Consider the following 71,841-nt stretch of genomic DNA (forward strand, 5'->3'; position numbering starts at 1 on the left):
CTCTCAGCAGGAGAAAGATGAGGTTTTCTACTCCTGTGAAGCAGCGGTTCTCAACCTTCCTCATGCCGTGAGCCTTGAATACAGTTCCTCATGTGGTGGTGACACCCCCAACCATAAAATTATTTTCCTTGCTATTTCATAACTGTAATTTTACTACTGTTATGAATCTGGCGAACCCTGTGAAAGGGTTGTTCGATTCCCCGAGGGGTCGTGACCCACAGGTTGAGAACCACTGCTGTAAAGGGTTGCAGACTCAGAAACTCATAGGGACAGTTCTGTTCTGTCTGTTCAGTTGGCGTAGACTCAATGGCAGTGCGTTTCGGGGTGTTTCGGGACTTCCTTGAGGTCTGGCAGAGTAAAGGGCAATTCAATCGTAGGCTGCTCTGGTATCCTGCCCCGTGGGATTAACATCTCCCTTTTGCTCTTTGACCCAGGGGTCATGTCGGGGGATAGATGGAAAGCACTGCCATCAGGTTCATTTAGACTCATATTCACCCCTTTAAAAGGAGACAGCCTGCTCCATGGGGTTCCAAGGGCAGGAATTGTTACAGGAGCAGAGAGCTTCACCTTTCTCCCCGGATGGTGTGTTTGAACCACTGACTGACCGTGTGGTCAGCAGCCCAAGTCCGCGGGAATAAGAGCTTATTACATTTAGGGAGGAGGTTTGGTCTGCACCTTGATTCAGAGGAGGCACCCAGGTTCTTCAAGTTCCCTCAGGTCTTGCGCTTGCCCTGCCTTTTTTGGGTGGCTGGGAGCTGAAAAGTCCCAGGCTTCTCCTCGTCACGTCCCTGCCCCGCCCTGCCTGGAACTGAGAGAACTCAAGCAGGGCGGTCGTACCTTGTGCCATGGGGAACTGCTGGTGCTGGGAAAACCGGGGTTCCGGGATAACCTCTACAACATTCTGGGGAGTGAGGGGTGGAGGGGAATTTCCAAGGCTTCCCTGAGAGGATGTTAGGGCAGGGTCCCGGGTAAGAGGATTGGGTGCCATGGGAAACGGAGAAAAACAAAAGAGGACTAATCCAGGTTAGGACAGTTGGAGAGCCACCCAAGGGGCAGTGATAGAGGAGGCCGCGAGGAACCGTGGGCAGAGGTGATGGAAGAATCCTGGGGTGGACATTGGTGGACAACCCAGGAAAGTTTTGCACCTCACTCCTCTCAGAGGGTTTAGCATAAGCGTCGCTTCCCCAGTCAGGTGCGCCCTGATCGGTGGGCTGGGTCGTGCTCCCACGGACAGTGCTGTCATGACCTCACTCCGCTCTGGAGTTTGCATCTGCAGGCTTCAGCGACCAGGTTTCCATTTACAAGTTCTATGGAGGAGCTAATCCAAGCATTAAGCTCTGTCTACCTACGTTGTCTCCATCTACCTAACGTGGCTAAAAGCAGCGCTTTCTCACAGGGTTGCAAAGGTTGGCCTACCTGGGTGGTGCAAATGGTTGGTGCACTTGATGGTTAACCAAAAGGTGGGAGGTTCAAGCCCAACCAGAGGTATCTAGGAAGAAAGGGCTGGTGATCTGCTTCCAAAACATCAGCCACTGCAAGTCCTGTAGAGCACCGTTTTACCCTGAAATGTGTGGGATTGCCAGGAGTCTGAATCAACTCAAGGGCAACCAGTAGACAGTAAAGTGCTCAGCAGAGAGCCATGATGGTGCTGACCATGTGGACCATGATGGCTAAATCTCCTCTCCTCTTGGCTGGGAGGTCTATGAGGGCTGGGACTCTCCATCACACTCACCACTGTATCCCTAGAACCTAGCACGGTGCCTGGCACGATATAGGGGAATGTTTGTTGAATGAATGTGCAAGTGACTACCAGGTAGGTTTGAGTTAAGGCCTTTATAAGGGTGATATTTCACTGTGTGGATCTTCTGAAAATGTTTATCTAGTTGATACCGAGCTGAAAATGTAACCGCGCCAAGGTTACTCCCGGATGGAAAGATGATGGGTAACCTTTTCTCTTTGCTTCTCTTTTGTGGCATTTTCCATCCTTCTTTCTGTATCGAGGCCACGATGACTGTTAGAATAGTTTTATAAGAATATATGGTCAAACAATGTCAAGCGAACACAATACCATGTGTTGTCAGGAAGTGAGGAGCTGTCCCTGGAAGAGAAGGAGGGGCAGATAGCACAGGGAAAAAGTCACGTTTCTCCCCTTCTCCCCACCAGCCTCCCCAGCCCTCTAAGACCCCTGGAGTGTTTGTGGACTGATTCTTTCCAAAGGAATTCTCCAAATACAAAGACATGAGGATGATGCTCCTGTCTTCCTTTATTTTAAGTGGGATCTGAAAGGAGCAAGCTCTCAAGCTTCTAACAGGATCTCCCTGTCTTCGGAGGGAAAGAAAGTTCTCAGCCTGGATTCTTGTGAGGCCAAGAGATGGTTATGGATACATGTGCTGAAGGATGAAGCTCCTTCCTCCTAGTGTGCAGTCTGATTTGCCACCTTGTATCACAAGTCTCTAGAGGCTCGGGGTCCCCAGGTTGGGGGAATCACTAGTAGTTGCCCCATGGGATAGGAGCAAAGAAGAATCGTGAGGAAAGAGATTAGACTAAGAGCCAAGATGTTGAGGTTCTAGTTCTACCACTCCTGATTGCATGCTCCTTCCAATTATTGGGTTTCAGCTTTTCTCGCTGGGAAGGGGGCTAAGAATACTTGCCCTCCTTACATGGACTTTTGAGCATAAAGCAGTACCATATGTAACAATGCTTCGGAAGGCATGAAGGAAGAACAGGCGCTGCTTGTGAATGGTAGGAGAGTTGGCGGGGGAGAGGAAAGCCCAGAATGTATTCTGACGGTTGTGCTTATGTCGCTTGCATTTTCAGATTCAAAAACTGAAAGTTTCGACCTTCACCGAGTTTCAACCTTGGGCTAGGCGTTATTATACAGATGAAACTGTGCGACCCTTATTTGCTTTATGCTTAAGACGAGAAAATGGAGTCTAGTGGAATTTAGCCTTGCACATAAGACAATAGCTAGGAAGTGGAGTCACAGCTTAAAACCCAGGTCTTCTCTCAGTCTCATTAAGATGACTGACTCACCCCAGTTTACCCAAGACTTTCCTGGTTTTAGACCTGAAAGTCCTGTGTCCTAGGAAATCCACTGGGACTTGGCCAACCAGGATGGTTGGCCACTCCAAGTCGAATGCTTGTTCCACACCCCAGCATCCTTTGCTTTGCCACTCCTGGTGGGGGCTGTAGTTCTGGGTGAGCCAGAAACTATTCATTTAGTGTCTTTCCAAGGAAGAAGGAATTAGAGCCCTGGGAAGACCCTTCAACAGGCCAGTCTAGTGTGTAGAAACTCAACTGGAAGGGCAGGTAGGCAGTTCCCCTCAGACCAATTTCCCTGTTTCTGTGGATTCCACCACTGGGGCAAGAATAATCGAGCATGTTATAACCTGAAGGCAACACTTCCTTTCTAGGTGAATGCCCCTCCCTATGTAATAATCTTCCCTTACACGTGTATTCAGTTACAATTTTCGGGGTAAGAAGGCACAGGTATGACCACTTATTTACACAGCTTTAAGGAACTGAAGCAAAGAGTTAATTTCCTTGTCCAAAGTTCTATAGCCAGCAAGTGTCGCAGTCACATCCCAAACCACATCCTTTGAGGTTCATGATTTCATGGCTTCTGGGTGGGTTTACAAACAGACATCAGAGGGAAAGTGTATATGTGTGTATATACACATTTTTAGGGCAAAGAGAGGTATGGTTGACACCACTTTCTCAAAGGAACAAACCATGCATCTTGGACTATAATCCCTGCATGGTTAAACAATTTTGTGTTTTGACCTCGATGATGCTACAAGAAAGGCTGTAGCTACTGTGATTATCCCGGCACTTAAAAATGTGCTTAATTATTAGTGTGCTTCAAGGTCATTAGTTCAGCTAGTCCAGTGGATTTTTCTTCTCTCTCTACTTGAGAATCCTTCATTATCAATACAATGTCAAGTCAACGCCCCCCCGCCCCAACACATTTCATCTAATCCATAACATTGGTGTGCACAAGGGAAGGAAGGAAGCCCTTATAAGCAAACTCTTCAACAGTCTGGGTTGCCTGCCTCCCAGCTCTTCCAGGGCCTGCCGGCTGTCGGAGTAGCCCTCGCTGAAGCACAGAAGGGTAATGTTTCTATGGCACGAATCCAGGGGCTCCTTCTCACCAAGCTCTTTCTAGTGAACTTGGCAAAACCTTCTGTAAGTAGCTGTAGGGCAACACCCAAGAATCCTGAGGTTGGAAGGTCCTGTTCCCTGTCATTCATTCAGTCCTGCTCTCAACAAACATGTAGTGTGTATTATGTGCTAACGAACCCTGGTGGCTGCGTGGGTTTCACATTGGGCCACTAACCACAAGGTCAGCAGTTTAAACGCGTTAGCTTCTCTGGGAGAAAGACGAGGCTTTCTTCTCCTGTAAAGAATTAACATCATGAAAACCCACAAGGGCAATCCAGCCCTGCTCTATAGGGTCGCTATGAGTTTTCGAGACAACTCTGTCTAACCCAGGCTTACACTTGATCTCGCCATCATCTAAGTAGGATGAGGTGAGGAAGGGCATTGGGCGAGAAGTCAGGGGATGGAGGTTGGAGGATTTAGAAATGAGAAAAGACGGCAGAGAGCGTTCCATTCAAGGCAAAGTGAACCAGCCCTCAGTCATATAGCAAGGAAGTGGTACAACCTAACACAGGCTTGCACTTAACCAATGAAGACACGGATGCTATAGAAAGCATGGTGAAGAATAACTATGGTGTCAGGCTATCGGGAAGAATAGCACCTGGGGTCTTACAGGCTCGTCTTAAAACAGGCTTCATCAATAGTGAGGCAGCAACTGAGTAAGGTGCCAACTAAGTCCCCACAGAAGGACACCAGTCTGTGTACTCCAAGGACTATACGTAATAAAACCCCAACACGAAGAAGGGAACCATATCAGAGTTTACATTCTGGACACTCAGTTTGAAGAAGACTATGGGTGACAGTGGAAGCCTAAATTCCACTGGCAGAGACTCCCTGAAGATTAAGCCTGTGATCATCGTCCAGAGAGCAAAATAGCCTTGCCACCAGATGGAGACCCCGGTAAAGTTGATTATGGCGGCCGCAGTTAGGTTAAGGTGTAGCACCTCCCATCTGCGCTCCCTGGGGTCGCATTTAAAAGTTGTTCCATTTGAAACATGTTTTCTTTTCACTTTTTGATTTTCCTATTTGATTTGATTGTATCTTGGTTTTGCATGTTTGTTTTTTCTGGATATGAAATCCAGGATAGGCAAATCTATAGAGTCTGAAACTGGATTAATAATGACATAGAAACGTGGCTGGGGGCTGGGGGTGTGGGGGCTAACAACAGTGCAGACAAGAAAAAAGAAAATGTTCCAGATTGATTGTGGTATGTGTATTATATGCCAATAAAAAGCAAAACAAAGCAATAATTCCCGAGAAGATCTGCTGGGCCCATTCAATTCAGGGCAGAAATTAACTCCAAAGTTAGCTCTAAGACCGGTGGGGGTGAGGGTGAGCAGGTAGGGAGAGATGTCAGAGGTGTAATCCTGCTAGGGTTTCTTGAAGGACACAGGAAAATCTCAGGGGCTTGTTGTGAAGCAGGTTTAAGAACACTGAACACCGCACTGGTGTGAACGATCCCAGGGAAGTTGCACAGATGAGTATCTTCCATCCCGACAAAGCCCTTTCTCTTTCCTGGACGGTAGCAAGGGCTGTCCTGCGAATTTCAGTGGGAAACTTGGCTCCGCCCCCTCTACAGCCCAGATTGTGCCAGCCCAGCTGTCTTCCAATTCACAAAACTCAAAGGACATTTAAAACAAATATACTTTGAATCCTTAGACTCTAAGACAGCGGTTCTCAACCTGTGGGTCACGACCCCTTTGGGGGGTCGAATGACTTTTTCACAGGGGTCGCGTAAGACCATCGGAAAACACATGAATATTTCACAATATATAATTACATATTGTTTTGTGATGAATCACTATGCTTTAATTATGTTTAATGATGTTCAATTTGTAACAATGAAAATACATCCTGCATATCAGATATTTACGTGATGATTCATAACAGTAGCAAAATGACAGTGATGAAGTAGCAACGAAAATAATGTTATGGTTGGGGGGGTCACCACCACACGAGGAACTGTGTTAAAGGGTCACGGCGTGAGGAAGGTTGAGAACCACTGACTTAGTTGGAGCCTGTGTCGAGAAGCATTAGCATCGCATTTTGATATATTTGTTTAATAGTCGTGTCTATGATTTTGTAGCAGTATTTTTGGTTTACCCTTGTACTCCCTGGTAGAGGAGACACTGTCTCCGCCCCCTGAGAGCTTCCAGTTCATGGGAGAGATTTCAGAACAGTTCAAGCAGCCTCAAATGAAGATGCTCCCAGCACCGAGTGGCACAAGTGATCCAGAGGAAGGGGAGACAGCAGGGGCAGAGAAGAGAGGGATTCTCAGAAGACTGCACATTGCTTGCAATTGGAGCGCAATGCTGGACATCACGGCCAACTGACTCTTATTCAGACGGGCTCATTGACTAAATCACAACCTGACACGGGAGCAAAGTTCAGGGTTCAGCATCCTTTAGGAGAGGAAGTCTGAGTTCAGCCTCTGGCTTTTCCAGCTGACTGAACGTCAACAGCTAAGCTGATACCATGAGCTAATCACTGTTGCTGATTGGGTTTCCTCCAGGAAACAGTGTGGATGCAAGCTGTTGTCCTCATGGCCGGCCTGCTCTGACACCTCAGGTATTTCCAATTCAGTCAGTGCTTACTCTGCCACCCTCTTACTATAAGCATGCAGTTACCCAACAGCCTCCAGCCCTGTTCCCTCCCTCTCCCAGGAGGCTGCTGAAGGCGAAGTCCTCCCCAGGAACTCCCTGTGGGAGCAACTGCTTCCCACTGAGGCAGGTCTTCCTCCTCCCACCCCCCAGATGCCTCCTTTTTACCAAGAAGGGAAAAACCACATCTGATTTCCACAGAATCACAGTTTATCTTGACATGCCTAGATTTGTTGGTGAGAAGGGTGGTCATAATCTATACCCTTTTCTGCTCCAGTGAGGCAAGAGTATTTTTATTCCTGAAGGAGGGATGAAGTTAGAAGAGGTATCAATCAGTCTTGTGAGCAGAAAGCACATTGCATTGAGAGCTCAAAGTTCAGGTCCGGTTCTTTGCTCCACTGCTTTCTAGCTATGGGATTGATGTTGGCCAAGACACAGCTGAAGACTGAGTGAGATGCTTGTTCAGGCTTCATACAGTGTAATGGTTTAAAAGGTTGATCTTGGAACCAGTCTGTCCTATTGTGTCCTGCTCTGCTCCTTTCTTCCTTGAGTGCTCTTGGGCAAAGTACTTAGCCCCGCCTCGGTTTTCTCGTCTACAACAATACTGGTAAATCTACAGAGACAGGAACTGGATTAATGGCCTCTCAAGGGTAAGGGAGGGGAAGTTGGGGAGCTAATAACAATGAGAACTAGAAAGAAGAAAATGTTCTGGAATTGATTGTGGAGATGATTGCATAACTCTTCTTGATAGGATCGTACGATTGAATTACATGATGTGTGGATTATGTGCCAATAAAACTGGTAAAAACGGAAATAAAACAATAGACATCCAGATACTATCTACCTCGTACACTAGGTGTGAAGGCTCATAGGGATCATATGCACGAGTGCCGGATAGGGAGCCTGGGCTGGTAGACAGGCTCAGAGTGTGTGCCTGGTCCTGCTAGTTTAGCAATTTGAGCTTGTACGTTTTGAGTTTCTGCCCAGGAGAAATGTGAGGCGTTGGTATGAAAGGCACATAAAACATGAGGGCCTGTCACCATTCTCCTGGCTCCCCCGGAGCGAGTGGAAACACACGGGCTGCAGGAAGGCAAAACTTGGTCTCCCAATGGGCCCTACCCGCCTGGGCTGGGTGGAGAGATTGCTGTTCTGTTCTGTTTATGTTGGCAGGCGGGACAGAGGGAGGGAGCATGGCATTTGCCTGGACTGTGATAGCTTGGTCTTCCAGTGCACCGAGCCAGGGGAGACTTCTAAAACAAGATGTTAGGAAGGAGCAATTTACGCCTGCCCTTTAGATATTTGGAGGGACACTTCAGAAGAGCCACCAACAGTTGCATGCTGTGGCCGACCAGGAGTTGAGCTAGGGAGAGCTTGGCATCGCGGACTGGTTTTTCTTTCTTCTTTTTGGTCATCCTGTGTCTTATACGACTATTTCCGTTTTAAAATGATGAACTTGGAAAGCACTGAGTAAACAACCAACTCCAGAAAGTTTGGAAGTAGATGAGGGTGATGGTTTGCATAGCATGCATAACAATGTCACGGAGCTGTTCCTGTGAAAGGCGTTTGTTATATAGGTGTGCAGGCATGGGTGCGTCTCTAACTACCACAGTAAAAGAAATACGATTTAGATTGGAAAATGCAAATATATGCATCACATTGTCCTCTGGGCTGTGGTCAGCGTGCATTTGCTGTGCAGCTAAGGAAGTTTTAAGCCTTTGGCCATTCACTTTCATGGCCCTGTTCTCCCGAGAGGTGTTCAGATGTCAGTTACTCCATAATAGAAACCCAACCCAACCCACCGCTGCCATCCATTCAGATTTAGAGCGACCCTATAGGATAGAGTAGAGCTGCTCCTTTGGGTTTCTGAGACGGTAAGTCTTTATGGGAGCAGACAGCCTCACATTGGTTCCAGGGATTGGCTAGTTGATTTGAACCACTGACCCTGTAGTTGGGAGCCCAGCCTTTATAGCACTGCACCACCAAGACGATGGCACATGTTTACATCACTTTTTCCTTTCTTCTTTCCCCCCCTCCCCCACATGCCACATATTCACGTAAAACCCACAAAAGTGTATCATTTTAACCGCGATCAGTTAGGAGCTCACACTTCTTCCGGGGACATCAGAGCCCCAGTATTAGGGGTATTTGGCTGAAGAGCAGTTGGCTTGGGGATACTCTGGACTTCAGTTGAGACCATAGAGCGGCACGGCTTGCAGTCACATCTGTGCTGGCCACCCTCGTATCAAAGTGTCCTTTGCACCCACTGTGCCTACTCTCACCACCAGACATGGGTGGAGGGTGGAGTGGGAGAGCAGCAAGCAAGGACACGAATGAAGCCAGAAGCAAATCTACTGAAAATTCTTCCTTAGATATGTAAAATTGTAAGTCAGAGATTTTTCTTTATTAAAATATGGTCGATGTGTGAAAATAACATCCTCAATAAAGCAGTATACATAGTGAAAAATGCATCTTCCCCCCCCTGTTTCTGCTGGGAGCTGCATGAAGATGGATCAGAGTTCCTGTGTCTATAAGGAGCCCCAGTGGCGTTCAGAGTTAAATGTTGGGCTGTGAATGGCAAGGTTGGTGGTTCGAACCCATCAGCCACTCTTAGGAAGAAAGATGACATCATCTGCTTCTGTAAAGATTGACAGAAACCCTGGTTTCCTTCTGGAAACCCTATTGGGTTGTTCTCCTCTGTCCTACAGAGTTGCTGCTATGAGTTGGAATCAACTTGCTGACGTGAGTTTGGCTTTTGTTTGCTTGTGCATATAGGGGCACAGATCTGTAGCTTAATGTGTGCATTCCAATCCTCAGTTTAAAAAAAGTTGTGGGGGGTCAAGTATACCAGAGGAAAGAGTGTTGTTAGCTCTTTGTGATCCTTATGTGAAATAACAGTAGCCGGTCATGGTCACCTAGGCAGTGATCAAAGACGTGCCAGGCAGGGAACTAGTAAAAGTCTTAGCCTAGTCTTCTGAATGTTGTGGTATTTGCCAGCTTTAAAAAACACGTCATTTATTGTGTTTCCTTTCTCATCCTAAAAAACGTTACACTTCTCTTTAATTTTAGACCTCTCATTACAATTCTTTTACAAGCGCCTCCGCCCTTAATTGTAGGAGTCCAAGCAGGATCTGGCCTAGCTGGGGAACGTCTGCATACATGGCCCACTGCAAAGCTGCTGGACGTCCCAAATTAAAATATAGGTAACTCAGTTGGGCTGCGATCCACAAGGTCAGCAGTTTGAAACCACTAGCTGTTCCACAGGAAAAAGGCAGGGCTTTCTACTCAGGTAAAGAGTGACAGTCTTGGAAACTCACAAGGGCAGTTCTACCCTGTCCTTTGGGTCACGATGAGTTGGCATCAACTCGGTGGCAGCCAGTTTAAGTTACCTTTGACACACTAAAATAAAGGCCCTGGAGACAAAGAAACAAACGACAAGGTGGAAAACAGTTTGTGCTAGGCTGCTAACATAAAGGTTGGCAGTTGAAGCCCCATCAGTGGTTGTGGGGCACAAAGGTGTGAGAATCTGCTTTGGTTAAGATTACAGCTAAGAAATCCCAATGGAGCGCTTCTACTCCAGTACATGGGGTGGTCATGAGTTGAAACCCATCAGATGCCAACTGAACAAAACAACAACAAACTCTAGCTGGTATTGAGTTCAGGTTCAAAGTTAACCAAGTGGCCTGCATTCCATGGGGTGGGGGTGGGGGGCATGAAATGAGTTGCAGTCAGTCGGAGGGGCGGAGGGACAGCTAGTCCTACCGGAGCCCAGTGTTGAAAGTTAGGTAGGCATGTGCAAGGTAGAGAATCCAGACGAGAGCTTTCTAGGTGACAAGAGGCAAGGAAGATGGGGTTGGGAAGATGAGGCTGGCAAGGTCTCCCTTCTAAAAAGCCTAGAATGTCCTGACAGGGGGTTGCCCTTTATTCTGGAGCCATGTTGAGAGTTCATAGGTTAGACTAGGCTGACCGTTTTGATGGTCTAGCTGCTGTGGGAGAGCCCCTGGGGGTGGACACGGTTAATGGCTTGGCTGCTGACTAAACACTGGAGGTTTGTGTTTACCCCGCGTGGTGCCTCAGAAGAAAGAGGTGGTGATGTGCTTCTTTAAAACTCAGCCTTCGGAAACTCTAGGGAACAGAGTTCTACTATGAAGCACTGGGGTTGCCGGGAGGCAGAGTTGGCTGATGGCAACTGGTTTTCTTGGCTGACGTGGGGAGAAAGGAGAGCGTGTGGCTGGACCCGTGATCCAGATGACAGGTGAGGAGGCACTGCCTGGGCTCCTCCCATCCCTTCCCCTGCCCCCAGCTCCACTAGGTGGTTTCATCACACCTGATTCATAGAGCATGTTGACATAGGGCCAAACAGCAGCTAAGGCTGCAGACAAGAGCCCTGTGGGCAAACAACAGAAGGAAAGTCCAGGTTGATGCAGTGTAGGTGCCTCAGGTGGATTTCTCCTTCCCTGCCCACTAGCAGGGGAGTGGCCAGTTTGGATTTCCTTAGGTGTTAGCTTCCTGGGTAAAGACAAGTCAAGACAGCTTGACTTGTGAGTGTTACATCATTTCCCCTTACTACACAAGCCCTGGTTTCCATCCCACTCTGCTTGGCTCTCAGGTGAGACAGTAGGATGAGGTGAGGAAGGGCATTGGGCTTGAAGTCAGGAGATGGAGGTTGGAGGATGGTTGTACCACTTCCTTGCTGTGTGACCGAAGGCTGGCTCACTTCGCCTTGAACTCAATGCTCTCTGCCATCTTTTCTCATTCTCATTTCTAAATCCCCAGCAGAGGGGAAATCGTTCATGTTGAGAAGCCCTCAGAATAGGAACATGTGTTGCTTTATATACTATGCTGTCGTGATGATCCATACATGTTGGACACTTAGACATTTCTGGGCTTTTTTTAAGTCCCAGTTTCAGTGCTGGGGGTGCTGGTGGCAAATGGATTAGGCATTGGGGTGCTCACTGCAAGGTCAGCAGTTTTAACCCACCACCCAGTCTTGGGGAGAAAGCTGAGACTGCCTGCTTCCGTGAAGATTTACAGCGTTGGAAAGGCAAAGGGGACATTCCTTCGCTGTCCTATCCGGCCATTATGCGTTGGAACCAACTCTGTGTCAGTGGGCTTGCTTGAGGGTTTAATTACTTCCCAAGTGAAGCATCCGCCCATTGCGGTCAATAATGTTTCCTTTGCAAACCCTTTCTCTCTGGCATTCTTTCCAGTGCCTCACATTTCTCGCAGCAGTCCCTAGGGGGCGCAAATGGTGTGTCCTGGACTATTCCCATGGTGGTTGCCTGTCCCACCCTCCCCAGAGCGCTGCGGAAGAAAGACGTGGCACTCGCTTCTGTCAAGGGAGCAGCAAAAATCCCCAACAGGGGCAGTTCTGTCTGTAACCCATGAGGTTGCCTTGAGTTGGACATGGCAATGAGTTTAGGCTTCAGGGTTTTTAAAGTCCACACCATCATCGGTTCCTCCTCAAATTGAACAGAGATCAAACACTTTAGAGCTAATCTACGTTTTCCATCCCCCTCAGTTGGGTCACACATTGCTCAGCTACCTGGAGTCCGAACCCCATCGTGCGCAGTGGGAGAGGTGCCCCTGGAATTGTGCAGTGCCATGGCTCACGTTGGGACTGGAGTGGGCAAGCGCCTTAGTTTATTGAGAGGTAATTCCCCTGGCCACACTATGAACCATTCTGATTTTCCTTATGTCATTGTTGTTGCTGAGAACATACACAGTAAAACATATACCAGTTCAACTGTCTCCATGTGTATAATTCATTGACATCGCCTCTGCCCTTCAAGTCAGGCAACATTTCTCCTTTTCTGAGTTGTCCCTCCCACACGAACACGAATGGGTTGTTCCCCGAGGTTCCTAGCCAATCATTTGAGTTGCTTTGTCCATTTGATCGCATGTGGATCTTTAAATAGTATATTGCTAGGGTTTTGTGTGTTTTTAAAATCTCACTGCCACAGAGTTGATGCTATCTCATATTGGCCCTATAGGACAGGGTAGAACTGTCCAAGACTGTAGTTCTTCGTGGGTATCAAAGTTTTGTCTTTCTCCCAGGGAGCGGCTGGTGTTTATGAACTGCTCACCTTGGGGATCACAGCTCAGTGCATAGTCACGACTCCACCAGAACTCCTTTTTAAAAACAAGTTTAGCTATACTATTGTTTGGAGCCCTAAGGATGGTGGGCCCAGCTTCGGGCTCCTAACCCCAGGCTGGCAGTTCAAACCCGCCAGCCCCTCCCCGGGTGAAAGAGGAAGCTGTCCACTTGGGACAGACTTACCGACTCTGAAAAACCCAGAGGTGCTCTATGAGTTAGAGTGTCTGGCGGCAGTGGGTTTGCTTTTAGGGGTGTTGTTTCATTTTAAGAATTGAGGGGGCTACATTAAAATTTTTTGAGGGGCTACTTTTTATTTAAGTTTGAAATATTATCTCAGGACCATGAGTTCAGCCAACCTCCATGGCTCTAGAAAGTCTGGAGTTCATGAGAATTTGAGATTTTGTTCCACATCCCCCCCACCCCCTTTGATTGGGATTCTTCTGTAGAGTCTTTGATGAGAATGTATGAATGACCCGTGACATTGGAGTGGACCGTGAGTGATGACAGGGCTGCGTCCTACATCTGTCACCCGGACAGCCTTCCTCATTTGGCCTCTCTCATCCTCCCTCATATTCTTTTGACTTCCCCATGTGACAATGGGGCATTGAGCTGTCCCTTCCCAAGAGTGAGTCAACTGGCTAGGGAGCACACTTCGCAGATCTTGGTTCGACTGCAGCACTGCCTTGGTCGACTCCATAGTGTGGTTGCCATCTGGGAGGGACGGCATTCCGCTGCAGTCTACCGGGCGACGTTTATAGGACCTGCTAGACCTTTGCCGTGCCGAGGACTTCCACATCATCCTCCAGCCTTCATACCACCCCGACAGAGTGAATAGTCAGTAGGCAGTATTAGTACCAATTTACCGATGAAAGAACAGAGACCCAGAGATTACGGGCAGAACCAGGCAACTCTGGTGGACCTGCCTCCAGAACTGTCGCTCTGCCACTGTGACACCCAGCCTGGGGAGGGGGACGGCAAGTGCATCACATACTTTCCTTTGGCGGCAGACTGCTGGATACGACATTCTGGCCCTGCAGGGAATGCGGGTCAATCATATAGTCTGAGCACCAGGAAATGGAGGTGGGTGAGGGTCGCCATGAACAGTGTTCATTTCCCTCCCATGTGGCTCCCTCCCAGCGAGCTCAAGGACATGCTGAGCAAACAGTACCCCGGGGAGTCAGGGGTGGGGTGGGATGTCCGGTCACCTTCACGGTTGACAACAGCTCTTTCTCCCCCCTCCCCAAAGGGGACAGAGAGGCCACATTCACTCTGGTAAAGGCCTGCCCACAGCATCATACATGCATTGTCATATTCATGCAGGGAGTGCTTCCTATGGAGCGGGTGCATCAGCTCACTCAAGTCCTCTCCAGCTATTTTATCTTCTCTACCAGTTTGAGCAATGTTGCAAGATGTTGTGAGAAATGAGAGTGCAGGGTTCAAGTGCAGAGCTGGATTGTGAACCACCACCGGCCTCCCCTTGTGTTTGTTATTTCATCATGTCCACGCTACCAGGCAGTCAGACTTCCAGCTGCTCACTTGGAACCTAGCCCATCCAAAGGAGAAGGATGGGCTTTCTCTTCCTGTCGAGAGTGACAGTCTCCGAAACCCACAGGGACAATCCTACCTTATCCTGCAGGGTCACTGTGAGTCAGCATCGACCGCATGGCAGTGAGAGCGTGAGCGAGGGACCCCATAACAAAGGCCCCGAAGCTCCCTGCTCTTTTTCTTTTTCTGCCAGTGCCCTGCCCTCTTCTCGGTCTTCCTTGTCTAGCTACGGGTCTAGCTTCAGCTCTCCTCTTTTTGCGCCAGCGCGGTGCTCAGAGAGCCGGTGGGGGCCTTGTCATGGGCCCCCTCACAAAGTTGCTTGGTTTGTTAAAAACAGGCCGTTTCTTTTGAGTGCTCACGTTTGTGGAGGACACACTTGATGCTCTGTCTTTCCATCCCCTAGAGCCCAGATTCTCTGGCAAACGCATGCGATAGAACTTGGGTACCGAAGTCATTGGGATAGAGCCCCGTCTGGCCCAGGAGGAAGGATTCCAGGTTCTATTTCTGGCTGCTCTTTGGCTTTCTTGGCTCCCTGTTCTTGGGCACTCGCTCTATATCTCAGAGAATGCAGGGAACCATCAAGTGGACATGTGGACAAGCAGAGAGATGAGGTGCAAAGAGATCCTTACCTTCCAGAGGAAATAAACAAAATGGTCCAGTGAAACAGAGCACAACGGTACGTGTAAAGCGAATGCCTGGCCCACGGTGGGCACTCGGGCCCGTGGGAGCCTTTGGGAGATGCCTGTGTTGGAGCCAGAGGCTCCTGCAGAGTCTCACGTGTTGGCTGCTGGGTGGGATAGGCAGGCGGGAAAGTGCTTTTCGGCATTTGCCTGGAGGCCAGTTGCTGGCATGCCTCAGCTCTTGGGAAAGTGGCCTAACGTGGATTTTTTCTGTATGGTCACAGCATTGCAAGAAATACTCATTTGCATGGGGATGGGGAGTTTATTTTTACCCAGAAGCTGCATGTCAGGGCTTAGAGGAGTCATTTCTTAATAAAGATTAATCAGCATCATCTTAAAAAGAAAGAAAAGAAAACAATTAAAGACAAGAATGCTAAGAAAACCAAGGGGAAAAACGATCTTCCGAAGGCAGACCCACCCAGCAACACTTGACAACATTTCCTCTTAGCCACCTGCATAAAAGTGACCAGCCCTCTCCCCGTGGCACAGAACCTGGAGAGCAGAGCCACAGGAACCACCTGGCTGGTCCCAGCGAGAGCTAAGCTCGGGTCCCAGGCTATTCACCACTTTCCTGACTCCAGCCTTCCCAACTGCAGGTGGGTGGCCAGCTGGCTCTGTGTATGTCCGTGGGGTACCATGCGCTACAGGATGGGGAGGGGTACTCCACAGAAGGGTGAACTTTGTAGGACCTTATTTTCAAGAGGAAAAGACAGGGTGTGGGGAGGAAGGGAGAAGAAAGGCAGCAAGGAGGAGGGGAAGAGTTAGCAAGAGATGACTTAGCCTTCCTGAGATGGGTTCATAGTACTTCTCCGTCTCAGGAATCATGCTGGGCACTCGCTTTATCACATGCTGCATTTTAGAGACCTTGTAACCCTCTGCAATATCGTATCTCATTTTCAATGTCAGGGACACCACTGGTTCGGTGCAGGTGGCCCCCACCTCCAAAAAAGAGAGACGCAGTTTTCTGTTTGTCCGGTGTCGACGGCTGGGGTCTCTAGCAAGGAGGTCGGAGGGAAGCACCCCTGAAGGGAAGGCAGGCTCACAGGTGGGGGCGGAGGGCCAAGGGGCATGGACCGAGGGGCAGCCTCCATCATTTACTGGTCTTGGGCATGTTGTTTGATGTTTCAAAGGGTTTGTTCGTAAACTGGGGATCCAAAGAGGGCTTCGCTGGGATCTCTCCATGCAACCCCTGAGAGGCTTGCAGTCTGGGAGCAGGACGGCGAGGAGTGTGCAGGCCAGGACACTTGTTCTGCACAAGAAAGCAAGGGTGGGTGGGAGCAGGCGGTGTCCCACGACGTCTGAGCCAAAGGGTGTTTTTCTTCCTAGTGGTCTGGATTTCTCCATGGACCCTGTCCACCTCTGAAGGGGACAGAGTGCTGGAAGGCTTTCTACAGCTTCTCTGCCAGTGGGGTCTATGTCTTTGCTTTGCCAGAAGGAGAAAGGTTACCAAAGAGACATTCAGTTCTTTGGCAAAATGCTGCCTGTTATGTAAGAAGATGTCAATGGACATCTTAATGAAGAGTTAAGGAGAAGCAAGAAAACAATAAAAGGATCCCCTGGCTTGTACAGTAGAATTAATGTGCAGAACTACTATCCAAGTCCCACCCAGAGTCACTGCAGAAATGAGGTCGAGTGACCGACTTCTGAATGTCCCGGGACTGAAAGTCCCATGGACCACAGATCTATCCTGACCCACAGGCCCCTGGTGGCAGCGAGACTCAATCAACAGCAAGTGGTTGATGGGATTCCCTGTTCCCTGGTCCTCCGGGGGAGGTGCCGGGGAACCCCAAGGACCATGTAAGGAGTGGTGGTAGGTCTTGGGCCATTGGGGTTCACAGTCTCGCCCCTATGCTCTTTATAGTTATGCTCTGGTTGGTGTCTCCCCCTTACTATGCCGAGCACCCCAACCCCACCCCTGCCAATGCCCCACCGCACACTTTGCAGCAAATGATGGGTAGAGCCCGGTGGATGGAGGGTTCCGGACAGTGGCCGTCGATTGACACATGTTGGCATGGGATTTACCTTGGGAGGCACATCTCCGTGGGTGAAGCTTGGGCTGACATTGGAAACGGCCAGTAAGAGAACGCCATGAATGCTGTTTGATGTGTGAGGACCTTTTCCTTCATGCCTTCTTGGACATGAGTTAAAAGAGCTACAGAAAAAGAGGCAGGAAGGATGTGTAAGCTAGAAGCAGTAGCAAGCAGCTCAGAGGCTGCTCTACCCAGGGACTTATGGCAAACATGCCTCTTGTGTCCCCCTAGCTCGTTGGGCGATAGATGGGAAGCTCCCAGCTTGTCCTCTGCCGAGGTCACCTTCCCGTCTCCTCACTGGGGCTAGTAGTTACTGGGAAATGCCTCTGTCCACCCTTTCCCAACTTCTCCAGAAGGCACACTCACCATAGTTGGTTTCAAAGAAATGATTTAAAGCAGATACACATTGGGGGTGTATGATAAAAGGGTGACATCTATTTCAGGGGCAAACATGAAAATTTTTAAAAACCCACATGTGGGTTTTTTTTGCTTTTGTTTTACGGTTTTTCAGATCTGTTGCCTAATTCCTCGGGCGTATTACCAACACAATTCTTCTCATTTATTGAAAACAATGCTTTTCATACCCCTTCGCCATCTAGTTGACAATGTGAGCTATGTTGAGTCATTGAGGGTGATACTCAGCGAGCATGCTCTGTCGAACTGAGGACAGCACTGTCTCCTGCTTTCTTGGGGTGGAGGTGGGGACATGGGGGCGGAAGAGGAAGGCTCAAATTCGCCACATGATGCACAAAAGCCAGAGGAGGAGACACATGGCCCCGGAAGGCCACCAAGCGGAGGTGTTGAGCCTGTCCTCCACTGGGAAGTCCAAGGGGGAAGCCGAGCAGAGCCTTCTCGTTTGCTGCTCTCCTCTCAGCTGGCCACCCAGCTGACTCCCGTCTTCCCTGCAGAACATGAAGATTCAGGGCGTTGTCCTGTGCTTCCTGGGTATGATTCTCTTCCTGTGCTCAGTGCATGCCCGGAGTCTCCATAGATGCCCAACCGCCATGGACACAAACCCCGTAAAACAGAGCTTCCGAGCCATAAAAGATGCTGTGGTGAGTATGCTGTCGGGTGGGGGTGGGGATCCCAGTGTGGGTGAGGGGATGCAATTCTCCTTCCAGCTGAACTGGAGAAGAAAACTTCTCAGGAGTACTCATCACCTGTGTCTGTTCTTGTTTCCCTCTGTAGCAAGCAAATGACACCTTCAAAAATGTCACGATCCTGTCCAAGCTGCAGAGCATTAAGGTATAGTCTGCTCTTTGTTGAATTTTTAAAAATCTTTACAATGAAGTGGGCCTGCACTGAGCGTCCCCGTGCGATTCCATTCTCCTTTCTAATTTCCGGTGGACTCCAGGGGACCCAGGCAAGGGCATCCTTAGTCATGGGTGCCTCCGGGACTGTAAGACTCTAGATGGGACTAACGAAGGGCCATTTACCAAGGGAGTGTCTGGGAGAGATGGGGGCTCAAAGGGACAGGATTTCGGAGGCCTGGAGGAGGTTGTGAAGGTGTCACGGGGTGGGGAGAGGTAGGAGAAGGAGTGATGAAAATGGAGTCAGCACAGCCTGGAAAGGAGTGAGTTTAGCTGAGGATTTGGGGAGGTGTGGGTTGATGGGGGAACCAGAGGAATGGGGTTGGCCAGGATCAGAGGATGGGGATAAGATTCATTAAGGTAGGAAGGTGTGTCAGGGGACAGTGGCCGGGGACAGCCTCGCGTGCGAGGAACATGGAAGTGACCGGTGGGGGATGAGATGGAAACACACACTGGGGTCATGTTATGGGGCTCTTTGAAGACAAGTTGAGACTCTGTCCTGCAACAGAGCCATTGGTGAGTCACTGGAGGCCTTGGAGCCAAGGCATAACATGACTGCAAACTGTCTTCAGAAAATAGTTTAGTAATGTTCTTGGACCACGTTAGAGGCCATAAAGCCAGTTGAGCAGATCCGTCCAAGGATCTAGACAAGAAGTGTTGAAAGAACATGCTGAAAACAGTTGGCTGACGAGGCGATAATTCACTGAACATGAGAGATCACTGAGAGGTGAACTCCTGCAGGGCTTGTGAACATTCTGGAGGATTCCAGGTGTTTTTCAGGTGCTTAGGTGACTGAGGGAAAGGTAGATCTTCAATGAGTTGCTTCTCTGCACACATGAGCAAGACACCTTCACAATTCCTCTAGGGCACTTGGTGGCAAACAGATGTAGCCACTCACAAAGTCATAGTCGAGCCAACAGAAAAGGGGAAGGTAGAAGGAACCTGAAAGATCATTTGTTCCCAAACCATCATTTTCAAGTGAAGAAACTGAGCCCCCAGGAGGCAGATAACTAGTGATAGTAAGGAAGGAGGTGAGGGTGGGGGATCGGTTGTCTTTATTGTGGCTCCTTCTTGTCTTTGTTGCTTTGCTTATTCTTTCTCTCCTTCCTCCCTCCTTTCCCCTGCCTGCCTTCCTCTTTCTTCCCTGCCCTCCTTCCTTTCCAGTGGCATAATGTTTGAAGAAACCAGGGGTGTAGCTTTGCATTCCTTGGGTTCTGGGAGTCAGAGAGGGCTTTGGTGCTGCCGGTAGAGTTTGCCGTCTAGGAGAAGCTGTCTGTGGGGTCAGCCAGTCTTCCGTCGTCCTTGAATGATGATGAAGATGGATGCACTGTGGCTGTAGATTCCTCCTAGTCGGATGGTCTCAGGGGCTAGAAATTCTCCAGGCGGGACACCAGCTGCTGAAAGGCAGCTCAGTGTGGCCGGCTCATGTGGAGACCTTGCTAAAGGAGTCCTCGCTCTGACAGAGGTGCACACTGTGGTGGGAACCTACCCAGCAGAGGGACGTGATTTCCACAGCCATCAGTCTGCCTTCTTGGACATCTCGGCCTCAGCTAGATGATGCCTGCCGGTTCTAAAAGACACATGGGAGGAGAGCAAGCAGGGTGGCCCACAGCAGCGCGGTTGGGATCGTGAGTTGGCTGAACAACCGAGGGGAAACATGTTTAGCCTACTGCCTGCCATGTAACAATTAGTGAATAAATATCCCTTGATGGATGGAAGGCGGTACAGAGAGGCAGGTTTCAGTGTCATGTACGAGCATTCTTTTTAAGAAAGCTGCTCAGCCATTGGTCCTCTCAGAGAGGAGGTGCCTGATCCCTGGAAGGGTTTAAGCAGAGGTTCCTAATGACATCAGGGATGCTGCAGAGACAATTCCAGACCACGATCCTCTTCTCGGCTCCATCCTCGGTTAACATAGCTCCTCTCAATCACTGCCATGGAGTCGATGCTGACTCGTGGTGACCCTCTAGGACAGAGTAGAACTGCCCCTCAGAGACTGTAACTCTTCACGGGGTTAGAAAGCCTCATCTTTCCCCCCAAAATACAGTTCCTCATCATATGAAAAGAAGATTTCAGCCAGAGCAGCTCTTATGTGGAAAATGGGAATGAACACCCCCAGGCCATAATGATTGTTGGAAAAAGACCTTATGGTTCTGTTGCTCCTTGCTGGCTCCACTCCAACAGGCTGTTTTGATCTTTAGAATAATGAATGAAGGGGACTCTGGGGACTTCTCTAATTTGTGTCTGTAGCCCTTAGACATGTGCTGCGTGACCAGGAAGCTCCTGGAGTTCTACATGGAGAGAGTGTTCAAGCATCGTGAGGAGCTGAGCCTCCACATCTCAAGAGGAGTCAGCAGCATCTCCAACTCTTTCCTCCCCCTGCAGAGGACTGTGCAGCCCTGTGTGAGTCACCCCTGAAAGATTCCAAGCATCTGTTCCCGGTCTGCGCCAAGAGCACCCAGGCCTGGCTGGCCCCAGTCAGCATTTTGAAATGGCTCCCGGAGTCAGAGGAAATTCCCTGACCTGTCATCTACTGAGAGAACTCTCAAAAAACAACTGCCAGTGGTCGTTCCCCAGGGCTTCCTGTCTGGCGACTCTTGACCAGATCTGGGCTTCCTCATGGGTCATCCTCCAGGGGTGGCTGGCTTCGGCCAGAGTGTCCTTTAAGCGGTGGCAGGTGAGGTGGGAGAGAGCCACACTGAGGACCCCAGGCTTGGCTGTTTCCTTTGGGGCTCTGTTCCCCTCTGGATAAGCCACAACTACTTGCTGCTGAATTAACCCCAACTCATGCCGTCCCTGTGGGCCTCCATGTAGAATTGGGCTCGACAGAGCTTCCAAGGGCTGAGGTGTAGAAGTTGACACACCACCAGGCCTTCTTCAGAACGCTCCCCGAGTTGACCACCATCAGCCAAATGTATTAATCACATGTGCTGGCCAGGCCATGAAGAATCACAGATGAGTTCAGTGTGCTCCAAGCAGCAACAGCTTCGCTCAGAAGAAGACCTGGGTTCTAGGCCCACCCCTGTCAATGGCGTGCTGTGGGACTTTGTGGCACGCTGTTCCCGTCTCTAGGCCTCAGATTCCAGAGCGATGGGAAGGGATAATAATGCCAATCACACAGATCCTTCTAGCGGGTGACTTAGTCAATGAATACAAGAAATATTTGCCAAGGGTCTTGCATGCTGACCCTGGGTTCACCCAGCAGTGACCTGGAAAAATAACCGCCACATCCAGTCAGGGTGGTTCTAGAAACAGACTGACTTTCTCGTGGCTGTTCCCACAGGGGTTGACGTAGGGCTCTCACCGTGGGAAGGAGGAAAAATGTTATGTCTTGGGCAGAAAGGGGGCAGAAGGGGTGGGTCAAGGTGGGAAGACACGTTCCCTTTTCATTACAGAAGGCGCGGAGGCTGTGCCCCTGCAGCGAGGATGCCACCAATGCAATGAGAATCATCATTAGCAACTATGATCAGGTAGGAGGCCAGGAAGAGTTCAGGGAAGATGGGAGGCGGGGCCTGCTGGAGAGGGTGCTAGCCTCTCGGGCTCCTGTCCATTCAGATTCATTCATTCCCCCAACAAGTGCGTACTGCAACCCTTTCCAATTCTGTGTCTGTAAAGTGTGTAGGTCTTAACTGATTTGCCAATTCTTTTGAAACACCTACCTTACCACCACTCCTCCGTTTTTCTGCTGTGAGGCCTAACCTGCACTGAGCTGTTGGGGGAAACACATACTGCATAGCATCAGGTGAGGCAAAGGGAAGAATGCACCCCAAGGAACTGGAAGCTGGTGTGTGGAACAGGAGCTCATGGGCAGTGCAGCAGTTGAAGGCAGGGCTACTAACTGAAAGGATGGCCATTCAAACTCCCGATCCACTCCACAGGAGAAGGATATGGTCGCCCGCTTCCACGAATATTTTCAACCTTGGGACTCCTAGGGGCAGTTTTACTCTGTCCTACATGGACTCTATGAGGTGGACTTGAAGTCATAAAACAACAAACTGGGGGAACGTGTTTCCTCTGAGGTGGCCCTGTGTTCATCTGTCTCCTGTATGGTGACATGGAGCCTCCTAGTGCTACAATGACTTCAATGGGCACATGAATCACGTAATGGCCTTGTGAAAATGCAGATTCTGATTCGGTAGGTCTGGGGTAAGGCCTGACATTCTGCATTTCTACCACACTCTCAACTGGTGCCAATGCTTTGATGACCGAGGAGATGGGGGCTCTGTTCAGGGAGCCCTGGTGGTGCTCTGTGGGAGAAAGATGGGGCTGTCTGCTCCCATAAGATTTAAGTCTTGGGAACCCTGTCTGTGGGATCGTAGTGATACCAATTACTCAGTCATATTGTTCTGTTATGAGCCAGATGTTTCTCTAAGCACATGCTATGCCTTAACATCCTGATTCCTCACAGCGGTGATGCTGGTAGATGTGGTTATCTGCATTGTATAAATGTGGAAACCAATGTCCCCAAACAAAATCAAAATACAAGAAAGTGGCCATCAAAGTGATTCCAGTTCGTAGCAACCTCATGAGCATCACAGTAGAACTGTCTTCAGTAGGCTTTTCATTGGCTGACTTTTCAGGAGTGGATCATCAAAGCTGGTTAGACACAAGTCTTCAGCCTTTTGGTACTAACCATTTGCACCATCCTAACCAAGAGACAAGCATGCGAAACCCCTTTACTGCCATAGTCAGAGGTGATAGAGGAAAGATTTGATACCTTGCCGACTAGCATTCGGATTCTACCACCTCCTTGTCTGTTGTAGGTGAGAGAAAGAGATTTTCTACGCCTATAAAGAGTCACAGTCTTAGAAACCCACAGGGGCAGTTCTACTCGGTCCTCTCGGGTGGCAGTGGGTTGGAATTGACTTGGTGGCAGTGAGTGAATCTGTGGTAGAGGGGCTCTGTTGGCACGATAGGGTAAATGGCTATTCTACTAACTACAAGGTCAGCAGCTCCAACCCACTGCTGCGATGGAAGAAAGTTGAGGCTGTCTGCTCTGGTAGAGATGTATAGACCTGGAAACTCTACGTAGGGTCCCTGTGAGTTGGATTCCACTCGATGGCAATGGGCTTGGGGTTCATCATCTTCTGCTGAAGGAGATGGAATAAATCAGGCAGCTCGGATTATAGTTCCAGCTTGGCCACTAACCACTTATGCTGAATGTCAAGTGGAAACAACCTACTATCTCTCTCCCATCACTTAGCACCACTGAGATTCAGATGTTTTTGGAAAACGGAAGTAATAAAGCCAATTGGTATAAAAAGAAAAGCAAGAAGGAAATGACCAGTTGGGAAAATAAGATTGTGGAAACAGGAGGAGAAGGAGAGGGAAAAGAATGGGGGCTTTTTATTTTGTTTATAAGGAATGTATGCGATTGAACTGTTGGGTTTTGGGGGGAAATGGTTTGCCTGTTCGGGAAATAGTTTTGAGTCTGCATGCTGTGCAAATACATGTGATGAATAAAAACGGAAGCCTTGGGAAGAGCAGCACATCAGAAAGATAAACCATATAACCCAGTCTATGAAGGTTGACTTATGATCTTTTCACTGGTTCCAGCTGGAGGTCCAAGCTGCTGTCATCAAGTCCCTGGGAGAGCTGGATGTCTTCATAGCCTGGATTGACAAGTATTACCATCCAGAACCCTCCACAGCTTGACACCAGGAGAAGAGCAGTCCTTGTGAGATTCCCTGTGGAAGACAAACTGATTTAGAAAAGGAGGGAGATGGGGAAGACCACCATTTTATGCAAATAAGAGTCTCTTTTTGCAGAAACTTCTTTGATTGGATCATCAGCTCCCCCCGGTGGGTGGACTCTAGGGAAATTCTGGGTTTGAGTGGCTCTCATCCTGCAGCGTCAACTTCTCAGCTGGTCACCGAGTCCAATCATCTACTGTTGTATTTAGAACGAATTGTGTCTGTGGAAAAGTCCTGCCAACCCTCCTGGAGGGAAAGGGTTGGCCTCCCCTAATTTATTGTTAAGTTGTTATCCCGTGTCTTTGCTATGAGCTGAGCAATAGCCTGTAGTGCATATTGTACTGACTGATTTTCCTGAATAAACTGCTCTTTATTAATTGGTGGTTGTGTCTTCTGATTCAAGGAGGGACCATCAAGACATTATCAATGGAAATGATTAGAAATTTAAGGGACCTTTAGAAACATCCAGAGTCCTGTTGGCACAGTGGTAACTCACTGGGCTGCTGACCACAAGGTCAACAGTTTGGAACCACCAGTCACCCCATCAGCGAAAAGTTAGGGTTTCTTCTCCCATAAAGAGTTATAGTCTCAGAGACTTCTAGCAAGATGGTTACTGAGTAACACATATTAGAGGGACCCCACAGAAATCAGTGTAGGAGAGTTACTAAGAGGGAAATTCCACCTTGCCAGGTCACAGGAGGAGCATCATAAAGATAAGTAGGCACAGATAAAGATAAGTAGGCACAGATCATAAAGGCACAGATCATAAAGATAAGTAGGCACAGATCCACTAGGTTTTGAGGAGCTGTTTTTGAAGGCTTACCAGAATGGAAGTCAACTGGGGTTTGACCTTAGCCCTACCATAGTCTCTGCCAGAGCGGGCTCCTTCAGCCAGACCAAGGGATTTATCTCAACACAGCCACAGCTTGCCACCGCCTCGGGGCAGGTTTTAAACCCCTCCAGCCCCATGGTCAGGGATAGGGCTCAGCTATATTGTTAAATTTGTTTCTCTCTTCTCTTTTTCCAACCGCAGTCTCAGTCACCTCAGGGAAGGGTTTAAACCCCTCCAGCCCCATGGCCAGGGATCGGTGCTCAGCTATATTGTTGCTTTTGTTTCCCTCTCTTCTTTCTGTGACCCCACAGTCTCAGGGCTGTTTTTTTTTTCTTTTTCATTTTCTCTTCCCTTTTCTCTCACTGGCCATTGCCAACCTCCAGGCCACTCCCCTTAGGCTAGGTCATTTACCCCTGCCCTCCACCCAGCTGGGAGGACTCACCCTCGGCTGCATAACACAAGGCTGGGGAATCATGCTCACCTTCTTGGGGGAAAATCCTGCCTACTTTCTTGGGGAGAAATCCTGCCTGTGTGGCTGCAGGAGCTCCTACCCATTCTCGGTGGTTCCGTCTTCTGAGGAAACTTCCTCCTGCCTGCAGTTGTGCCCCGCATGGCCTAAGGCAGTTCAGCCAACACTCGCCAACACTCCACGCTGGTGTGCTGGTGTGGGAACCTCTGCCTAACCTCCGTAGCAATCTACCTAACCAATGCATTAACACCCACCATTCACAGTGCTCTACACCAAAGTGAGCACACACACCAGCCTTCTGTGGCACTCCCGTTGCAGCAGGCACCCCATGCACACCCTCTGAAGTGCCCCAATTTTGCATGGGCCACACCATCACATCATCTGTGAGATCACCCAGTGCAGTACCATTCTTGTAGGGCCACAACCATCCAACCAGCATCCCCTGAGAGGACCACCCAACTTTCCTTCCAAATAACAGAATACTGGTTGACTAGAGAAAGAGTGAAGCCACAGGATGATAAAGTGGTAGGTCAATTCCATAGTGCAATTAGTTGCAGGCAGTTCAAAGAAGCATTTCTACGAGTCTCCCAGAGAGAACCTAGTGCTCTTCAACTTCCTGGAAGATGGCACCTGGCTCCTCTAAAACAACACAACACAAAAAGCAATCAGCCCAACGATCTTGATGAAAAAACAGGACAAACAAAAGACAATGGAAGATGTCCTGAACATAACGATGTGCATAAAAGAAGCAGACATTGATCTGCCACAGAAAGAAATTTTCAGAATGCTGCTTGGAATCATACAGGATATGCAGGAAACAATACAGAACAAGGATGGAATGATAAAGGAGATAAACACCATACACCAAAGGGAAATACAAGTGTTTAGGAAGAGATAACAAAAACCAGTAGCAGACTCAAAGACTTGGCCAAATGACTGGAGGAGACAGAGAACTGCACCAGTGACCTAGAGGACAGTCAAGCAGACTTTAACATATGCGAACAAAATTTAATAAGATCATCAAATTTAATAAGAGCTATGTCTGATGTTATGAATAGGAACAACATCAGAATAACTGGATTACTGGATGAAGACTCAAGAAGTCATATACAAAAACAGTGAGAGAATTCTTGGAGGAAAACTTCCCCAGCGTAATGATAGAAAACCAGGCAATGATTCAGGAGGTTGAATGGATATCAGCTAGACTGATTTCCAAGAAAAGTCTGTGGGAAATGAACAAATGTTATTCCCACAGATTGTCCCCTAACAGCTATGCTGCCTTAAAGTAAGCACATGGTTGATTTTGTCTCCCTGTAGAGCAGATATTCTTTGATTATATCCTCCAATGGAGGCACTCATTTCCCCTCATGTCTTCCTCAGTGCAAGTATTGGGCTTCCTCACCTGTGAGCTCAGAGATTTTGCTGTGATTACCACCCACCTTGTGACATATGTAATTACTGATTATGAATGTCTTATAGCTACCTACGAAAACCCCTAAAACCATAAAGACTCTTCCCAAAACACTGTCCTCCAGCCCTTTCTCCTCTGGTTCCTGGTCCCCTTCTCCTGAACTGTCCCCTCTCCACCTGTCCTTCCCCACTCCTCTTCCCTTGTGCTCCTCTCTCATCTCCGGATCTCCACGTGGACGATCAAGCAGGGTTCAGGTGAGCATGCTACTATAAAATGTGACTGACTCCTTTATTCTATTTCTCTTCTTTCTCTCTTATTCTCTATTCCTTTACTATAATCTTTATATATTATAGCTGTACAATTGCATCTGCCAGACCTGTGATAATTTGTTAGGGGCTGGGTACCCTGATAGAAGTCACCATGGTACATAATAGCTAGCCTATCCAACTTTGAGGAAAAGGAGAAAATCATGAGAGCAGCTAGAGAAAACCAACAAATCACATATAAAGGTTACCAAATAAGATTATGTACCTATCAGTGGACACTAAGAAGAAGAGGAGAGAGTGGAGTAGCATATTCCAAAAATTGAAAGAAAATAACTCAAACCCAAGAATACTCTATCCAGCCAAATTATCTAACAAGATAGATGGATAAGAGTCTTCCCAGACAAGGAAAAACTCAAAGAATATCTGAAAAGAGACCCAACCCTATAGAGGATCCTTGCCAACCCAGTTGGACAGAAGAAAAGCACTCACTAAGCACAAATAAGAGACCGCTACATAGAACAACCCCACCCAGAGGACAACAAAGAGAAAACAGTCCTCAAGATAGCATTGGCTTAAGGGTGGAAAGAAGTCAAGAATGAAACACACACACACACACATCACATCACACTGATAAGAAAGGGAGGTAGGAAAACATCCAACACAAAAGGTATAAGATGACATCAGGTCCACAGATGGATGCAATAACCCTGCATATCAGTAGACTGAACTCAAGTAATAATAGACTGAGGCTAGCAGGTTGGCTTAAAAAACACAACCCATCCATTTGCTGCCCACATGAGGCACATCGCATGACTACAGACAAAAATAGCCTGAGCATCAAAGGCTGGAGAAAGGTATACCAAGCAAACAGCAATTCAAAAAAAGCAGGGGTTGCATTTCTTAAGTCGGGTAAAATTGACCTTAAAGTGAAAAACATAAAAATTGATAAGGAAGGACACTATAAAATTCTCAAGGGAGCAGCAGACAAAGACCTATTAAGCATTTTAAATATATATTCCCCAAGCGAGAGACACACTGAATAGTCAACCAAATGCTCCAAAAGATGACAAAAGATAATCATAGGCTCAGCAATTATAGTAGGTGACTTCAATACACTGCTCACTGAGAAAGATCACAGGGAAAGAAATTCAACAAGGAGGCTAGAGATCTAAACACTACAATTAGAAAATTTGACCTGATAGATATTTACAGAGTTCTTCACCCAAATACCACCACCCCCAAAAAAGTAAAAAAATCACATTTGTTTTTCAAGCCCACGTGGCACATATTCAAAGATAGGCCACATGTTGGGACATAAGTCAAACTTGCAAAAATTTAAGCCATTGATGTCATACAAGACCTTTCTCTCTGACCACTGTGCCATAAGGCTGGAAATCAACAAAAGGAAAAATGAAGAAAATAAAGGTAAACAATTGGAGGATCCATAAGTCTCTATTGCAAAAGGAGTGTGTACTGCCCCAGATCAGAGATGAAATTAGGAAATTTCTAGAAACCAACAAGAATGAGATCCCAACGTACCAAAACCTTTGGGACACAGCAAAGGTAGTTATCAGAGGAAATTTCATAGCAATATATGCATAATGCATACATGAAAAAGAAATAGAGACTTATGATTGATATACTGGCACAAAATTTACAGCAACTAGAGCAGAGTCAAAAGGACAATCCTACTAATAACAAAAGAAAAGAAATAATAAAAATCAAGGCTGAGATTCAGGAAAGGGAAAATAAGAAAACTATGGGGGAAATTAATGCTGCTAAAAGTTGATTCTTTGAAAGGATAAGCAGAATTGACAGACTGCTGACAAACCTAAGCAAAGAAAGGAAGGGAAAAATTTTAATAGCGTGGATGAGGGATGAAAGAGTGGACATTAAAACAGACCCTAATGAAATCAAAAGAATAATTACAGTACCACAAAGGACTGTACTCTAATGAATTCAACAGTTTGGAAGAAATGGACAAATTCTTGAAAAAAAACAATCCCATTCTAGTCTATCCCCAATGGACATCAAGAATTTCAACAAACCCATAGCAATAGAAGAATTAGACAAGATCATAAAAAAATCCCCTGGACCAGATAGCTGAACAGAATTCTACCAAGCATTTAGGTAAGAACTGACACCAATCCTATACACACTCTTCCAGAACACAGAAAAAGACCGCAAACTCCCGAACTTCTTCTATGAAGCTAGTATAACTCTGATACCAAAACCTGGCAAGGATCCCACGAGAATCAAGAACTACAGACCAATATCCCTAATGAACATCGATGCAAAAATGCTTAACAAAATACTAGACAATAGAATACAAAAGTATATAAGACAAATAATTCACCATGGCCAAGTGGGATTCTTACCAGGGATGGCGCAACATATGAAAGACCAGTAGTATCATTCACCACATGGACATGAAAAACAATAAGAACCACAGGGTAGATGCAGAAAAAGCATTCAACAACATCCAACACCAATTCCTGTTTAAGACACTCAAGAAGATAGGAATGGAAGGAAAATTACTCAAGATAATAAAGCTATATATGAAAACCAACAGCCAAGGTGGTAGTCAATGGAGAAAAGACGAAAATAATTCCACTGAAAAAAAAATAAAAAAAAATAATTCCACTGAAATAGGGGACCAGATAAGGATGCCCCTTGTCCCCCCCATTTGACATTGTACTGGAAGCCTTAGCTAACAGAACAAGGCAAAGAAAACACATCAAAGGTATTCGCCTGGGGAAGGAAGAGGTGAAACTTTCATTATTTGTAGATAATATGATTTTATATATGGAAAATCCCACAAGCTCCATAGGCAAGTACCAGAAGCAATAGAGGAATATGACAGAGTGGCAGGTATAAGATCAACAAACAGAAGTCTATAGGTCTTCTATTCACATTGGACAAGACCACAAAAGAGGAGATCAAAAAGATGGTACCCTTCACAATAGCCAAGCACAAATTGCAATATCTAGGGATATACCTGAATAAAAGAACAAAAGATTTGCACAAGGGAAACTACAGAAAACTATTACAAGAGACCAAGAGTGACTTCCACAAATGGAAGAATGTCCCATGCTTGTGGATTGGAAGACTCAATTTAGTAAAGATATTAGTTCTGCCTAGCGCACTTTATAAGTTTAATGCAATCCAATACAGTTACTCTCATCTTTCTTCAAAGAAATGGAAAAACTGATTACCAACTTCATATGGAGAGGGAAGAAGCCCAGAATTAGCAGAGAACTCCTCAAGAAGAAGGACACAGTGAGAGGGCTTGCTTTACCTGACTTGAGCACATACTACACAGCCACAGTGGTCAAAACTGCATGGTATTGGTACAATGACAGATACTCAGACCAATGGAAAAGAACTGAAAACCCAGAAATAAAATCATCAGCATACAGACAACTGATCTTTGATAAGGGCCCAAAAAATATCAAATGGGAAGTGGATACCCTCGTTAACAAGGGCTGCTAGAAAAAAAATTGATATCTACCTGCAGCAAAATGAAGCAAGACCCTTATCTCACTCTATGCCTAAGAATAAACTCAAGGTGGGTCATAGACCTCAAGGTAAAACCCCCAAATATTAGGGCTATCAATGAGGGAATTGGGACCAACCTGAGAACTTTGGCTCAGGGAATACATAGGCTATCAGGAATAGGGAAGAACACAAATAAAGATGAGTCTCAAATTGAGAAGTGGGATATACTGGAGATAAAACACCTGTGTACCTCGAAAGAATTCACCAAGAGAGTAATAAGAGAGCCCACAGACTTGGAAAGCATCTTTAGCAATGACACATCAGACAAAGGCCTAAATCTACAATACTCTGCTAGCTTCCAAAAATAAAAAAAACACTGATTTTTTTCACACTGAGGTGGACAAAGGACCTGAACAGAAGTTTCACAAGGGCAGAAATCCGAATGGCCAATAAACATATGAGAAAATGTTCCTCATCATTAGCCATAAGAGAAATGCAAATTACAACAACAATGAGATACCACCCAACAGCCTCAAAGATAGGCCAATTCAAAAAATCAGAAAGCAACAAGTGTTGGAACTGCCTGTGGTAGTTAGGAACTCTCATCCACTACTTGTGGATCTGTAGGTATGTATGGCCACTATGGAAATAGATTTGGTGATATCTAAAACAGATGAAATTGAACTACCCTACGACCCAGCAATCCCCCTACTGAGCATATTCCCAGAAGAGGTAAGAAACAAACCACGGCCAGACGTCTGTGCTCCAGTGTTCATCGCGGCACAGTTCACAATCGCAAGGAGTTGGAAACAACCCAAATGAACAGATGACCAGATTCCATCTGGTAATAGATTTCATCACCAGATTAATAGATTAAAAACTGTGGTACATATATACAATGGAGTACTACACATCCCTAAAAAGCACTCCATACGTGAAGCACATCACCTGGGATGGGAAGAACTGGGGGAAATTATGCTAAGCGAAGTAAGCCAAGCACAATAAGACAAGTACAATATGAGTCCACTGAGGTAAACTTAAAAATACAAAAAGGGGCATAGGGAAAAAGCTACTGCATACAAACATTTCTGGGGTGAGGTCCAGGTAGTATGGCAAGGGCCAGACCAAATCCAAGGATACATATGGGAGTCAACTAAAAGGAGGGAGGAAATAAAAAGACATACAGTGAGGAAACAGAGCACTAATCCACCCAAGGGGAGGTTATTGTTTATATCTCCACAGGGAAAGAGGCACCAGACTTCAACCCAGGGCTCCAAGACATGAATGCAACATACCAACACGATGCAGGGAGCCAATAGAGAAGTCTGAGGGGCTGGCCCCAATTCCAACTATGTGAGCAGGACCCTCCTCCGTGCAGAAGAATTCGCTTCAGAGGACAGCACTGAAGCTATAGCTCAGGGTGAGGGACATGTCTGATCAGAGAACACAGGAGAAAATGAAGAGAGAGGAATAGATTGTTGAACACATCCTGGCCCACCAAGCCCTGAAGACAATATTCCCACTCAGAGCAGACAAAGCACAGAGAGGACCATAGTATTGGTCCCACTATGAGACACTACGTCCCTCACTGACCCATAGTGCTATGGGGAACAACACTGGAGACACAGTGTGGGAATTGTGCCCGGTCTGACTCCACCATACTGAGGTGAAACACTAAGGGCGTGCAACAGAACAGCAAGGGGAACACAGCAATGAAGTCCCCAGAGAATACCAAAAACATACTTTGGGGCCAGGGCATGGCAATCCATCAGACTCCATCGGAAAACACTCCTAAAGGTCAACAAACAGACCTTGAATTATTTATAGGCTTTTCTTTTTTGTTGTGGATGGCTTGTTGTTGGTGTTTTGTTCCGTTGCCTTGTTTTGCTCTGTTTTTTTTTGGTGCATATTATTATCTCTACATGTCTATCTGGGTAAGATAGGTGGGATAAACAATCTAGAGGAGAAAACAATGGGACCGAAGGTTCCGGGGGGACATGGGAGAGGGGGAGGTGGGGGAAAAGAAGTGGGTGTTAACAAACCCAGGCACAAGGGAACAACAAGTGATCCAAATACGATGGTGAGGAGGATGTAGGAGACATAGGAGTGCTTCATCAAGGACAATGTAACCGAGAGGAATTACTGAAACACAAATGAAGGCTGAACATGATAGTGGGACAAGAAGAAAGTGAAAGGAAATAGAGCAAAGAACTAGGAGGCAAAGGACATTTATAGAGGTCTAAATATAAGCATACACATATGTAAATATATTGATATCTGATGATGGGGAAATAGATCTATGTGCATATATTTATAGGTTTAGTATTAAGGTAGCAGATGGACATTGGACCTCTGCTTAAGTATATATCCATCAATGCAAGAACACTTTGTTCTATTAAACTGGCATTCCATGATGCTCACCTTCCCGATATGATCACTGAAGATAACGATGAAGAGAGTTGATGGTGTCCAGCTATTAAAAGATATAATGTCTGAGGTCTTAAAAGCTTGAAGGTAAACAAGCGGCCATCTAGCTGAGAAGCAACCAATCCCACACGGAAGAAGCCCACCAGCCTGTGTAATCATGAGATGTTGAAGGGATCGGGTATCAAACATCAAGGAACAAAAATTACATCATTGTGAATGAGGGTAAGTGCAGAGTGGGGATGCAAAGGTCATTTGTGTGCCATTGGACATCCCTTTACAGAAGGGTTGTAGGGAGGAAACAAGCCGGCCAGGGTGCAGTATAGCAACGATGAAACATACAACTTTCCTCTAGTTCTTACATGCTTCCTCCCCTCAACTATCATGATCCCAATTCTACCTTACAAATCCTCTGGACCGGAAGATGTACACTGGTACAGATGGGAACTGGAAACACAGGGAATACAGGACAGATGAACCCCTCAGGACCATTGGTGAGGGTGGCGATACCGGGAGGGTGGAGCAAAGGTGGGGTATAAAGTGGGAACTGATTACACGGACCTACATATAATCTCTCTGGTAGTCAGACAACAGAAAAGTGGATGAAGGGAGATATTGGACAGTGTAAGATATGACAAAATAATAATGACTTGTAAATTATCAGGGGTTCATGAGGGAGGGAGGAATGGGGAGGGAAGGGAAAAATGGAGAGCTGATGCCAGGGGCTAAAGTGGAAAGCATATTTTTTGAGTATGATGATGACAACAAATGTGCAACTGTACTTGACACATGGATGTATGTATGGATTATGATAGGTGTCATATGAGCCCCCCCAAAATGATTTTTAAAAAAGTTATAGCATCTGGGGTCTTAAAGGCTCGAAGGTAAACAAGCATCTATCTAGCTCAGAAGCAACAAAGTCCACATGGAAGAAGCACACCAGCCTGTGTGATCATGAGGCGTCAATGGGATCAGGTATCAGGCATCAAAGAACAAAAAATCATATTGTAAATGAGGGGGAGGGCAGATTGGGGATCCAAGACCCATCTGTAGGCAACTGGACATCCCTTATGAAGGGGTGGAGAGGAGCCAGTCAGGGTGCAGTATAGCACTGATGAAACATATAACTTTCCTCTAGCTCTTTCATGCTCCCCCCACCAACTAGCATGATACCAATTCTACCTTACAAATCCGGCTAGACCAGAGGATGTACACTGGTATAACGAAGAGCTGGGAACATAGGGAATCCAGGACAGATAAACCACTCAGGACGAAATAATGAGAGTAGTGATACCAGGAGGGGAAAGGGAAGTTGGGGTAGAAAGGGAGAACCAGTCACAATGATCTACATATAACCACCTCCCTGGGGGACGGGAAACAGAAAAGTGGGTCAAGGGAGACATTGTACAGTGTAAGACATGAAAATAATAATAATTCATAAATTATCAAGGGTTTGTGAGAGAGGGGTGGGGGGTGGAAAAATTAGGAGTGGATATCAAGGGTTTAAGTAGAAAGCAAATGTTTTGAGAATGATGATGGCAACAAATATACAAATGTGCTTGACACAATGTATGTATGTATGGATTGTGATAAGATTTGTACAAGCCCCCCCCTAATAATAACATGATTAAAAACAAACAAAAAAGAGCTATTACAGTCTCAGGAACTCAGAGGCAGTTCTACCCTGTCCTGGAGGGTGGCTACCAGTCAGAATAGAAGTAGATGTGGTCATTGAAGATTAGTGCCGAATAAGAATTTAGCCAGATGCCCAAAGCAAGCTGGGGCAGAAAAGGGCTTTAAAGTGCTCTAAGTTCGCCATCCACTATCATTTCCTCCATCTACTGTATTGAGCAAGAAGGTGGGACTTGGGGCTTCTACCACTGACTCCTGGGTATGACTACATGTCTGATATCCTTTCTTCCTCTGTGTTTCTGCATTTTAAATGTGTCTTTCTTTACCGTTTCTTTCTTAATGTTGCCAGTCTCAATCCATCTTCCTAGACCCTCATCCATCCTTGTGGGTATGTATATGTAGGGCTGGGGGGAAGGGGGAGGGTCCTCTAGCGGTGCAAATGGTTAACATGGCTGGCTGTTAATTGAAAGGATGTTGTTAGAGTCCACCCCCAGGAGCCTTGGAAGAGACCCTTGTTGACCTTCTATGGAAAAACCAGGCAATGGACACATTCTAGAACAGAGTTCTACTTCAAATACATGGGGCTGCCATGAGGTGGTGTTTACTCATGAGCTTGGTAGGGGGCAGTTATTTCTGGACGAGGGCTGATTGTCATCGTGGCAACACTGACAAAGTACAATTCATAGGCTCAGAATACAGTAGGTAGCAGAACCAGGTCCCGGGATCGAATGGAGAGAGGACAAAATGGCCACTAACATATCGATGGACATTCCTCAAATAGTTCTGAGCATAAATAACTCCATTAACAGCTGCTGTAGAACACCTGCCTTTTGCTAGTGCAGTAAGAATCCCTTTACATCTACTTCTGGGTCGTGATCGGTCCTGAGCCTGGATGGCCGGAGCAACATTTCCTTACTCCTTTTTGAGGAAGATATTTCACAGAGCATGCTTTAATAGTGGGGAGAACTCAGCCTGAAGTCACACCGACCTGGTCCCAATCCTGTGTGACCTGGGACACATCAAACTCGGATTCTCAGTGGCCACTTCTGAAAATAGAGCATCTAGTGAGGGAAAAGTCCTCCAGAAACCCCCACAAGATGGGAGTGGCAAGAGAAAGAGGGCCGATCCCGGAGCCACCTTCTGGTCCCCAGACTTCTGTGACTTGTTTAGGCAACTCACTGAGCTATCCATCATGCGAGCACTGATCTCTAACTGTCTATAGTTGTTGTGGTGGGTGCCATCCAGGCAATAGCAGTGAAATATTAGATTTTGGATTTTCCTACCTCCCTGTCTATTGTAGGTGGGAAAAAGGGGAGGTGTTCTATTTCTGTGAAGATTTACAGTCTCAGCAACCCACAGGGGAAGTCTACTCTGTTCTCTTGGGTCGCTATGAATGAGAATTGACTTGATGGTAGTAAGTAGGCTGTCGAAGGAGCCCTGGGGTGCTGTTGGGTAAGCATTGTTCTGCTAACTGCAAGGTTGGTGGTTCAAACCCACCAGCTGCTCCATGGAGAAAAGAAAACTAAACAATGTTTTAGAGTGATATGACAATATAAAACCAGGGTCAATACAATGGTCTCCAGAGCCCTGCATCCTCTTCCCAATTTCATTTCCTTTAACTGTCTCCACTGCTGTTCTCTTGTCCTGCACGCGTGCCCACACAGTCGTGTTGACCTAGTTTGAGTTCCTCAAACACACCAGGCACGTTCTCACCCTGGGGTGGAATGAACACACCCACCTGTGCATGTGCATGTGGACACACACACACACACACACACACACACTCCTAACATAAATGATTAAAAAAGTAAACTCCATGTAAGACTTTGATGGAATTAACAGGCTCTTCAAGGAAAGCCCCGCCACCTGTCCGTGAGTTCTCCACACTGTGATGGCTTGCAGGTGTGGCTCTGACACTGGGACCTGCACCACCCACTAGTGCAAATACCAGCAGAGTCACCCAGGGTGCACAGACTTCAGCAGAGAGCTTTCAGACTAAGACAGACTTGGAAGAAAGACCCGGAAAGCTATTTTTGCAAGCTAACCAATTAAACCCTCTGAATCACAATAGAGTATTGTGGGATGCAAAGAACTGCTCCCCAGCGCGTCTCCCCCAAATATATATGTTAGACTTAGGACGCTGCTTTCAACTAATGGTAAATGATTATCAAGTTATCTCCCTGAAGACTGCAGCCATCCAGAACAAGCAGGCACCACTGTTTCTCCCACAATAGGTAGGACCCACTCCCTTCTGATAAGGATAGTAGTAGAGTGTTTCCCTGAAGGAGAGCCCAGGGAGGGCAAGCCCACTCAAGGATGACCAAGGTTAGGCTGCCACCATGAATCTAGGGTCCGCCCTTCTTGTCACATGTACACCCCAAGTTCCTCCCCTTCCTATCATGGGTCCACCCCTATCTCATCCCCTTCCTGCTACACTTATGCCCATTGTATATCCCCCCTCCTATTGCTTGTATTGCCTATTGTACAACCCCTTCCTGTGACGTGTATGGTTACATGTAATCATGCCCCTAAGTAGATGTAAGCCTTGATTAGCAATAAATCTCCCTCTTCTGCTCTCTCCCCTGCCCTCTCGGCCCATGCCGTGTGTGGACCTGGCTGTTGCGATCATGGCCATCCAGGAGGTGAGCATGCTACCATGGAATGTGTCCGACGCCTTTATTTTCCTTCTCTCCTATCTCTCTCATTCTCTGTGACTTTATTATAATTTTTATATATCTCAACCATACAATTGCACTTACTCAACCCGTGCTTAGTTGTGGGGGGCTGGCTCCCCCCACAGAGTATCATGCGCTATAGCGCTGGAAGAATGAGCCCTCCAGGGAGGAAGGTGCTCCAAAGACACAGTGGCCACGAGAATGCACTTGGACACCGATGATGATGAAGATGCACAGAACTGGGCAGCACTTCATTCCGTTGCACACAGGGACACCAGGAGTTGGAAACAACTCAATAGGCTAACAAAAGCAGCAAGGGTTCCATAGAAAATGCCCTCGCAAACCACACCTCTGCGGTCGAGGAGGCACTGGGCCTCACCCTGGCTGCTCCTGACACAAGGTTTGGGCTTCTCCTGGAAATATTCTAGCCTGCTTCCATCTTCATGGAAATTGGTCAACAGGGACAACTCTCTCTTTGAATCAGGTCTTGGGCTTGTAGGGAAGGGGATAGGCGTTTAAGAAAACATACTGGCCCCGCCACTTACCGTGTGACCTTGGGGAACTGACTTCAACCTAAACCTCAGCTTCCTCTTCTACACAAATGAGGCAGATATTTACCTCATGAGATTATCACCTGGATTCAGCATCAATTGCATCATCCCACCCACTGCCACTGAGTTATTTCTGACTCGGAGTGACCCTACTAGGGTTTCTGAGATTGTAAGTCGATGTAGGAGCAGCCAGCTTCATCTCCCTCCTGCGGGACAGCTGATGGGTTTGAATTGCCAACCTTGGGGTAGCAGTTCAATACATAGCCAGCAGCACCACCCAGGGGTCATTGAGCTAGTAGTAGGTGCTCGTTAAGAATGATGGCGGTTGAATCAGCCATCTGAGATACAACTCGTGTGGATGAGAAGGAACAAAGTCAGAGCAGGAAGTGGGATGTGGAGCTAATGGTCTCCATGACACACGGCCACTCGAACTCGACACCAGGACAACTAGATGCTCCCCGGCCGCCACTACTGGACTTTCTGTCCGAGTTCAGAATGGGCGGATCCTGATAGAAAGGGAACAACATGAACTAGAACTTCAAATTCTCCAAGAACCCAGACTCACTAGACCCATCGAGACTAGAAGAACCTGTGACGATTTTCCTGAGAATACTCTGTAAATCTTGGCCCCAAAGGAACCCCTGAAATCGTCTTTTAATAATAATAATAATTAAATATTCATACATTATAGATTTGTACAGATCTAACTCTTCAATGATTGGACACTATTTGTACAAACAATGGGGGCTGGGGATAGGGTAAAATTTTCATTCGCAATGGCAGAAGCACACCTATCAGATTAATATATGTCATAATAAAGCAAGGAGGGCATTAAAATAGGAAGTTTATGGTAGACCCGGCCCACCATTCACTGCACACCCTCAAGGACAGAGATCTGAACCAAAGTCCAATAACCGACAGTTCTCTTCCCTTGAACTAGCAGTCATCTGCTTCTTCTCACACTAGGGAGCTGTGGCCTGAAGTCCAAGGACTGCAGGTGAGTCCGAGGTGAAACCCAGTTCACTTAGTGGGCTTCCCAAACTGAGTCCTTCTGGTGTGACCTTTAAAAGATGCTGTGCACCTCACAATAACAGAGTTTAAAGTCCCAGGAAATCTATAGCACACAACTTGGGTCACCAAGGTCTAGATAGAACCCAGGTCAAAAGGGTCCATTTAGTACCAGGCCTATTCTCCCTTTCAGTTCTAGATAAGTGGGACCCAGTGGTTTGTGTCCGACTTTACCAAAAGGCCACGGGCAACCAACTGATCTGCTAGGCTCTACACACACCGCCCTTGCTGACAAGGCCTTTACTGAATTGGTTGGAATCGGCTGGAAATCTCGCTTCACGCGACACTGCATCCTTACTCCCAGCACAGCCTCAGCTAGACAAAGCACTTCATGCTCTCTATGCAGCCACGGCTGGGTGCTCGAACGGTGGGGGCAGAAGCCAGGGGATAGTTCCTGGAAGTAGATTCACTGCAGGGGACAGCATATCGTGTTTTCCAAGGGAAGTGGAGGAGAATAAATTCTTTAAAAATTAGAAGTGATACACTCAAGCCACAATGAAATCTATTTATTTATTTATTTAAGCTCTAGAGATCGTCTATATTCTGTTATTGAAAGACTCCATGGAGTTGAGTCTCAGGCATCTGCTGTGGGAGATTTGGGTGTTGTAAAGCGCCCCCCCCACTTCTGTGCAGATAGGAGGCTTAATCTAGGCATGGGAGCCCTCGATGGGGAACCCTAGAACCTGGGGAGAACCAGAACCCAGTGTTCATAGCAGGGAGGATGTTTCACCCTGACTCTCCTGATTTGGAGACCTCCGTGTGGTCACTTTTCCAGATGCTCTGGCAACTCGGTGCTTCAGTTCCCTCATTGGAAACCGAAGAGAACAATCGTATCTATCTCACAGGGTTGTGTGAAGATGAAACGAGTCAATACTTTTTGAAGTTCTGAGTGCCTGGCATGCAGTGAGTGCTACAAACACTGGGACAGCAACAGAGCCTGTTCTGAACATACTGGGGCTCTCCAATCTCTGCCTCCATTCTAGGGGCAACCTCTCAAGAACCATCACTCCACTACCAGGGTAACAAGCAGTCATCTCCACTCCACCCCCATTTGTGTCCCTAGAGTGGGTTTCCTGGTCTTGATGAGACCACCTCTTATCTCTGGACTCTGAGGTAATTGACTGCATTCAGTAACCCTGGTTGTCTAGACAGCTCCCTCTTGGAGGAAGCCTGGGACATTGCCTTTGATTTTGAGAATGTTACATGTTTTCTTTGGTCCTTCTTTGGAACCACTATCTCTTATTTACTATGAGGGGTACCCCACCCCAAATGGAAAAATCTCCACTGGGCAGAGATTTCGGACTCTGCCTTTTTACCACTAGTCAAGCAGCTAGGAACTCGCTGTGAGTTAGGGGACCCAACTGGTGTCCCCGGGAAGGTTCTCTCTGGTCATGGTGTATTTTTTCATAAAAGCAGTTTTGCTCGAACCTCGTTGTTTTTTTGGTTTTTTTTTGTGAAGGCCCATTTAAGAGACCAGTGTGTGGCTGTGAAATTTTGTTTCCTGCTCAGGAGAAAAAGGCCACAGAAACTGTTGTGACATTGAACACAGTTGACAAGGACAGTGCTATGGGAAATATTCAAGTGTACAGGTGGTTTTCTCATTTCAAAAGAGGCGAAATGTGGATTGCTGACAAACCTCTTTCTAGATGGCCGTCAACTTCCCAAATAAACAAAATGTGGACTTGGACTGCATTTGCATCCTTCCATCAGGTCAGACTGTTCATCACGTTTTCTATTTAGAGGTGCTGAAAAGATTGCATAACAGTGTGTGACCAAAAGGCCTGAGTTGTGGCAGACGGGGGGACTGGTTTTGCCACCATTGCAACCATCTCAGTGTGCCAGCTTTTGGCAAAAAACAAACAAACACACAAAGAGTTCTACCCTGTCTTTAGTGTCACTCTGAATCAGAATTGACCTGACAGCATTGAGAATTTGTTTATAGTTCAAGAGTTCCTGAGTGACTGATTAATTTTGTTTAAGTTTTTCCTGCTACAAGGAGCCAGTGTCCATCTGCCCTTGGCATCATCCTGCCTATTGCCTATTCTCAAACCCAAATCACACGCAGTGTCATCCAGTCGGTTCCCATCCACAGAGACCCCACAGGACAGAGTAGAACTGACCATGCGGGTTTCTGCCCTGCTGTAACTTGTCATGGGGTCTTTCTACCTCATCCTCTCCCTCAGAGAGGCTGGTGGCTTAGAACTGTTGTCCTGCGGTTAGTAGCCCAATGTGTATCCCATTACACCACCAGGGTGGTTCCTTCTGTCTAGCCCAAAGCCCCACAAAACCAGTGGTCTTTCAAAACCTCACTCACAGCAGACTTTCTCTAAGAAACTTCCCTAGATATGCTTCTCATCCCTCAGAAGCAATCTCAACTTCCCCTTTCTCCCTGGATATTGATGATGAACACATCCTGAATTCTAGGAAAGCATCTACCCATCAAACCCATAAGGAGCCCCATTTTCCTTAGACCACATGTTACAATTGGGAAGGTATGGCCACCATCCTTGTTGACTCTTGTCCCTGAGCAAAGGTTCCTAACCCCTCATGTCCCAAGGACACCTCCGACACGTCATTTAAGTATATGCGCCCGACTCAGGTTACTGCTTCTAAAGGCACATGAGACATAGGATTACAAAGGCAGTCAATTATATTAAAATAACGGCCATCAACATATAAAAAGGATGACTACATAATAGACAATAAAGTTAGATCTTTATGAATATATTAATTAACAATGTGTAACAGCGGGTCTACAAACTACTCAGTAGTGATAACCGTAAGTGATATATTGAGATCTGAAAGAAATATAAAGCAATACAACCTCTCTTGTATTATTCATATATTATTATTAAAGGAATACAAGTTGTCTTGTATTATCAATGTATCATTGGGTTTCTATTAGTGACAACGTCACAGGTACTGCTTTACTATCATGGTTTGTATTTGGTGCCTGTGGTAGTTACATAACCTGGCATCAACTTGAGAGTATTAAGAGTGAAGGGGTGGAGTTTAGTCTGTCGATCTGGTCACAGTTTAATGATCTCATTTGGCCTTATGGAGATAAATAGCTCTCTGTAGGTGGGACACACATACTCTCTGCTTGGTATTTCTGATGACAAGACACATGGAGCTATACTAGAGTCCTGGAGTTGGAGGAGCCACGTGGAAACATATGCCAGCACTGAGATGCTTCCACCACCACTGGATCCACAAGATTTTCCACTCACTGGCCTGTGATCTTCCTGTATTTGGCATTATTGCATGTGCTGCATGAGTCTCAAGAGGAATTTATTGATTGGTATCAGACATATGGGCTAATATTGGACTTATGGACTTGATCTGGACTGGGCTGGGATGTTTTCTCAATATTCAATTTTCTCTTGTATATAAAGCCCTTTCTTTTACACATATGAGTGTCTACAAATTTGTTTCTCTAGTCAACCCGGACTAACACAGTACCTATTCTCATAATTTAAAAAAATGCTAAATTTTGTTTAGAAGTTAGTAAAAAAAAATTTAGAAACCCCCCCGCCCCCTCCCCCCCCACCATTCACCTACTTCCACAGAAGAACCTGCCTGACAGAGGCTGTCTGAGGATCTATTGGCACGCTGGGGTCCATGTCTTTGGTGGTGCTAACAGTTAGTGCTAAGCTGGAAACAGGAAGGTCGGAAGTTGGAGTTCTCCCAGAGGTTTGGGTCTGCCATAGCAGGAGACAGGTGTGGTGATCTCCTTGGGGAGGGGGGTGCAGCGGGAGGGATAAGTTGTGGGAATTCTATGGAGCACAGTTTTCCTCTGACATGCGTGGGGCTGTCTTACTTTAGAATCCATGATAGCAGCTGGTCATTGGTGGGTCGCCTTGTGTCACCCAGCTCTGCGCCCCTCCCCACCGAATCGTCTCCATCTTTGTTTGTGGAGTTAAGTGGGAGGGGATTGAGTCTGTCCTCATTCTCCCAGGATAGGAAACTCCCATAACTCAAGACCTGGTCTGGAGTTTTGTTCTCCAACTGCAGGCTGAGGAGGATTTTCCGAGCGGCCCCTTCTATGCAGCAGGGGGATCTGGGAATTAGCCAACCCTGGGGACCCAGCTGTGTCAGAGGAAATCTCCAGAAAACGGAGGGCTGCGAGCTGAGTTGGTTAAGGGAACGCCAAGGAGAGACGTAGCCCAGGGAAATGACGTCACTCATGCTCTCAGTCCTGAGGACAGGGAACTGAGACCAGACGCTCAGACTGGCAGCTACTCGGCCCAGCCAGTCCCCGGAAGGGAACGCTCTTTGCACGTTGATCTGGGCGTGGGAAGGTCTCCACCTGCCCACTGGAAGAGCCGCTGGCTTCCTCCAGCAGAACCCCAAGGCCCATGTGCTTTCCTGCATTGTGATGTAACCGGGCAGGAAGCCCAGCAACGGTGACGTCGCAGACAGGGAAAACCCTGAACTGCAAACTCAGGACTTGCCCTGACAGAGAAGGAGGAGGAGGAGGAAGGGCTGGGGTTTCTTCTGGGTTGCATCTGGCTGCCCTTGAGAGTCTCGGGGCACACAGATCTTCACCCTCCTCATGTGGCTCCCTGCTGGCCCAGGGGGAAACCATGGGATCACAGAATCAAGAAGGTTAAGCTGAAAAAGATTTCAGGAAACAATATTAAAAATGGAATTCTCCTATGTGGAAAAGGATCCAGAGATGTGAAGTGATCTCCCCAAGACCATAGCATGCAATGAAGGTGCGGTGCGAGCCAGAACTCCCAGGTCAAATTCATCTCCTGGGGTGTCATCGCCTTGGCCCTTGTACTGTCCTGTTGCCAATTCATCTCCCGTGGCTCCTATACAAGACATGTCGCTCCAAGCCAACCACCCAGAAGAAGAGACTGTAGGCTTTGCCACCCCAGCTCATCTCCTTTCTGAATGTCCTGTGTTTCCCCTCATGCCTTCGCCCTGTCCCTTACTGGCACCTTGGCCCATTTGAATCCCGCCCTTCCTTCAAGGCTAAGCTCACACTCTCCCCTGTGGCATCTTCCCTGGCTGTTCCCAACCGAAAAGCTGCCTTCTTACTTCATGCCCCTTGGCACTTACTTTGTGTGCACTGGTTATCCGACTACTGACTTTGTGGTCATGCAAGCAAACACTTGCCCCCCTCCCCCCTCACTCTGCAATGACACTGTCAGCTCCCAGGGCTTAGGTACCCCACTCAGGCACCTGTGTCTCCCCAAAGCATCCAATACAGTGGCATGGACATGGTGGGTCTTTAGTAAATGCTTAGTGAAATTCAGGCTTTAGAACTCGAGCCGAGACAGGGAGTGATCAAAGTTGCTCCAGAGGTTTACATCAATATGCATAGCTAGAAAATCCTCCCGCCAACTCAACTTGTCATTTTCTTTTTGAAACACCGAGTGCCTGGAAGGTGTAAGAGCTTGTCTTGGGCCACTCAAGATGACCCTGAATGTTGGGGCTGAGAAAGTGACAGATGGTGTCCCTGCTGACTTTCAAGGCCATGTGATTCTCAACGTTAACCGTCTCTGTGGTCTTTCCATTGCAGAGGCGCTTCTTCTTTTAGAAGTGTGAAGGGAAAAGCTTGCCTCAGTCTCGTTCGCAAGGGAAGCATCCACCAGAGAATGACACTCGACTGAATTCAACTTCTGGGTTTGCCTTTCCCCAGGTTAGATAGGACCATGATCAACTTACTTCCCCTCTCTAAGCCATAGTTTCCTCCTTTATAAAATGAGGGAATTAGATGGACACATAAGACCCATGCATTGTCCAGGCTCTACAGGGAAGATATTTATGGAGGCAGAACCCATCTGTGCCCCTCACTAGTTAAATCACGGGGCGTGTTCATTGCAGCCAGGTGTCCTCTTGTAAAAGGGGCCACCTTTCCAATGGCAGAGAAGCGTCCTCGAACTGTAGTTTTGTCTTTGTGTAAAAACATGGAGGTGGGGGCAGAATTATAAAAGTGCGTCAATAATTTGCAGTAATCTCTGGCAATTACTTATAATGTTAAAACAGCCCATTTTTACACAGGATATGAAAACGAATGCTCAGATTTAAGGGAAGTGAATTTCATCATAGTACTGGGGCAGTTGAAAAGTTTCTGATTTGCGGATGGGTTTTAACGATTCATTATTTGCTTTGCAAATTCCGTAACTACCCCCATTCTGTCTGTTGCTTTTAAGATACATCCTCCGGCAGATGGTATTGCTCATGATCGAGTGGAATTATCCCAATTGTTCCGGGCTGCTGGGCAGTGTCAGTGTGAGAGACGCTCACTGTGCACGCAGGGTTGAACATGCTAGCAAGGCTCTCCAGCAGGAGGGCTGGTGGACTGTTCTCCAGTTAAGCACTCTCCTGTACACGGAGCAGAAGAACTTGAATCCTGTTCTCTGGCATCCCCACCTCAAGGCCCAGTCCCCTCCCAGGTCCCTCTGTCCCTCAAGGACACACCATTAATGAAGTGAGTACTGGGTTCCAAATTAGGAGATCCCGTTTCAAGCCCCCATTTTGTGACTAAGTGTTGCCTTGGGGCTTCTTTGGGCCCCAGCATCATCCCTTCAGTCAGGAGCGCAGAGCGAGGTGCCGTTTCTTGAGCGGAGTACCACTACTTTGTCTGGGGACCTTGTGCTGGCTGTGCGGCCTCCTAAGCTTCAGTTTTTTCATCTGAAAAACGTTATAAGTCCTATATCACACCTATTTATGAAGCACTTCCTATGAGTGAGGTTCCATTTGTAATATAGGATGACAAAACCCCTGCACCCAAGAAGCTTACATTCTTAGTGGCCTTTTAATGAGAATTAAGTAAAACCATGCATATTGCATATGCATTCTTATACATGCATTATATATTGTATCTGTACATAATATATATTTATGTCTGTATATGCATTATAGTTTAAATAAGGTGTAGAACATTTAGCATATGCTTGGCACTTTGCTATAATCCGTCATTATGATAACAAGGATTAGGTTGAACCGTATGGTATTGTCAATATTAGACCATTGTTGACCCAGACAGATGGCAATTGCACGTGGGCCTATCTAAATGTAATTATCTTTGATGACTTCTCTCTCTAAGCTGCACATTTGATCCATTTCCGAATATGTTTTTACTTATTTAAAAAATTTTAAGCCCAGCCAGAGTTCTTGACCCCTGCAGCTATTAGTCCAGGGCACACCCGCACTCGCTCCTGGACTGTGCTAGCGCCACCTTCGTGTCCTTCAAGCAGAGTTTCTAATCATGCTGCTTCTGGCGGAAACTCTCCCTCGCATCTAGCTGCTAGATAGAGCCCATGTTCTTTAGTACGGCCAGCCTTACTTCCGACCTCAAACTAGCTTATCCATGCTCCTAGACCCATGCCTCTTTCCTCTAGGCTTGTTAGTACCGATCCGTCCGTCTCGCCTTCCAGAAAACTCTGTAGCTTCAGGATGTAGCATAAAAAAGATTTTAAATCATTATCTTCATTCAACGGTCATCTGAGCACTTTGTGGAAGTTGGGACCACGGAAATGAACAAAGAGTTCTCAGGCTTGTGGCGGATACAGATATGTGACCCCAAATGTTTCAACTGTTGGGTGACACACCCAAATCCCAAAGCCATTGTCATTAAGTCAAATCTGACCCAGAGTGACCTTCTTCAGGGTTTCGTAGGATGTGAAAGCGTTACGGGAGCAGATGGCCCCCTCTCTCTCCCGTGGCACAGTTGGTGCAGTGGAGCTGCCAGCCTTGTGGCTATCAGTCCAACAGTTATCTGACAGGACTGTCCGAGCTCTTTGGCAGTGGTCATAAATAGAGAGTGGTAAGTACAAGGTGAAGCGAATGTCCAGAGATGGGACTGATTAATTTTGCATTGCATGGGAGATCGGGTGTATAAAGAGGCAGACCCGAGCTGGTGTCTGTGCAGAGTATGATATGAGAATTAGTCAGTGGATTAAAAAAATAAAATATTTAAGTACAGGAGTGGGGGGAGATGATTTTTAAAGAAAAATTCAGATTGCATGTGAATAAGTTTAATGCATCGCCACAGGGAGGTTAAAGCAGAAGATTGGGTTCCTCTAGGTTGGTGGAAGGAAATAGACTAGCTTGGGTCTGTGCATACGCTAACTTTCTGGAAGTCTTGACTTCAGGTATTCTTGTCCGTTCATAATTCTCAATTTTACTCTAATCACACTTATGGATGATCAAGAGAAATTGCTCACTTAGTGATGAAAAGATGAGCATGAGCTTATATGGTCCCAGAGATAGTCAGATGAGCTATTTATTCATTGTTTCAACTTTAGTAGACATAATACTGGGCGGAAATCATCTTCATCTTCAGAACACTGTAGGAAGACATTCAGAGCCATTACGGAGAGAGAGCATTCTGATCCAAGAGGCAGAGGAACGCAAACTCACATCCTAAAGCTCGCATTTTGCAGACTTCGAAATGAAAAGCCAGAGAGAATGAAGGCCATGCTGAAGTCATTCTGCTCGCTGTGGAATCTTTGGACTCGAATGGGGAACTTCAGAGTTTGCGGTCTTGGGTAGGAAGAAAGATGCATGGGGATATAATTTCCAAAGCTTGATGATTTTTAAGGAGTTGTCTGGAATACATCTGAGGTGCTTTTAATGAAATCTTGTTCAAAATTTGGTCCTACAAGACAGACCGGGCCCTGTCCAAGAACATCTCCCAGTGTCATTAGGTAGACGAGACAAAGACCCTTGAAACAGGGGGCAGCGGTGAATGATTTAATATGCCACTAAGAAACTCGCTGCTGGAAGTCAGAGAAAGAGGTATTGGTATGGTCCAGAGTCATTAAGGAATGAAAGATTTGGGTCCACCTTGAATGGTGGGTGGAGGAAGGAGTGCATTCCATCTGGTGGGAATAGCAATAATGCAGGAAAAGACCGAGAGTGAGCCCATAATTTCTGAGGCTAGGAGGAACCTTGCTAAGGAGAGTTGGATTTTCAGGAGTGGGAAAAATCATCTGCTAAGTTTATCTTCTGGACTGATAACGCTCATTTTTTTCCAGCAGGAAGGTGGGGTCAGATGGAGGCACATCCTTGATTCATGGTTACAACCAGTAATCCCCTCCAGCAATGCTTCTTGGGAGAGGAAGGTGTTGGGGTAATCCTACCAGCAATTAATCTGCCTCAGGACCTGAGGAAGTGCGATGCCACCAGAGAAATTCCGAGGGAGTTCCAGCCCTCACCTGCTGGCTCTCACTTCCTTCAGGCTACCTGTATAAATAATTGGGAGCCTCTCAGCTTGAGACAGACTCCCAGAAGACCAGAAGCAGCGGCACTTCTTAAGCTCTGGTAAGAGAATTCTTGATATGCTCTTCTGATGGTTTTGAGGATCAGCCCAACCAGTCTACTCAGATGTGTTCAGCTGGGCAGTTTTCCCATTAGAATGAAACATTTTAAAGGACAGGAATTGTCTGTTTATCTTTGTAGTCCAGTACCTAAAGCAAAATTTAGGTCAAGGGATACTCAAGAAATGCTCCAGGTGGTTCTCATTAATCTCTATTTAATATGTATTGAGGTTCACTATGTGCTAGGTGCATGTATCATGCGTCCATCATTCAATACACATGTCGAAACAAGTTCCTGGGTTGTCAGTTTTGGGGGGGGCCAAGAAAATAAAACTTAGATCGGTGCATCCACCTGCCCAGAGTCATATAGATGTAGGTGAACCACTCATTTTGACTTGCCTGAGACTTTTCTCTTTTAAAACGGAAAGTCTGTGCCCTAAGAACCTTCTCAGACTTGGGCAAACCGTCATGATCAGTGACCTGGCATAGATGGGAAGCGCTAGAGCACGGACTTGGACCTGGTTTTCTTATCTCCAAACCCAGAGTTCTCCCGGACACTGCTGAATTTTCCTTTGTGTATCCCCTTCTTCTAGATGTGCGGTTAAAGTATCTAGCTCACGGCAGCCTGAGTCAGGGGCAAGGCTCTGGTGGCATAGTGGGCACACATAGGGCTGTGAACTGCAAGTTCAGGGACTCAACATCGCCAGCCGCTTCTAGGGAGAAAGACGGGGCTTTCTACTCCTGTAAAGAGTTACCGTCTCAATGATTGGGCTATCGAATTGTATAGTATGATATGTAGATTAGGTCCCAATAAAAGTGTTTTTTAAAAAAAGTTACAGTCTCAGAAACCCATGGGGACAGTTCTACCTCAGGTCACTATGAGCTGGTATCGACTCAATGGCAGTGAGTTTGGCTTGTTTCCTTTTGAGAGTGCCCCTATATCAATGTTTCTGCTGCTATTTTATGTCATGGGTATATTAATTTCTTATGATAGCTTTGAAGTCTTTGAGAAAAATGTTAGATTTAAGTTTAAATATTTTATTTATGAGCCAAACAGAATTTCTTACAATGATTCACAGTTTGCTGTAAAGAAAGCAAATCCATCAATCATAGTTTCATAAGATACCTCTTGAAAAACTTTACACTTAAAATAGATAAAAACCACATCTATACCATGCGTGTTCTTTCTTTTACCTTGCGTTTCAATAGGGCTCACAACGAATGGCATTGACTTTGTTTAGAATTTTAATAGTTTTCACATTGGTGATTTTTTATTGTTGCCATCCTCAAGACCAGCAGTTCAAACCCACCAGCCAGTCCTTGGGAGAAAGGTGAGGCTCAGAAACCCAACGGAGCAGTTCAATTCTGCCCTAGAGGGTCATTCCGAGTCAGGATCAACTCAGTGGCAGTGGGTTTTATTGCCAGGTTATTATATATTTTTATTTTAAAATTCAACAGATATGATCATGGGCCTCATTCTGAGCAGACTTGCCTCACACAGAAATGAGCTCTGCCACTGCAGTTCTCTTTCTTTGGGGATTGCTCACTTTGCCTCTGGCCTCTGCTGCCTGGCCAGGAAAGAGCCTGCTCTTGGCTGCATGCAGGAGTGCCTGACCACAGCTGTCCTTCAGAGGGCACTGTGGAGCCCAAGACGACCAGGAGGGAGAAGTGCTGGTGGAAATGGGCTGAGGGCCCAGTAGGACTTGCCTTTCCCTGGCAGCAGGGTGGTTATGAAATCATTGGTTTCTGCTTGCCTTGCGGGCTGACATCAATCCATTATTCTAAAAAAAAAAAAAAAAAGGAAAAAAATAAGCAGTCTGATCTCAGGCAGACAGATGTTAATTAGAGCTAAGCTTCTCAGCCCCTGCGGGTGGTCATGGACCATTTTGGGTGGCAGACACAGCTTCTGGGGAGAGTCTGCTCTCCTCCACTTGCCCCAGGGGCCTAAGGAGACCAGAAAGGAAATCTCCATTGACAGTCTAGATGCAAACATTACATACGTCAGTTCTCTAAAACAAGTTCAGACACCTTTCCCAAAGTGTCATCCTCGATCTACTCACAAGTCCCTGTTGCCCCAGGCCCTGCTTGCTGGGCAATGACGGTGGGGTGGGATGGGGCTGCATAAATGAGCCAGGATCTTGTCCCACCAACACTCAGACCCTGAGCGAGCCAGGGAGCGCTTGAGTGCTTTCCTCCCTGGAGGCTGCGTGCTGCCTTGTCTCAGTAAGTTGGATGAATGGGCCAGTCTGTGTGGAACCGGATTGAGGCTTAGAGAGTGGACACCAGATGACTGAGTGGCTTCTTTGGGTGCCACAGGGAGAAATCAACAAGTCATGCTGTTTTTCCTTTGCAGTCCTAGCTGCGTGCTCTCCAGAGTCCAGGCACACGATGAAAGGCTCTGGCCCTGCCCTCTGTCTGCTCGCTGCCACGCTCGGTCTCTTGTGGACACCCTCTGTCGGCCAGAAGACACTCCGTCTGGGAAGCTGTGTGATCTCCTCCAACCTTCAGAAGATAAAAAGCACATTTTCTGAGATCCGGGACACGGTGGTATGTAAAGAAGTCCCGCCCCGCCTTCCTCTGTGACTGCCTTTCTCCGAGTCTCTGTGTGTGTTTCTTTCCTGGCAGCTCTGTTGGGGAGGGAGGGGGGGGGGGGAAGCACAAAAAAGACGGGGCACTCCTCACCAGAAGGATGCATTCCCAAGAGATAGCCATAGTTCAAAATTTAAACGTGTTTTGGAAAGGGACACTTCTCACGGGGCCTTGCCAGGAAGAGAGGGCCGTGTCCTTGATGGCTAGGACCCCGGCAGTCGTGCCTAACCTGTCCTTTCTTGTCTTCTTTTCTTCTGTTTAGCAAGCTGAAGACAGAAACATTGACACCAGAATCTTGAGCAAATCCTTATCTTTGCAAGACACAGAGGTATGTACTTGCACCAGCTGAGCTGTGGGAGGGAGAGAGGATGGAGTGGGGGATCTCCATCACAACGGGCTTTGGTCCCTCCCAACACACTGGTCCTCTTGTCAGCCTTCAGATCAGTGCTGTCTCCTCCGTCGCGTCCTGAGACTCTACCTGGAAAGGGTATTCAAGAACTACCAGACCTCAGATCACCACACTCTCCGGAAGATCAGTAGTCTTGCCAACTCCTTTCTTACCATCTCGAAGGACCTCCGACTCTGTGTAAGGAAGGGTTTGGGATGAGAGTATCCATCCAAGCCCACAACTCTTGTAGCTTAAGAACCACACTCTCTTTCCTATGCTTGTTTAGTGGGTGAAACAGCAACAGCAACAACAACAACTAAGTCTCAAAGTTCTAATGATCTGAGCCAAACCATGTGACTAAGTAATCGGAATTCAGTTGTACTGACCTTTGCTGATAGGCTTTATGCAAAAGTACTTTGTAAGGACTGAAGAACTGGATGATTGCTAGTTATTTGATGTTGCTGGCCATTATCGATCCTTCCGTCATTCCCCTGATTCTGCAGGTGAGCTAGCCCACTGTGGGTCAGTGTGTCCTGTGTCAGCACACAGTTCATGGGAAAGTCAGGAGACGCCATCTCAGGACAGAATCTGATTAGGACTGAGGAATCCAAGTCTCTCTTCCTGTGGGGCTCAGGCTTGTTCTGGGGCAAGGTGCAGATGCTGAGGGGGTGGGGGTTCCGTGAGGGGAGTCAGTGTCAAACTCCTCCAGAGCTGCTTGTTTCTATAAGGAGGACATAGGAGCTCCATATTTTGCCTAGCAGCTGGACTTCTGTTCAAGCTGATGATTCGTTTGATGACTATAAGCAGCCGAAAGGGTTTTCTAAGGAGTGGAGTAGCCAAAGGGATGTGAGTGAAAGCATAGAATGACCACTTACTTCATGTCAAAGGAAGGGTAGAATATGAGCATCTTTAATAAGTCTGTCATTCTCTGGTTCCTTTTCAGCACGACCGTAAGACATGCCATTGTGGGGAGGAAGCAGCGGAGAAGTACGGCCAGATCTTGAGTCACTTCGGAGAGGTAGCTGCAGTTTGGGCCTTGGCTGGGATGGGTATATTTTGAGAACTGAGTTCATTGAGGGGAAGGATGCTCACACTGGTAGACATTCTGCAGCCCTGAGGTTAATAGCCCTTTAAAGGCATCTGCTTTTAGCCAGGGGATACCCTTTCAGGCTCAAGTAGGGTGCTTCCCTGGATGGTGCCCTGGGAAATGGAAGGGAAGGGTCAGGCTTCCACTAATTCACTCCCGAGATTTCTGGGTCCTCCAGATGCACAAACTGAAGACAAGAGTTTTCCAGTAGTCACACACTGCCACATACCCCCCAAACACTCCCGAATTCATGCTTGTCTGTGCCATGTTGTTTCTCACCCCCATGCCTTTGCACATATGACAGGAAGGTCTGGCACTCAGCCCTCACTGACTAACCCTTACTCTTCCTGGGAATCACTGGCTGGAAGGTACTGGCTGCCTCCCTCAGAGTCAGGTGCCTTCTTTGCCCTCCCAAGACAATTCCACTAGCCTTTCTTTCTCTCTCTCTTTCTAATCATTTTACTGGGGGCTTGTACAACTCTTGTCACAATCCACACATCCATCCACTGGGTCAAGCATGTTTGTACATTTGCTTCCCTCATTATTCTCAAAACATTTGCAGCTCCTTATTTTTCCCCTCCTTCCCTATCACCCCCTTCCTCATGAACCCTTGATCATTTATAAATTATTATTTTGTCATATCTTACACTGTCCGATGTCTCCCTTCACCCACTTTTCTGTTGTCTGTCCCCCAAGGAGGAGGTTATATGTAATCTGTTCCCCCTTTCTCCCTCACCTTCCCTCTATCTCCCGTTATTGCCACTCTCAGTACTGGTCCTGAAGGGATCATCTGCCCTGGATTCCCTGTGTTTCCAGTCCTATCTGCACCAGTGCACATCCTCTGGTCCCGCTGCATTTGTAAGGTAGAATTCCACTAGCTTTTCTAAATGCTTGCTTCTGCCAGACTCCCTTGTTGGCTGTCAGTGCCTTATGGGTAGGGATTGTCCCATGCATCTCTGGATTCCTAGATCACCAGCAGACTGCTGGGTATAAGAAATATTTGAAGTATGCACAGTAGATAACACACACACACACACACACACACACACACACACACACACCACTTTATCTTCCATAAAGAAACAGTCTAATTATTTTGACCTCTGTGATTTCAGTGCCCAAGGTTGTCATAGCCATTCTACTGCCCCTGGGCCCCAGGTCCTCTATGTAAGACCAGGGTGATAAGCTCAACCATCTTTCTTTTTAATGCAAAATCTTGAGGTTCTAGAGCTTATTTTTTAAGCTCTGTGGTATGTCAAAACCCAGAACACACTGGTCACAAGCTCCAACAGCGCTGCCAGTAAGAGGAGAGACTTAACCCCAAAGTGAAGATCTCTTTAGGAGTTACCAACCACATGGCTGTGTATATCTTCCAGCTCACTCCTCAGGCAGCTGTGGTGAAGAGCTTGGGGGAGCTAGACATTTTCCTGCAATGGCTGGAGGAAACCAGCTAAGAAGACAGTGATGCTACTGCTTCCAGGAAGCCCTGGAAGATTCCAGGCTTCAGGACTCATGGAGGCACAAACCCGGATCATCATCTTCTGTGACACAATGTCATGTACCTCCGTGTGTTTTATTTATTTATTACGTGCTTCCTTCTTGTGGTTGGCTTCATGTATTCCCAACCTTACTTTAGATGGTGATTTGAGCAATATTTTTGTACTATCTTTTCTACAGTTGGCTATATTTATTAGTTGGATATGATATTTATTTTTGTTTGCTATTTAACTTATTTATTTTTATATGTGAACAGTGAAACTTATTTATTAATTTTTTTAAAATGTACAATTATATTTATAACCTGGCTAGAGTAAACCAACTCTCTAAGTTCTAAAGAGAGGATAGGGTTTTGTGCCATTAAAAATTTTATTATTATTAAATTATCAAATTTTTATTACATATTTATTGAATTCCCAGTGTCTATGAGATATGTAAAACTGCATGGTCCATGGAAAAAGAAGCTTGTTAGAGCTTGCTGGAGCTGTTTTACAATCACCTGATAACGTCTACTCAACATCCTAAGCCTGTACTTGTGTATCTTCCAGCTATGGAATCTTGCATGGCCAAAAAGTATTTTGACAAATAAAGTTCTCCTTGAATAATATCTGCGTGGAGTTTGAAAGCGCTTCAGGAGCAGCGGTCATGGGTCAGTGGAGGGGGGGGGGTGAGTTTGAATCCTATGTCATCCAGGGTCCTCTTGCTTCTCTGAGGAAGAAATGCACACGCAGGAACCGGGGATTCATTTCCAATGCTCTCTTAACGTACGTCTCTGAAACCCTGACTGCCCCTAGTAAAACGATTTAAAAAAAGGAAAAAGTGATCAGGACAAGATTGTTAATGCTGAAAACAAAAACAACTTTCCTGCTTTAACTTTTTTTTTGCAAGAAGAAATCTTTGGATGATGTAATTGCATTTAAAGGTAGTAAATAGATTGTCATCTGCCCATTAGTGCTATTATTTTTCCCAATATAGGGTTATCATAATTTTTTCATATTAGTACAAAATAAAATTTTATAATTTTAATCTTTTTCTTGTTTTTAAATTCTTGAATGAATTCTCAGCATTGTCATCTTCCATTTTATAAAAATGTCATTAGATAAAAGAACACTAGGTAATTGAAGAAATAAAGAATATAATATTTAAAATCTTCAAAACAAATCAGAATGAAAATACAGCATAGCGAAGTCTTTGGGAGACAGCAAAGCAATTCCTAGAGGGCAATTTATAGCAAGAAATGCCCACATCAAAAATAAAAAAGAATCCAAATTAACGCCTTAATTCACCACCTATAACAATTAGAACAAGAGTAGCAAGACAAACCCATAACCATGAGAAGAAAAATATAATATTAGAGCACAAATAAATGAAAAAAACAACAGAAAAACAATAGAAATAAATCAAGAAGTTGATTCTTTGAAAGGATTGATAAACCATTAACAAATTTAACAAAAGAAGGGAAGGGAATGAAGCAAATACCAAAAATAAGAAATCAAATGGGAGACATTACAACAGGACCCCCCCCAAAAAAGATAATTATATAATATCAGTAAGTACTGTAAAGCAATTTAAAAACCTAGAAGAAGTAGATGAATATCTAGAAGCACACTACCTATCTAAACCAACACAGGTTGATATGGAAAACCTCAACAGGCCTGTAACACCAGAAGAAATAGATCAGGTCATTAAAAATTTCCCAACAAAAAACCTGGGACCAGATAGTTTAGGGATTTCTACCAAACACTTAGGGACGAATGAACACCAATACTATGAAGACTATTCTGGAATATAGAACAGGACAATATTTTATGAAGCAAGCACAACTCTGACAAGAAATCCAGGTAAAAATATCACCAGAGTACAGACCGATCTCCCTTATGAACAAAAAGGAAAACTTCAACAAAATTTTAGCTAATAAGCTTAACTTAAAAATAAAGAAATAAATAAATCATGGTCAAATGGGGTTTATTTCAGGCATGCATGAGTGGATCCATATTAGAAAACTGTCCGTGTAGTCCGGGCTATAAATAAGATGGAAGAAACCTGTGACCACGTCAACTACTAGAGCAAAAGCGTCCCACAAACCCAAGGTCCATTGTTGAGAAAAACTTTCCATAAAGTAAGACTAGATGGAGAAGTCCTCAACATAATTAAGGCCATATGTGTAAAACCAACAGTCAATGGAGAGGGGGGGGGGATTGATCAATGGAGAGAATCTGAAAACTTTCTCCCATCTGAACCAGACAGGATTGCTCTTTATTAACCAATTCTAGTGCATATAGCCCTGGAAGGCATAGCCAGGGCTACTGGACATAAAAAAGAAATCAAAGGCAACCAAATTGGCAAAAAGAGGTAAAATTCTCTTTGTAAACTATGTGGTTTTATCTGTAGAAAACCCCCTAAGATTAATCAAAGAAATTACTGGAACGAATTGATAATCAAAGCAACTTGGTAACGTGGCAGGCTATACGGCCCACATACAACATTCAGTAGGATTCTTGTATAACAATGAAGAGAATTCTGAAAAATAATTTTTTTAAATGCCATTTATAATAACCACCCAAAAGATGAACTACTGAGGACTAAATCTAGCCACAGAAACAAAAAGAGGGGTGCAAAGAGAACCACAAAACACTTACTATACGAAACTAAGAGAGACTTAGATAACTGGAAGAATGGTCCATGTTCATGGACACCAAAAGCAAAACCAATTCCCTGATATCAAGTGCACTCTGACCCATCGCAATCCTCTGTAGGGAACTGCGTGTCCCCCCACCCTGGATTTAAGCCATGTACGACCTTTATGAATTTACTCTCAGTTTCCTGCCATACAAACTGTGCCCGGTGGTTTTACTGCCTTTGTTTCACCCGCCAGATGGTGGCTGTCTTGACCCTTCCTAGGATTGGTGCTCTTTCACTAGCAGCTGCTGTGTTCATTGGACAATACCTGGCTGGTGGCATTTTCCCCCAGGCGCTTGGTATGCTTCATTAGCATACTGGCCTGTTCGATCACAGTTGCCCTCCATTTCTTCCTTATTTGGGAGATGCACGACTATTGGCTACCTCAGCTGTACCTTATTTCCATGTGACGTAATGGTGCCCGCCCTTCGCTGGCTATTTAAGCCTCTGCTCTCAGCTCAATAAAAGAGGCTTGATCAGATTCCTGTCATGCCTCCATCTCTCCGCGTCTCTGACCCATCTTCATTCCCAGTCACTCTTTCACGTATCCACGTTGTTGATGACCCGCGGGACGGGACAATCCTCTAGGACAGGGTAGAATTGCCAGCAGTTAGAAACCATCAACAGAGACCTGCGTGAGATTTACTGTCGTGGACACATGACACGGTCCCCCTTAGTTTCTTCCTCTGTGAAGGGAGGCTTGTGCTACTTGCAATACTGGGTTGATGTGAGAAATTAGATGGTCATTTGTTTCAGGCGCTGTTGAGCTGCCTGTGACTTGAGGAGACTCCATGTAAGCGGAGTGGTTGAGCCCATTGTTACAACCACTGGGTCAATCCATTTCATAGGGGGTGTCCTTCCTTTTCCTGGCCTTTTGCTTTTCCAAGCAGGACGTCCTTCTCCAGCAACGGGTCTCCCGGAACGGCGCTACAGGACTGTTCTCAGTGTACTGACAGCGATCATTTAATATGCACAATAACACGGGAAGATCGGAGCCCTCATTTTTCAAATGAGAAAAGTAAAGAGCAGGAAGATGACAGCTCATGCAACTAGCAATGGCGGAGGTAAAATTTGAATGCAGGTAGGTGTACCGGAGGACCATGCATATAATCACCTCGTTTCGCTTCATGAATGGAGTGCCCAGCACATAAAAAGCCCTCGGTCAATGTTGACTATGGCTGTAACAGTGGTTCTGTCTGTAGAGGAAAGTAGTGAGACTTTTGGTTAAGCTGCAGCACCAACTCCTAGCTTCCTGGCACAAAAATGATCTCTGTGACTTTTGTGTTAAACTCTGCTTTCCCCATGAGTATAAACCCTGCCTCCCCAACAAGCAGAACATAAGGCCCACTGGACGCAGCGAGATGAATAGGATCAATCCCATGTTTGACCTCTGAGCTCTGGTTACCCTTAGCTGCTAGACCTTGGATAAGTCACTCCTTCTTTCTAACCTTCTGCTTTTGTACTTGTAAAAGGGAAAGGGTGAGAGTAGGTGATTCTGGAAATTAGAAGTCTTACCTTTGTCTTTGAGCGTGAGCTGTTGCTAGTCCTGTTGTTGCTGCCTTCCATTCCTAGCGGGGTTATCCGTGCCTGACTCCTCCAGCACCGGTTTGGGATTCCATGTCTGAGGTGAGCCTGGGCATCACCTTGAGGCCTGGGAAGGAAGGACAAGCCTTCTCTCTGATCGGAGGAAAGCTCTTTCTCGGGTAAGTGGATCAGTGCCCTCTGGGTTCTGGAGGCCAGAAGTCCAAAATCATTGGGGCCCCAATTGCTCTGGAGACTCTCGAGGGGAATCTGTTCCTAGTCTCCCCCAGCTTTTGGAGCCTGTCCACACGTCTTGACTTGTCACTGTGTCGTCCAGCCTCTACCTTCATGCTGTCCATTGCTCTCCATTGCTTCCTTCTCTTCTGTCTGGCAATTCTCCTATCAAGGCACCTGCCCTTTGCTTTGGTACTCATTGGGGCAATCAAGAAAGAGCCCGGGTGTCGTACAGGATAAGTTCCTCCATAACGAAATCACAGACTTTGCCTTATAAGGTAATACTCATTCTTGACATACACGAGCAAATCAAAAAGTACTACTACAAAATCATAGACACCTTTATTAAACAAAAACATGAAACAGTGAAGCCCTTGTTTCTCAACATATCCTCCATCTTGGTCTACATTTCTAAAGGTGGCGCTTCCATCTCTCTGAACAATTCCCCGAAGAATTCTGCACTCTTAGATTTATGCCCCGTCAACGTGGAAGTTTGGGCAGTGTGTTAGTCTGGGTTGACTAGAGAAAGAAATCCAGAGACACTCATATGTATAAGAAAGAGTTTTATATCAAAGAGCAATTATATATTAAGAAAACATCCCAACTCAATCCAGATCAAGTCCATAAGTCCGATATTAGCCCATATATGTCTGATACCAGTCTATGAATTCCTCTTCAGACTCATGCAACACATGCAATGATGCCAAATGTAAGAAGATCACAGGCCAGTGGGTGGAAAGTCTTGTGGATCCAGTGGCGGTAGAAGTTTCTCAGCGCTGGCAGGGGTCTCCACGTGCCTCCTCCAGCTCCAGAACTCTGGCTGCATCATGCGACTTGTCGACAGGGATGTCTTACAGGGAGTGAGAGAGTGTCTGGCCTTCAGGGAGCTACTTATCACCTTAGTGCCTCCAAATGAGGTCATCAAGCTGTGACTTGATTGACAGGATAAACTCCACCCCTTCACTCTAGTAGTCTCAAGCTGACACCAGATTATGTAACTATCACAGGCATCCTCAAGGGGCTCAGAGTCTGCTCCTTTTAAATGTTGAAACAAACAGTTTAAGCATATCTCTGATCAGCGAAGATCATTTTTAAATAGTAATTTTTGCTTTAGTCTCATTCTTTCACTCACTGCTACAGAGCCGAAACTAACTCATAGTGAACCAGCAGGACAGGATAGAACTGCCCCTGTAGGTTTCAGAGTCTAACTCTTTAGGGGAGTAGAAAGCCCCTTCTTTCTCCCGTGGAGCGGCTGGTGGTTTTGAACTAACCTTGTGGCTAGCAACCCACCTTGCACTCACTACACCACCAGGGCTCCTTAGCCACATTACAGTACCCTTAAAAAATAATAAATGTGTGCTTGAATGCACTTTTTCTTTTGGAACAAAAAGAAACAAACAAAAAACCCAAAAGTCAGTGTGTTAGTCTGGTTAGACTAGAGAAACAAATCCACTGACACACATATGGGTATAAGAACGAGATTTATGTGTAAGAGCAATTGAACATTGAGAAAACATCCCAACCCAGTCCAGTTCAAGGCCATAAGTCTGATATTAGCCCATATGTCCGATACCAATCCATAAAGTCCTCTTTAGACTCATGAAACACATGCAATGAAGCCAAATGCAGGACAATCACAAGTCAGTGGGTAGAAAGTCTTTGGATCCAGTGTCATTGGAAACATCTCAGCACTGGCAGGGGTCTCTCTGTGGCTTCGCTGGCTTCCGAGGTCTGGTTGCATCCATGTGGTTTGTCTTCTGCAATGGATTGGTATTTAGCCCAAGTAGCAGTTCCTTCTTTATTGCCCCTTATGTAAGGCAACACCTTCTTTTTCCATCTGGCGTGCCCCCAAGCCTAGGGATGAGCTCTAGATCAGCGGTTCTCAACCATCCTAAAGCCATGACCCTTTAATACAGTTCCTCATGTTACGGTGACCCCCCAACCATAAAATTATTTTTGCTGCTACTTCATAACTGTAATTTTGCTACTGCTATGAATCATAATGTAAATATCTGATAGGCAGGGTGTATCTTCATTGTTACAAGTTGAACACATCAAAGCATAGTGATTCATCACAAAAACAATATGTAATTATATCTTGTGAAATATTTATTTCTGATGACAAATAAATGAAATTTTGTCTTGAAGAATGGTGTAGCGTGGGTAACAGTCTTTATGCTGGGTGCTCATATGTGGGCGTATCTGCATGTGGGCGGACCCCCTTGGAGACGGATAGAGGAGCAGTGTCTTGGTTTCTAAGACCATCGGAAATATGTGTTTTCCGATCGTCTTAGGTGCCCCCTGTGAAAAGGTTGTTCGACTCCCAAAGGGGTCGTGACCCACAGGCTGAGAACCGCTGGTCTAGATGTTTGCTGATCCAAATGACAATACTTTAAAAGGCCCTCTCCATCCCTCATTCCTACCAAGGTATATATTTGACCAGGTTTTCTGTTTTGAAGGATACAGACCTCCTCTAACACTGTCCTGTGCCACGGTTCCTCTCCCATATGGGTGAGGAGCAAACGGGCCATTTCCCTATAGGACTCTTAATTTCCTGGAGGGGGGGCTGCTCCACAGAGTCCCTGGTTATGCACTCAGCCACTATCTGAAAGGCAGGAACTGCAAACTCTCCTAGAGGCACCAGGAAGAAAGTGCCTGCCCACCTGCTTCTGAGGACCTCGACACCTGTATGGAGTGGCTCTATTCTGCACAGGTGGGCAGCTCACCATGAGTCAGAAGCAACTCGGGCTTTGTTTCTCTTTGTCTGCCCCACCCTACATGATAGCATTATCATATTGATAAGGGCTGACTTCAAAAGCAAGAGAGTAGGCTGTTTGAAATGAAAATAAAGAAAATTGCTTCATATGTGGCCTCCAACTAATTCTAAATAACAGATGAGGGGCCTGAGCGGCCCAGCATTTACACACCTGTCTGCTAACCATAAGGCTGACAGATCAGACCCATCACAGCTTCACTGGAGGGGCGGGGTGAGAGGTTGGGGTTGGAGTGGCAGTGAGCTTCTGCGAAGATGTATAGCCTTGACAACGAAATGGGATGGTTCCCATTGTCTTATAGATTTCCTAGGAGTCGGATCTTCCAGAGGGCAATGGACTTTAGAGAGCAGACAACCTGCCCTGCTGGGCACACAAGGCCCTGCTCACAGAAGGCAGCACCAAAAATGGTGAAAGAGGCGATTGCAGCCACTCCCCTCTTTCTTTTCCTGGAAGGTTGGGCGCAGAAAGGAGACATTCTCTGTCTAAGCAGACCGTCAGGAGCACAATGAGTCACCGGCTTAACGGGAAGAAGGTAGGACTCGGGAGCCTGAGGGCAGGAAGCTGTAGAATGGAACCAGCTCCTGTTTGGATGTTCCACAGGGGCGGAAACAGAAGCAGCATAGCAGAGAACACACGGGCCACGTTGTAGAAAAGAAAACAGGTTCAGAGAGAGAAAGCACTGATGACATTGCCACACAGGGTGCCGGCAGAGTTGACATCAAAACCCAGGTCTCTGTGCTTTCCAGGATCATTACATCTTAACTCTGGTCAGTAAGAACTAAATGGTTTCCAAATTAGAAAAGCACAAGGAAAAATGTTTTCATTTGCTGAGGAAGCTTCTCTAGAGAGATAGCTGATGAGGTGGACACAATGTTACTGTGACTTAATAAGAAAGTCTGGGGAGGTTGCACATGCAAAATCAATATACAAAAAAAAAAAAACAACAATTGGATTCCTATACACTAGCAAGCAACAATGGAAATTCACTTTGGAAAAAAATATATATACTTTAAGGCGCCCTGGTGCTGTATTGGTTACACTTTGGGCTTCGATCTTCATGGGCCTGAGTTTGGAAACCCTCTACTCCGAAGCATAGTCACCGTCTCAGAGCCCCACAGGGGTCACCATGAGTCAGCATTGACTCCATGGCAGAGGGAGGGCTTGTTGTTGTTGTTGTTGTTTACATGCAAAAGCCCCTAAGGTAAAATGGAAAACCGTTGCTGAAAGACATGACAGCTGCTCTAGATAAAAGCTGAGGTAGATAGCAGGTCAGTGGATTAGAAGATTAAATATTACTAAGATGTCACTTTCCCCCAAATTGTTAATAAATTCATTGCAATCAAAATAAAAATTCTAGAAAGTTTTTTTGGGGGGGGAGTAGGTTGGAAATGGAAGAACTAATTTTAAAGTGCACATGGAAATGCAAAAGACATAGAATAGACCTCCCCCCCCCCCAAAAAAAAAACAACTTTGAGAAAAGAAGAAGAGAATAAAAGGAGAATTAAGACCACCTGAATTCAAGCTCTGGCAAATCAGACAGTGTGGTACTCATATCAGGATTAACAAATAGACCTAGGAAATAGAATGGAAAGTCCAGAGAAGGACCCACCCACATATGGACAACGGATTTTCAACAAAGGTGTAAAGATAATTCTGTAGAGAGAGGATGGTCTTTACAAGAAACTGTGCTATAATATTTGGATGTCTTTATAGGAAAACAATTAAGTTGGGTTCATATTATTGTGTTAGTGTGGATAGACTACAGAAATAAACTCATGGAGACTCATATGAGTGTAAGAGAGAGTTTTATATTCAAGAGCAATTGAAGATTGAGAAAACATTCCAGCCTAGTCCAGACCCAGTCCATAAGTCCGATATTAGCCCATATATCTGATACTAATCTGTAAAGTCCTCTTCAGACTCATGAAATATAGGCAGTGATGCCGAATGTAGGAAGATCACCGGCCAGTGGGTTGGAAGTCTTGTGGATCCAGTGGTGGTGTAAGCATCTCAGCATTGGCAGGGGTATCCACGTGGCTCCTCCATGTACCAGTGGATGGGGTCTAGCAGCATAGTGCCATGTGTCTTGTCAGTAGAGCATCTCCCAGGGAGTGAGCAGAGAGAGTGTCTCCCGCCTCCAAGGAGGAATATCAGAGAGTTCCCAGAATGCTCAAGTATCCCAGGGGAATTGCATGCTCTCTTCAGGGTCTGGAGTTTTAAAGGGAAGCAGGGAGAGGGAGGTCCGTGTTGCAGGGGACCATGGGGCTATAAGGGACTACTTGGTAGACCATGGGGCTATAAGGGACTACTTGGTAGACCATGGGGCTATAAGGGACTACTTGGTAGACTATGGGGCTTCTCCTCAGAGCTTCCCTCTAATTAAGCTATTTCTGTCTCTGCTCTCCCTTTGTCCTGTCAACTATTTTTTGTCCGTCTCTCCGTGCTTCAGTTTACCTCTCACTTGTCCTGTGCCTCAGTTGGTCTTTACAATACTCTTATTGGAAATGAAAATAAATGGTAAATGAGTTCAGAAAAGAGTACAGTAGTCTCTTAAAAGATTAAACATCCACAATATGATTCAGTCCTTTGACTTAGGTTGTGTTAGGTAGTTAACACAGGGACTAGGGTGATCATTGTGCATGCTCCTGGTCAGGAAGGAGTGGTACACCTACGTGGGCAGGACACCTGGATTGGCCCCATGCAGGCCAGGTGAATTTAATTCAGCCAATAGGGTTGAACAAGATCATCGGCCACGCCTCCCAGTGGAGGACCTGAAAAACCAGAATCCAGAGCCTTGCAGCCCCTTCGACTTCTCAAGGTGTTCCCTGAGGCCCTGCAGCATCTCCTCTGGCCTCAGGACTCCACGTGGGGGTGAAGTGCCCTGAGCGTGCCTGTGTAACACCTGAAACTTCCATTCTTTATAAAACTCATTTGGATCACAATCCAGGCTTCAGAGTGAATTCTTTCTCCCGTGGAGCCAAGTATTTCTCCCACAGAGAGATCTAACATTTCTTACACAAAAGAAAGTATATATCTATACAAAGAACTACACATGGATATTCAAAGCTTTATTTGTTATAGCAGAACATTTAAAAAATCATTTTATTGGGGCTCATACCACTCTTATCACAATCCATACACACCTCCATTGTGTCAAGCACATTGTACATTTGTTGCCATCATCATTCTCAAAACATTTGCTTTCTACTTGAGCCCTTGATATCAGCTCCTCATTTCCCCCCTCCATCCCCACTTCCCCCTCCCTCATGAACCCTTGGTAATTTATAAATTATTATTTTGTCATCTCTTACACTGTCCGATGTCTTCCTTCACCCACTTTGCTCTTGTCCATCCCCCAGGGAGGAGGTTATATATAGATCCTTGTCATTGGTTCCCTCTTTCTACCCCACCTTCCCAATATCGCCACTCTCTCACCACTGGTCCTGAAGGGATCATCTGTCCTGGCTTCCCTGTGTTTCCAGTTCCTATCTGTACCAATGTACATCCTCTGGTCTAGCCTGATTTGTAAGGTAGAATTGGGATCATGATACTCTGGGGAGGAAGCATTTAAGAACTAGGGGAAAGTTGTATGTTTCATGGTTGCTACCCTGCACCCTGACTGGCTCATCTCCTCTGAAAACCCTTCTGTAAGGGGATGTCCAGTTGCCTACAGTTGGGCTTTGGGTCTCCACTCCACACTCCTCCCCCCATTCATAATGATATGATTATTTTTTCTGATGATGTCTGATACCTGATCTCTTCGACACCTCATGATCACACAGGCTGGTGTGCTTCATCCATGTGGGCTTTGCTGCTCCTGAGCTAGATGGCCGAGTGTTTATCTTCAGTCCTTTGAGACCCCAGATGCTATATCTTTTGATAGCTGGAATAGCAGAACATTTGAAACCACCTACATGCCCATCAACATATGAATAGATAAGCAAGTTCCCATAAATATGTTCATTTTTGTGATTGCAATAATGGTAAATACATGTGCCCAAACGAATCAAATTTTAAATATGTGTACTTACTGCATGCCATGTGTATCTCAGTGCATCTGTTAAAACTGAATTCAAATAGAGGAGATTTCATTTTCTAGGCAATGGGGAGGTCACAGGCATAGAAAGAGAGAGAGGGAGGCGGGGCAAGTCACTCAGCAGCACAGGCCCAATGTGATGAGTGTCAATCAAGAGGAGCAGCCAGGCGGAGAGAAGGAAATCTCCTCTGGCAGAGGCTCTCCTTGCAGCGGAACTTGAAGGATGAGCAAAATGTCATCGAGCAAATGAGGGGGCCAGGGGCCTTCAAATCCTTGACTGTCTAGCTGCTACCTGATTAAGTGATTCAATCATTGTAACGTCTTGTGCAGCAAGTATCATGTCACATGGATAATTCATAGCAGTTCAAGATGCGTCTATTTACATTGTTTTATTTTGTGTCCCACCCCATATTACATTTATTTACTAATAAAGATAGAGGCAATAAAATAAGATCTAAGAAAAATAGAGGAACCACTGGGAATGCAGGTGGTACATGAGTGGTGAGCTAAGGTTGTTCCATAAAGGGCATATGATAAGATTCTACATGTTGTAAGTTGCTCTAGGAGTCAATTTGTGGCCTGAGATTTTAGATACTGGAATGAATAGGGAGACATGACAATCGCTTAGTGCACTAAGCATGTATCTAGGTACTCTCATTGAATTCTCATAGCCTTGACAGTGGGCATGGTACTCCTCTCCTTCAATAGCACATCTGTGATTTCCAAGCACCCTTGAGCTGGTGGGTTTGCTAGTCTGGTCTGTGTGAAGTAGGGGACAGTGGTTGGATTTTAAATGTATCTTATCGTCGAGTGCATTATTGGGTAAGACTAGAATGCTAACAGCCAAGGATGGTGGTTCAAGCTCACGAGCAGCTCGGTAAAAGAAAGAGGAGGCTTTCTGTTCCCACAAAAATATGCTCCAGGATTCCTGTATAGGGTTGCTATGGTCCAGAGTCATCTCACTGGCAGTGGGTTTGATGTTAGTCTCATTGAGAAGAATTTAGGAATTAGAAAGAAACAAATATGGAGATGTGACAAAACAGGAATAGTACTGCGTCAGGATCTGGAAGTTGGAAACCTTGAAAAGTAAGGCTCTCATGGGGGCTGTTTTACCCTAGGGATGTCTTCTACATCCCAAAAAGCCCAATCAAGATCAATGTAAAGAAAGCTACATCTAGATACATCAGAGTATGGATGCTGAAAAATAAATACTAAAATATAATTTTGGAGAGGTTAGAATGAAAAGGAAAATAAGCAACGGTATGATTGGCAGCTGTCTTCTCAACAGAAAAATGGAAAGTCAGAAAATAAGGGAATATATCCCTACAGCATACAGGGGAATCCAGTCAATACAACTATAATTCAAATGTATGCACAAACTACAGAAGCTGCTGGTGAAGAGATAGAAGAATTCTAACAATTCCTTCTGTCTGAAATTGATCAAACTTGCGATCAAGATGTATGGATAACTACTGGTAATTGGACCACAAAGGTTGGGAACAAAAATGAAGGAGCTGTAGTTGGAAATATTGTCTGGTGATAAAAATGAAGTTGGAGATCATGTGACAGAGGTTTGCAAGACCAGCAACTTCATCATGAATACACCTTTTCATATTTCTCCAGATGGGATTTATAGGAATCAAATTGACTACATCTGTAAGAAGACATAGACTTCCTCAATATTATCTCAATATCAACATGTAAAACCAGGCCACAGGATGGTTGTGGGACAGATCATCCACTGCTCATATGTAAATTCAGGTTGAAGCAGAATAAAATTAACATAAGTCCATGATAGTCAAAACATGACCTTGAGTCTATCCCACCTGAATTTGGGGACCATCTTAAGAACAGATTTTGATGCATTGAACGCTGATGAGAGGAGACCTGTCGAATTGTGTGAGGACACCAAAAACATCATCCATGAAGAAACCAACAGATCTTTAAAAAGATAGGAAAGAAAAAAATGAATGTTAGAAAAGGTGGAAACATGCTTTTTATTGTATTTGCTAAGGCAAATGGAAGAAACGATGAAGTCAAAGAGCTGAACAAAATTCCCAAGAGCAGCACAAAAAGACAGTAAAATATTTACAGGAATGTGTACAGCCCTAGAACTAGAAAACATAAAAGGAACAACATATGCTCAGCATATCTTAAACTGAGAAAACCCAAGAAAAAGTCCAAGCCTTGATTTGTAATGTCGAAAGATTCTATGAACAAGATATTGAATGACACAGGGAACATCAAAAGAAGATGGAAAGAACACACAGAATCATTGTACCAACAGTAGCTAGTAGATTTAGTCATTTCAAGCGTAGCATACGAGGACGGTAGCAATGGTGCTGAAGGAAAAAGTCCAAGCTGCACTGAAAGCATTAGCCAAAAATAAGGCTCAGGGAATCGATGCAATACCAATTGAAAAATTTCAGCAAACTGATGAGATACTGGAAGCACTCACTCATCTATGCCAAGAAATTTGGCAGAGCTACATACTTAGCCAACAGACTGGGAGAGATCTGTGTTTGTATCCATTCCAAAGGAAAAGGACCGAATATAAAGCATAAGTTATAGAATAATATCACTAATAGGACATACAAGTAAAATTTTGCTAAAGGTCATCCAACAACGGTTTTAGCAGCGTTTTGATGAAAACCCAAATCCTTACATTTGAATCACTAGGTAAAATCATGATAAATGCAGAAAAGATTGAAGTTATAAAAGATAGAGTGTTGCTTGGATCCACAATCAATGCTCGTGGAAGCAGGGGTCAAGAGATCAAAAGAAAGGGGATTTCGGGAGTGGATAATGAAGGCAGGATGGGGGCAGGGAGCATCAGAACAGGTTGTGTAACTCATCACAAAGGTGAGGGAACCGTGTGTGTGTGTATGAGATAGGGTGGTCTAAACTTGATGAGGCAATGAGTGTACAATTCTTGATATGATTGAACAATTGAGTTATTGAATTGTATAATATGTAAACTATATGCCAATAAAACTGTTGGAAAAAATAAAATAACGGAAAAAAGAGATCAACAGATGCATTGCAGTGGGAAGAAGTACTGGACAAAACCTCTTTCGAGCATTGAAAAGCTGGGAGGTTATTGTGAGCACTAAGGTGTCACCTTATCCAAGCCGTGGCATTTTCCATCCCCTCGTATGCGTGGGAAAGTTAGACATTGAATAAGGAAGAGCAAAGAATCATCAACGGTGCTGGAGAAGAATATTGAAAGGGCCATGGACTGCCAAGAGAACAAATACATCTTTTGGGAGGAAGTATGAGTAGAGCGCTCCTTGGAGGCAAGGATGGCGAGATTTCGTCTCATGTACTTCTGATGTGTTGTCAGGAGAGACCAGAGTCTGGTGAAGGACAGCGGGTTTGGTAAAGTAGAAGCGCAGCAAGAAAGAGGAAGGCCTTCAAGGAGATGGACTGACACAGGGGTTGTAACATGGACTCAGGCATAGGCGCAATTGGGAGGATGGTGCGGAATAGGCAGTGTTTCATTATGGATGCCTGAGGGTTGCTTGGACTTGATGGCACCCAACAACCATAGAAGTCCCTGATGTTTAGCGGGGAGAAGGTGCCCAATAGAAACCCCAAATTACCACCCTAGAATTCTATAAGAAGAGAAACTATTCTTCAAGAATTAACATGAATACAAATTCAACATAAACTCCACTATCGTCACATTGACTTCAATGCATACCAGCATATTCTCTGCTAAAATTCCAGTTGAGTTCTCTCCTTCCACCTCCGAGATATTAGCAAGCTGATCACAAGTTCTTATTCATAGCCAAGGGACCCAGACTAGCCAAAACAACTTTGAAAGTAACAAAGGTGGAGGACTTATGCATCTGATTTCAAAACATATTATAAAGCTACAGTTCTGACAAAAGCCTGGGCATATCGATGAATAAATAGACTTGAGCATCTAGGAATAAATCTTTACATTTCTGATCAATTAACTCTCAACAACAGAGCGAGGATAATTTAATGAAGATAGTCTTTCTAACAAATTGTGTTGGGATAACCGGATATTTACATGAAAAAGAATGAAGCTGAACCCCTCTTTCACAACTCGGTACCATTGAGTCCATCCTGACTGGGAGCGACCCTGTAGGACAGAGCAGAACTGCTCCCTAGGGCTTTCGCGGCTTTAAATCTTTAGAGAAGCAGACTGCTTTGTTTTCTGTTAGGTTCAAATTGTCCACATTTAGTTAGTAGCTCAACAGTTAGCCCATTCCACCAGCAGGGCATACTACATTTAGAAATAGCTCAAAACGAATCATCTACTTAAGTTAAACAACTCTCCCCAAGAAATCAAACTCACTGCCATCAAGTTGATATTTACCCACGATGACCCTACAGGGCAGGGTAAAACCGTCCCTGTGGCTTTCTGAAAGTGTTTGTGGAAGTAGAAAGCCACATCTGTCTCTCAAGGAGCGGCTGAGAGATTCGAACTACTGATCTTGCGGTTAGTACCCGATGCATAACTTCTATGCCATCAGGGCTCCAGCTAGTTAAAGAACTAAGACTCTAAAATCCGTAGAAGAAAACGTACATATATATCTTCACATTTTGGACTAGGCAAGCGTGCCTCAGATGTGACATGGAAGATAAAAGAACAACTATGCAAATTGGGCTTCACCAAAATTTAAAATGCCTGTGCTTTAATTCTTACCATCGAGAGAATGTAAGGCATCTCACAGACTGGCAAACTGTTTGCAGTTTTGTATCAAATAAGAGACTTAGCAGCAGTTAAAGGATGGCCCAGATTGAATAGACGTTTATCCAAAGATATCAAATGGTTAATATGTATATAAAATAATCACTTAGTAGTTTATGACTGTATTACTTTGATTTGAGTCAAATCACAATGAGATATCACTTAACCCATTAGTAGGGCTAACAGTTAAAAAAAAGACAATATTATGTGTTGAGAATGTGAAGAAATCAGATGGGATTATGGCTGGTGGGGTTGTAAGATACAGAGGAACTTTGGGAACCAGTCTGGCAGTGCCCAGGGTTAAATACAGACTATGAACTAATGAGGCCTGTGAGATAATAAGGGCACTCCTTTCCTCCAAAAGTACTGAAACACGTGTCCATTAAAAAACTCGTACACGGGAGAGCAAATGTTTTGAGAATGATGAGGGCAATGAATGTACAATTGTGCTTTACACATGGATGTATGTATGGACTGTGATAAGAGTTGCATGAGCCCCTAATAAAATTATTTTTTTAAAAAAGAAACAAATTCCCAGGTCTTTCTCCAGTGGAGTTGCAGCTGCTGTGTTTGAACCACCAACCTTTTGGTTAGAGCTGGACACTTAACCAATGCACACCACAGTGCCTTCATGTTGGAGCAAGGAGGAGGAATTCTGTTCAGACCAAGGGGTCAAAAAATAAAGGTGATAGACCAACCGATGCTGTCACAACAGGGGCAAAAGGAGAGTGTCAGATCATATTGGTGATATTGTTAAAAGGTGTGGCACCTCCCAAAAAACTTATACATGAACTTTCATAAAAGCATTCATGATTCATAGCCCCAAAGTGCAAACCAAAGTGCAAACCACCTGAATGTCCCAAAGTGCAAACCACCTGAATGTCCATCAACTGATGAATTAGTAGTACATTGGAGCTCTGGTGGTGTTGAGGTTACAAGTTGGGCTGCGATCTGCATGGTCGGCAGTTCGAGAACACCAGTAGCTCCATGGGAGAAAGACTAGGCTCTCTACTTCTGTAAAGAGGTTCCGGCTCAGACACCCATAGGGGATCCTATGAGTCAGCATTGACTCAGTGGCAGTCAGAGTGCAATGGAAAGTTATTCAGTCACAAAAGGGAAATGGAATCATGATGCAAGCTTCAGGGGCCTCAGGAGTTTTGATATCAGCCAGTAGTTCACGGTACCACCTCTCCCCTTCTCCACCAGGACCAGACCATACAAAATCCTTATTAGTTTTTACTATCAACTTTAATTATAGACTACGTAATAAATAAAGCTGGAAATTGCTTAGATGTGATATTTCTTAGAGAATATGAACATTAACAGTGAAATTGTTTTATAAACTCATTCGACATTAAGATACATTATTAGTAACAGAGTGGAAGCCTTTTATTTTCCTCTCCTTTTCTTTTAAGTACCATTTCATTCTCAAAAATGCTATTGGTGTAGGCTTAAAAATACTAATTGCTACAATATTTCAGCCAAAAGATGAGAACATTGAAGAAAAGCTGTCGCCATGGAAGCACTGGTAGGGATGAGAGCAAGGGTGGGTGTTTGCAGCAGATGTAGGCAAGACCACGTGCTCCAAAGCATCATTCTAGTTGGGTGGTCATGACACCTCTGATAGAGGCACATTAAAATCAAAATCAAACTCACTGCCATCAAGTGGATTCCGACTCAGAGCAACCCTATAGGACAGGGTAGAACTGTCCCTGTGGGTTTGTGAGACTAAATCTTTACAGGAGCAGAAAGCTCCATCAGGCCCCTGTGGAGCACAAACCTTAGGAGCATATTAGAAAGTTCAAAAAGGATGATAAAGGATGAATTATTTATGGTTATCTATAAAATGTAGATGAAATAAGACATTTTCAGACCAAAACAAGCTTCAGGTGAAAGTAGACAGTAAGGTGTGATCATTGTAGGCAAAATGACTTGGCTTATGAAGAGGAAATGATTCAATGCTCATTTACTTTCATTACCATTCCTAATCAAAAAGAGCTTGCTCAATTAACAAGGCCTGGAGTTTCCAGATCAAATTCTCATCTGACTTCTTGGTGTGATTTTTAAAGCAGCCTTGCAGGTTCCCAGGAGAAACGGATAATAAC

General features: G+C 45.7%; 2 protein-coding genes across 2 annotated transcripts; both read left to right on the forward strand.

Annotated features, from left to right (window-relative positions):
• The first annotated feature begins 18,018 nt into the window (after positions 1-18,018).
• IL19 (interleukin 19) lies at positions 18,019-24,397 on the forward strand. Its single transcript, XM_075540559.1, has 5 exons — positions 18,019-18,162; positions 18,296-18,352; positions 20,665-20,817; positions 21,810-21,884; positions 23,971-24,397. Exons 1-5 carry the CDS (start codon positions 18,019-18,021, stop codon positions 24,067-24,069), a joined length of 528 nt encoding a protein of 175 aa, XP_075396674.1. The 3' UTR covers positions 24,070-24,397.
• Positions 24,398-50,596: 26,199 nt separating this feature from the next.
• IL20 (interleukin 20) lies at positions 50,597-53,795 on the forward strand. Its single transcript, XM_075540560.1, has 5 exons — positions 50,597-50,755; positions 51,060-51,125; positions 51,231-51,383; positions 52,129-52,203; positions 53,649-53,795. Exons 1-5 carry the CDS (start codon positions 50,597-50,599, stop codon positions 53,724-53,726), a joined length of 531 nt encoding a protein of 176 aa, XP_075396675.1. The 3' UTR covers positions 53,727-53,795.
• The last annotated feature ends 18,046 nt before the right edge of the window (positions 53,796-71,841 follow it).

The sequence above is a fragment of the Tenrec ecaudatus genome, chromosome 1, assembly GCF_050624435.1.
Source record: "Tenrec ecaudatus isolate mTenEca1 chromosome 1, mTenEca1.hap1, whole genome shotgun sequence".
NCBI lineage: Eukaryota > Metazoa > Chordata > Mammalia > Afrosoricida > Tenrecidae > Tenrec > Tenrec ecaudatus.

What these genes read in the sequence shown, in the direction of transcription:
- IL19 (XM_075540559.1), top strand. Translation starts at nt 18,019, where the DNA reads ATGAAGATTCAGGGCGTTGTCCTGTGCTTCCTGGGTATGATTCTCTTC. An exon ending in GAGCCATAAAAGATGCTGTG is followed by an intron (nt 18,163 to 18,295) that starts GTGAGTATGCTG and finishes TTCCCTCTGTAG; the next exon opens with CAAGCAAATGACACCTTCAA. An exon ending in AGAGGACTGTGCAGCCCTGT is followed by an intron (nt 20,818 to 21,809) that starts GTGAGTCACCCC and finishes TTTTCATTACAG; the next exon opens with AAGGCGCGGAGGCTGTGCCC.
- IL20 (XM_075540560.1), top strand. Translation starts at nt 50,597, where the DNA reads ATGAAAGGCTCTGGCCCTGCCCTCTGTCTGCTCGCTGCCACGCTCGGT. An exon ending in CTGAGATCCGGGACACGGTG is followed by an intron (nt 50,756 to 51,059) that starts GTATGTAAAGAA and finishes TCTTCTGTTTAG; the next exon opens with CAAGCTGAAGACAGAAACAT. An exon ending in TATCTTTGCAAGACACAGAG is followed by an intron (nt 51,126 to 51,230) that starts GTATGTACTTGC and finishes TCCTCTTGTCAG; the next exon opens with CCTTCAGATCAGTGCTGTCT.